Genomic DNA, 60,948 nt, shown 5'->3' on the forward strand with positions numbered 1-60,948 from the left:
TGGCTAAGGCCACTGGATAAGACTGAGAATACTCGGGTTCAATTCTCAACTCTGCTGCTGTTTTTCTGGTCAAGTCACTTCCCTCCCTGTGCCTTCGTTTCCCCATATTTAAGATAGGAATGATTCTGACCTTCTTTGTAAAGTGCTGGGAGATCTATGGATGAAAAGAGCTGTATAAGAGCGAGATATCATTATTATTATGTACAAACAGTGTGCTAGTATGCATATGAGGAGAATGTCACCCTGCCAGTGCCAGTAGGCAGAAGAACTATACACTAATTAAGTCTCACTTCAGCCGTCACAATGGGTCTTACATACAATATTGCCAAACCCAAGTGTTCAAAACTCAGGACTCAGACCCCTCTACAACACTGAGATTGACTCAAAAATGGAGAGATTAAAAAAAAATTCATTGAGGTGTTTGAACCTTTATGGGTGCACATGAGTCAAGATTACAAAATTTTTTGCCACTGTCATGAGGGCTGGAAACTTACTTTGTTTTTTAAATGAAAGCAGCGATTCTCACATTCACATGACTTCAAGAGATGGGGCTTTAAGAAATATCTTTAAGAAAAGAAATGTCATGAGGCTCAATTCATGAGAGTTGGCAACATTGTAAAGCAGGCCACAAGTTGTGCATAGGTCTTGTGCTTGCATTCTGCATAGGGTGTGAATTTCACCCACAGTACATCTAACAGAATGCATTCTCCTCTTACACTCCCACAAGTTCCACTCCAGTGGAGCTATTCTTGTTTACACTGTTGTAAATGAGCTCAGAGCCAAGCTCTCAGACCTTAATCCATACAGTTTAAAACAGACCACGCAGTTCAGAGATCAGTGGAGTTATTCCAAGTTTACACTGGAGCAGATATTTGGCCTATAATACACTGGTTGACCAGATGAAAGCCCAGGGTCAAAATGTTGTAAGTATTTTGTTTAATATCTACATCTTTAGATATTCTATTCAGTCATCTCTGTCTTGAATTGCTTCATGGAGTAAGAAGAAATTAAATAAAGAAAAGATCACTATTCTGGACACAAGAGAAGATAGACTGTTCCAGGCTTCCCGGGCAGTATGGTGAAAGCAGGGGCGGCTCCAGGCACCAGCACGCCAAGCGCGTGCTTGGGGCAGCAAGCCACGGGGAGCTCTCTGCTGGTCGCCGTGATGGCAGCAGACAGGTTGCCTTCAGTGCCATGCCTGTGGAGGGTCCGCTGGTCCCACGGCTTCGGCGGACCTCCCGCAGGCATGCCGCCGAATCTGTGGGACCAGGGACCTCCCGCAGGCAAGCCGCCGAGGGCAGCCTGCCTGCAGTGCGTGGGGCAGCAAAATACCTAGAGCCGCCCCTGGGTGAAAGGCACAAAGACAAGAGCAGGAGAAAGATCCAATGGGAAACACAGCTATCATCATAGGCAGACTTCTGGACCCCTATCTAATCTGTTCTTCAAAATCTGTATTGATGATCCTCCCATTGTTGCTTTCAGGAAAGCCAGCGTTGCTGGAGGAACAAATGCTAGGTTGAGTGTCAGGAGGGCCTGAGCTCCATGGGTCAGACACTGGGTCACTGAGATGTTGAGGAAGTCACTTCATCTTTCTTTCTCAGTTTTCCCAGCTGTAAAATGAAGGTATTAATATTGGCCCATCTACCTCACAGAAATAAAGTGAAGATTAATTAAGTAATGTCTGCAGAGTGTTTTTGAACATAAAATGTATTATCAGGAGTTTACACCAGTGCCCAAAATTCTGATAGCTAAGAATTTTGTCTTAAATTGGCCTAAATTTTTCTTCTGTAGCTTTTGGCCATTGCTCCTGCTATCAAAATCTGAATTTTTAGCTTCAAAGCTTTGCTGAAATTAACAATAAATCCATATAATTCTTAGTGTGAGGGATTAACATAAAATGCAATCAATCAAAAAAGACCTCAATGTGATCTTGACAACAGGGGAGATTTTACTACATTGAGGTTCAAAACCAGATTGGTAACTCTTGCATAATAATGGGAATATAGTGACAAATTTGAAAGTACATCAGTTATTGCAAAATGTTTGTTAATGCCAGGAGAAAGGGACATTTGACAATTATTATTCAGCTCCAACCTAATGTAGAATAGACCCAAAACTCCATTAGTGATCAGCACACTAAACTTTCACTAACATCAGCGCAAGTTCCTTGCATCCCATCCTTGGGAATATTTACAAAAAGATCTGACATATCACTAGAAATATATCAAAGGGGAGAGTCTTGATTTGACGGGTGATGGGCTGTATGGCTTCATAGGATTTTTCCATCTTTAATTCCCATGGTCAGAACCTGAAACAGCCCTGGGTCACCATAAGGGTCATAGAAGCCCTTATTGCTGGATGTGTTGGCTCCACATTGGCCTGATTGGCACTGAGAATGGTTGGGCACACTGCAGATGAGTGGAGGAGGAGCGCTGTGCCCAACCAGCAGAAATGCAGTTTGGTGGTATGGAGTGACCCTATGGGGGCAGGGTGGGTAAGAGTTAGGAAGCTTCTGCAATTGAGTTCTCTGTCCCCACAAACCTCTTTCTGCAGACCCTGCCTGACCCTGCTTTGGGCTGTAGCAACCATTTTAGGGGCTGGGAGTAAGTAGAGCAAATCTCTAAGGCCTGGTCTACACTGGCGGGGGGGATCGAACTAAGGTACGCAAGTTCAGCTACGCAAACTACCTTAGTTCGAACTACTCACCCGTCCAGACGCTGCGGGATCGAAGTCCGCGGCTCCCCCGTCGACTCTGCCACCGCCATTCACGGTGGTGGAGTTCCGGAGTCGATGGGAGTCGATGGGAGCGCGTTCGGAGTTCGATATATCGCGTCTAGATGAGACGCGATATATCGAACTCCGAGAAGTCGAACGCTACCCGCCGACCCGGGCGGGTAGTATAGACGTAGCCTTAGACTTTTACATTTTGGGAAGAGTTGTGGGAGAGTCACCTGTAGGAGGAGCCCTCTCTTCCTGGTCCCAGCTGCTGTGGGAAATCTTTGTCATGATGAGCCTGCAGTCCCCCAGCTCATGGATCCATTTACAAAAAATCAACTGGGAACTCTACTTTTGGGCCTTTTCATTCTCTCCAGCTACCCAACCCATTCTAGAATCCATAGTTGTCCCTTACCCAGGGACACTTCATCCTCCTGCACATATCTTAGGGGATTGCTATCTTCCCTGGTGTCATCCCCCACAGCTCCAGCTGCCATATATAAAAGTTGAGGGTGCAGTCAGACAGACTACCCATCGAGATGAGACAGAGCCAAGCAGCCACATGGGAGCTATACGGTTGCACCAAGGAGCAGTTGGTGTGGAGCACAGGAACGCCGGGGAGCTCTGATCATGCTCCATCATGTGAAGGCAGCAAGGCCAGGATTTGTTTCCATTACAGTTACACTCAGTTGTGGTTACATTGATTTTAATGGAGATGGATGGAGGGCAGAAGGTGGGCCAATGGTTCCATGGTTCTGCAAGTTACAGTAGCATCAAGCATAAGTCTCCTTTCAAAGAACAGGAATACAAAACCAGTGTTTGGAAAGGGAGCCTGCCGACCAATAAGCAATGGCTGATTAAAGAAATAAATAAGTTAATTTGCCATACTAGACTCATTCCTCTAGGAGAAATGCAGGTTTAACATTGTCCACATGTGCCAGCTTACATGCAGTGCAAGACTGTTGGTGACAGAAAGCATCATTAGCCTAAAGGAAAGAAACATAAGGAACAAATAAAACTGGCCTGGCTATGTAATTAGAGGAACTAACCAGTGAATCAGTGTTGTAACCAGTTTAATTATGACTATGATTAAATAAGCAATTAGTTCATATCCTGTCCCGGATGAACAAAATTAATTTCCTGAAATATCACCATCTACCAAGAGGATTTATTTTTAGACTACTGTAAGTCATGTGATGTTGGGATGTTTTCATGTGTGTTTTTCTAGTTCTAAAAGGACATAGATTGCCGTGCTTTTAGACCTCTTGACTATTTTGAGGAACAACATCACATGCATGTTAAAAAGCAGATGCTCTGAAACAACCTGCAAACAGTGCAGGATCCCTTTACCTAATGGTTTATTTACCATTGACTCACTAAAGAGCTCTATAGTTATTTACAAATATCAGCTGCTCTTTCTGTCACCTGTATTTCATAAATCTATTCTTACAGCTGCCAACGCAGCTCTCCCCAAGTTTGTTTCTTCTGTCAAGTTTTTGATCCTAGGAAGTGACCCAAAATATAAGGACACCAAAGCTAGTTGACCTCAGCACGAGCCAAGTGCATCTCAGTCACAGGCAGGTGGCACTCACTAGCATCTGCCAAGGCTCCTGGAGTATCTAAATGAGGTCATTGAAGGGTCAAGGCTCTTGGGGAAAAAATGCTTTGGAACTAGAGATGGGACAAGTCAATTACAAGAAATGAGCTGCAGATTATCTGCTGAAAAATCGAAAGGATTTTTAGCAGGTTGATTTACTAAATGGCCTGCATGTCTCCTGCTACAGCCTACTGAGTGAATGACTTGTGCATTACAATAATACTTTGAATGTACATTCCGTCTTTCCTCCACATAGCCCAAGGGAATTTATAAACATTAAGGCCATAGTGACTAGTGATTTTGGGTGCCCAACTTCAGACACCTTAATGAGACCTGATTTTCAGAAACTGCTGAGCATCCACCCTCTGAAAATCAGGTCCATTTAAGATGCCTCAAGTTAGACACCCAAAATTCTTAGTCAGTTTTGAAAATCTTAGCCCAATTCATCAGAAGCCTCATAGACTTAAGAACATAAGAATGGCCCTACTGGGTCAGACCAATCTAGCCCAGTATCCTGTCTTCCAACTGTGGCTGGTGCCAGCTGCTTCAGCGGGAATGATCAGAACAGGGCAATTATCAAGTGATGCATCCCCTGTCATCCAGTCCCAGCTTGCGGTAATCACCTCTGTATGTTAAGTAAATTTTATTCGGCCCACTTCTCAGGTGGGTGAAATTGCAGTACAAAGAAGTTATAGGTGGGATTTTCAAAAGAACTTACACGACTTAGGGGCACAAGTCCTGTTAATTTTCGCTTTTGACTTTCAATGGGATTTATGGGAGAGATTTTCCAAAGAAGCCTACGGGATTTAAGAGAGCAAAACCCTCTTCTCATGCTTCCTAACCCCTTCTGAAAATTCCACCCTAAGTGATTTATGCAAGGTCCCACAGCAAGTCATTAAAGGACCCAAGAATCCCCATTCTTTGTCCTCTACTCTAACCATCAGCCCAAAGTTCTATCGTTCCCATTTTAAGAAGATATCATGGTGTATAAGGAATAATTATGTCAGAAATAGTTGTTACATAATATTTAAACATGGTATCACGTTTGCTATAATTATTACTGACTGCTGAGATAACCTTTATTCTGCCTCCATACACAACCCCATAGTCATTTATTTACAGGGTTTTTAAAAAATAAACATCATTTTATGAGTCAGAATTTTGTAGCATGCAGTTAGCACCTTGAAATGAGAGCCACATAAGATTCTGATCTGTTGCTATCCTACCAGTAGAATCCATTGAAACTCAAATAGACAAGGGTGAGATTTTCTTTGCATTAGATAGAAGGAGAAATTCACTGCTGAGCTGAGGATCAGCATAGGTGCTATGTATCCCTGAAGTCTCACTTAGGCCCTGACTTAGCATAGAGCATAGTGGGACTTAGCATAGAGCCTTGTGCTTGACCCTCTGATGGGGTGAATTTTACTCACAGTTAAGAACGGGCACAGTGTTGCAGATTGTAATTGATACTCATGCAACTGGTATTTAACGATCACAAATAGTTCCATACTATGTAGGGGCCAGGCCTTACATTAGTAAAGGTTCCAGTATCAGGTGCTTATATGCCTACCAGATGCATAATACAGACATATATGTGCCTACTGCAATAGATAAACTGCCCTATCTCAGAATGGTTCATTCGTTCCATGATATGGCCTTTATAGTGCTGTCAAAATAAGCACCAACTTGAATTGTCTGCTATGTGAGACTGACCTTCCTTGGAACAACAAAATATGTTTAATTGCTTTTAAAGAGTGATGGGAATTACAGAACTCTGTACTGCCAGATAAGCAAATAAGTGATACCGCATCACAAAATAAACATTACCAGTTTTTTTGACAGGTGCAGTTTAGTTTCAGCTACTTCTTACTAGGCTTTTGGCATACTAGTTAATGCTCTGTAGTATGCTTTGAAAATTCACATATCCTGGTAAGAAGAGACCTTACCCTAATATTTTGCTTTTAAATCTTTGCTGAGATTTCAAGAGAGATTACTAGGGGTTGTGTGTGAATTATGGGGTATGAAGATTACTGACATTGAAATTAATAAAGGTCTACTCTAGTCTAATTAGTGCACCCATGTTTTCAGATTTTTTCCCTTAACTTTTAATTGTTGACTCAGCCCAAAATTGTTTGTCTATGTGTCTGAACCTGGCAGCACCGCCTCATGGTGGTGATCTGCGCCGTAACACCCAGTGGGGAGAGCCAGTGGCTGTATTGACCAATGGTGAGACTTAGTGACCAGGAGTAGGGGAACCCAGGCGTCCCTGCTTCAACCCAAGATCCTGTGAATAAGAGCTCTGATATATGGCCTAGGGGCAGGCATCCTTATGCCTGATCCTTGGGCTGCTTCCTACCCTGGCTTTGGTTCCTTCATCAGTACCACTGGTCCGGTTCGAGGTTCCTCCTAGAGTTCTCTTTGACTGCACTCCAGATGGCCTTCCTCTCTCAGTCACAGTCCATCATTCCCACCCTCTTGAAGGGTGGGTGGTGGCTTGGCAGTGGGGCCTGGGCTCAGCTTCATGGAGCCCTGGCAGCTTCTCTGCCGGAGTTGGCAATGCACAAATCCTCCCCTACTCTGTCCACCCAGCCTCTGAACCACTAGCTTTTGATTTCAGCCTCCAAAGTGAGCATGCCCAGCAGGTGTGACTGGTCCATCTGGGTCCAGAGGGGCTGGTTCACCCTTAGTTCATGCACCCCCATCACACTATCATTATTCTGCATCTTTTCCCATTACAGGTTCTGAGTGGTTTGGGAAAAAATAGACTCCACCGGTGTCTTATTTCTTCATTGGGAGGGAAATAAGTGGCTGCAAATACAGAACATTATATTCCTAGTCTATAAAGCTAGTCAATATATTTTCTTTAAAGAGTAAATGTTGACCAAAAAAAAGCTTTTTGCTGAAAAAAAATTTCCATGGAAAAAATTATTTTTCAATTACATTTTCTGTTTTTTTTTCCAATGAAAAACAAAAAGTTATCTGGTTAAAAAAAAAATCTGTTTTCAGTTTTTAAAAAAGTCCTTCAGTTTTCATAGTTGTTACTGAAAACAGAGGGCAGGGGGGAATCCCTGAAACCAGTTTGGAAGAACTAAACATTTTTACTATTCCCTTTTTTGTTGTTGTTTGTTTTTTTAAAAGAACTCCAAGAATATTTCCCTGGAAATTTTGACCAAAAAAAATTGAAATTTGCCATGAAAAATAATTGGCATTTAACATTACTAGGGTATTTTACACACAAATATATTACACTCATGAACAGTGGCCATGGTTCACCTCCCAACTCTTTTCAGTGGGACTGGACTGTTTACCTATTTAACGTTAAGCGTGTGCTTAAATCCTTTTTTGGTTTTGGCCCCTTGTCTCTGCTTCAAGCAATGGATCAAGAAGTTCTGGCTATTTTCCAACCTCAGAGGGCTTTAGGCTTCCTCTCAAAGGGAAAGGATCCAAGAACTGATTGGAGCCAGACTGTAGTTTGTTATCCCTCGGGGTTATGAAGTGTGAGTGTTGTGAGGAAGACAAGGATAGGAGAGCTAGGGAGGCCAATCCAGGCCACTCTCTTGAATCAGGGCCCAAGACTGGAAGTCCAAAGTGCATGGTAAGCTGGAGTAACTCCCTTACCCCCAGTACTAAGGGACTGTGGATTGGCAACACTATGAAATGTTGGCTGAAACTCTTGTTTTCTTGTGTCCAGTTACTGCCTGAATTGGTCTTTTATGAGAGGTTAGTGGAACAATAAGATGTTTGAGCAAACACTTGGCAAACTTGGAAACCGCCTACAGTATCATTTTGACATTATGGTCAGGTGGATGAAACATGAAAACATTAATGTAATAATGGCATAATGAGACAGCTAAGAGTTATTCGAGGCTCTGCGTTAAGAATGATTAAAAGCTCTGAAATTGTATTTAATAGTCATAATCTAAGTTTTAACTATAAGATCAGGGCCAATAATTCCTTTTCATTACTTTTTTCAGCCCATTCTTCAAGGGATAGTGAGGTATAATTCTAATGATTTTTGCCTCTATTCCCCAGAATATTATTATTCTGTTTTAAAAGAACTGTCCTAAATGAGTAGAAATCTTTCTACCTAAGCCTTTTAATGAGACAAGGTGGGCGAGATAATATCTTTTATTGGACCAACTTCTGTTGGTCAGAGAGTCAAACTTTCAAGCCACACAGAGCTTTTCTTCAGGTCTGGGAAAGGTCACCCGCCTTGTCTCTCTAATATCCTGGGACTGACAGGGCTACAACTATCCTCCATATGCCTTTAAAGTCACTTTAGCAAGTTGACTCTCAATATCATATTTAAGGCCTGTAATTTTCTTACTTTTCTTAAAGATTTCATGATGTCACAACAACAACAATAATGATAATAAATTAATAATTAGTATTATTTATTACCAGTAGTGCCCACAATTTACTACGTACTATTTGGTTACACTGTGGTTCCTTGAAGTCCAAATAGGTAGAAGTTCAGTTTGGTGGGTTTTACAATAATGAATACATTGCAGCTGAATGTTCCAGGGAAAGTGGAATCCACTCTTTACAACCCAACCTTCAAACCATAGATCCGTAGGTCCACTGACATCTGAAATAAAAATTGAGATGCCTGTGATGGCTTCAGTTTTGACCTGGCTCCTATAAATTATGGAAAATGTGTCATCCACATGAACAGCCTAGAATACCAGTTGCCAGCTGTAATATAAAGAGGGATACTACGGAAACGGAGAACTGGTTATGGCAGATATCCTGTCAAAGGAATGATTTATAATCTGGAAATATAAGCAGTAGGAGAGGCCCACCAGCTAGGCCTGTATCATCTGAAGCAATCAAATCCTGCAAATATAAAGCAATTTAGTATTACCATTTCCAAGTGTGCCCTACAATAAGGACTCTTGTACGCTGAAGTTTAATATTCAGAGCAGAAACCACAAACTCTAACAGCCACTCCTGGTCAAGATAGCTAATAAGAGTTCCCAGGCAAAGGCACTGTGGTAATAGTATTGCTCAAAGCAGCTGGGGATTTAGTTGTATGTCAGCCTCTACATCTGAAGACTAGGAAACGATGGTGGGTCAGACATCCATTTGCTTTATATATTGATATAATTTCATCAGAATTTATGATGTGGGAATTATTGCACTGGCAAGAAATGTAATCTAACCTTCATCTCACACAATGTAGTACAGATATTATGTTTTTGAGAAAAATACACTGACTTGTTGAATCAGATTACTCCAAGTGCATTCCTAATGGATTTCAATATTCCCTTAGCTAAAGCAATGCTATTTGTATAGTATTTATTACATTTTACAGAAACATATACAGGAGATAAAGCCTTTTCTGACACTATATGTTCTTTCATTTTGTAACGTACAAACATACATTTGTTCATTAATTTTAATGTCGAAACTTCTGCACAGGTAATGTTCACCACATTTATTCAACTGCCAATGATTCGACTATGTATTCTGAATGTATAAGCTGATTTAAGTACAACTATGGAAAACCATATACTGTCCTCTTTCATCTCCTTGATTAGACAGTCTGGCCTTAACTGTCAAATTGATACAGATATTTACAGTCCTTAATTGTCTAACCAGGTCACATAACATGAAATCTGACACTGGGGTTATTCCCAGATATAGGAGGTGTGTCGGTGGCGAAGGGCATGATCAGGATATCTTGTATTCTGATATTCCTGGGCTAGCAGAACAGCTCCTCGAGTAGTGGTTTTCTAACTTTTTTTCTCACTGGAAGAAAAATGTTTATCCCCACAACCCAAAACAAAAATATTCTGTGGCTAGAGTTTTCATAAAAGCACAGTAAAGTGCAATGCGTGCTAGCTGTAAACACTTCACTTCAAGTAATAACTATAATTAGACATTGATGTTACATTTTTAAATAGAGTGAAAAAGATGATCAGGTTGAGTCTCACTTAATGTGATGGGTGGGCTTACCTTTGGTCATGATCTCGTTCCAAGCTGGAACACAAGATGAAAGTGCTACCCGCCTATCAGGTGCACTGTTGAGCCCGTTTCTTTCTTTTGTTTTTAACCATGTCAAAGTCGAAAATCCCAGTTCGCACATGTAGGTTGTTGTGAACCGTAGCAACAACAGAACGCTAATCTTACTTAAGAGTGAATATTCTTTGAAAACACTTATCCAAAATGATACCAAATGTACTGACTTGAGTTGTGGTGTGTTTTGAGTGTGCTATCACAGTTGAGTTGCAGCAGTTCTTTTTCTTGCTCAGGCATCAAGTTTAGCTCCATTATTGATTCAGGATTTTCAAAAGCAAAAGGATCTTTCACCCAATACTTTTCCTTCAGATTTTCAAACCCCTCTGCAGGGAAGTGGCGACTAAAATAGACAGCACAGCAAGCTGTAACTGAATGACCCTTTTCATTTCATTCACTTTTTCTTCCCTGATGCTGTTCTCTTCAGTGTGCTGTAACAGTGGTGGGGACACGTAGGAGCTTGGACAATTACTTTTCACTCATGCTTGCCACCGTGCTAATGACTTTTGGAACGTTTGTGTCTGTTCACAGGGTTGAAACAAATCATTGCCTCTTCCTTGTAAGTTCAAATTCTGTTAGTTTGAAAATGGCAGCTAGATATGACAACTTTATTAAGCAACAGTCATCGTCAAACCAATTTGCCCAGTTAGACAGTTTCTTTACCAGAAAAATGGGAATCTCATTCCTGAGTTTATACACCCTTGGAAGTACCCTGCCACTATACTTAAGTGTGAAACAATAAATGAGTATGCTCCACTCCCATTTCTGAGCATAACACTTCAAAAAGCCTGCTGTTCAATGAGCTTCCTTTAATGAAATTAACAGTTTTCACTACTTCCTTCAGTACTGCCATAAGATCAGGGGAAATACCCTTGGACGCCAAAGCTTCGCTGTGAATAAAATAGTGTTTCCAAACATTTGACCATTACCAGCTGCCTCAGTTAGTTTTTTCACAACTCTGCTATTTCTACCTGTCATAGTTGCTGCACCATCACTTGTAATTCCTTTGCAATTAGCCCAGTCCAATTTGTATTTTCCAACTATGCAGTCATGCAGTGCTTCAACTATCTGTGCTCCTCATTTCCTTTTTGGCCAGTGTGGCAGTCTGCAGGTGAGTGCAGATCTCATTAGCAAAAGTGACCATGGAGTCCCAAAATCACAAAAGAGCCCCAGCGTGGACCGAACGGGAGGTACTGGATCTGATCACTGTATGGGGAGATGAATCTGTGCTATCAGAACTCCGTTCCAAAAGACAAAATGCCCAAACATTTGAAAAAATCTCCAAGAGCATGAAGGACAGAGGCTATAACAGGGACCCGCAGCAGTGCCGCGTGAAACTTAAGGAGCTGAGGCAAGCCTACCAAAAAAACAGAGAGGCAAATGGCCGCTCCAGGTCAGAGCCCCAGACATGCAGCTTCTGTGATGAGCTGCATGCCATTCTAGGAGGTGCCCCTACAACTCCCCACCCCATGCTTTGACTCCGTCAATCCCCAATAGGGATGCAGATTTTGGGAATTTTGAGGATGAGGAAGATAGTTCACAGCAAGCAAGCGGAGAAACCATTTTCCCTGACAGCCAGGAACTGTTTCTCATCCTGGACCTGGAGTCAGTACCCTCTGAACCCACCCAAGGCTGCCTCCCGGACCCGCTAGGCAGAGAAGGAACCTCTGGTGAGTGTAGCTTTGTAAATGTTATACATAGTTTAAAAGCAAGCGTGTTTAATGATTAATTTGCCCTGGCATTCACAGCCAGTACAGCTACTGGAAAAGTCTGTTAACATGTCTGGGGATGGAGTGGAAATCCTCCAGGGACATCTCCATAAAGGTCTCCTGGATGTACTCCCAAAGCCTTTGCAAAAGGTTTCTGGGGAGGCAGCCTTATTCCATCCTCCATGGTAGGACACTTTATCACACCAGGCCAGTAGCACGTAGTCTGGAATTATTGCACAACACAGCATATGGTCCCGGTGTTTGGCATTCAAACAACATCCATTCTTTATCTCTCTGTTTTATCCTCAGGACAGTGATATTATTCATGGTCACTTTGTTGAAATAGGGTGATTTTATTAAGGGGACATTCAGATGTGCCCGTTCCTGCTGGGCTGTTTGCCTGTGGCTGAACAGAAATGTTCCCCACTGTTAGCCACGCGATGGGGGGAGGGGTGAAGCAATTATCCCAGAGAATTGGGTGTGTGTGTGAGGGTTTGTGCTGCACGTTAACCCAAAAACCGCAGCCCCTCCTTTTAAATTGCCAACCCATTTTAAATAAAGAGTCTACCCATTGTTCTCTAAAATGTGTCTTTTTAACTACCACTCTCCCTTTTTTTTTCCTCCACCAGCTGCAAATATTTCAATGCTCACACTATCTTCTCCTTCCCAGAGGCTAGCGAAGATTAGAAAGCGAAAAAAACACACTCGCGATGAAATGTTCTCTGAGCTCATGCAGTCCTCCCACACTGAAAGAGCCCAGCAGACTACATGGAGGCAGACAATGTCAGAGTCCAGGAAAGCACAGTATGAACGCAAGGACAGGTGGTGGGCTGAAGATGATAGGTGGCATCAGATTGGTAACAGAAGGCAAGAGGCAATGCTGAGACTACTGGAGGAACAAACTGATATGCTCCGACGTATGGTTGAGGTTCAGGAAAGACAGCATGAACACAGACCACCACTACAGCCCCTGTATAACCAACCGCTCTCCTCCCCAAGTTCCATAGCCTCCTCACCCAGATGCCCAAGAACGCGGTGCGGGGCCTCCGGGCACCCAACCACTCCACCCCAGAGGACTGCCCAAGCAACAGAAGGCTGGTATTCAATAAGTTTTAAAGTGCAGTGTGGCCTTGTCCTTCCCTCACCCTGCCCGGTGCTTCACTGTTCCCCCACCCCTCCCGGGCTACCTTGGTAGTTATCCCCCTATTTGTGTGATGAATTAATAAAGAATGCATGAATGTGAAGCAACAATGACTTTATTGCCTCTGCAAGCGGTGATCGAAGGGGGAAGAGGAGGGTGGTTAGCTTACAGGGAAGTAGAGTGAACCAAGGGGGGAGGGTTCATCAAGGAGACACAAACAGAACTTTCGCACCATAGCCTGGCCAGTCATGAAACTGGTTTTCAAAGCTTCTCTGATGCACACCATGCCCTCCTGTACTCTGCTAACTGCCCTGGTGTCTAACTGTGCGTAATCAGCAGCCAGGCGATTTGCCTCAACCTCCCACCCCGCCATAAACATCATCCCCTTACTCTCACAGATACTGTGGAGTGCACAGCAAGCAGTAATAACAGTGGGAATATTGGTTTTGCTGAGGTCTAGCCGAGTCAGTAAACTGCGCCAGCGCACTTTTAAACATCCAAATGCACATTCTACCACCATTCTGCACTTGCTCAGCCTATAGTTGAACAGCTCCTGACTCCTGTCCAGGCTGCCTGTGTACGGCTTCATGAGCCATGGCATTAAGGGGTAGGCCGGGTCCCCAGGAATAACTATAGGCATTTCAACATCCCCAATGGTTATTTTCTGGTCTGGGAAGAAAGTCCCTTGCTGCATCTTTTGAAACAGACCAGAGTTGATGTTGGTGAAATATCCCCTTGTGATCCACCAGTGCTTGCAGCAACATTGAAAAGTACCCCTTTCGGTTTATGTACTTGCTGCCTTGGTGCTCCGGTGCCAAGATAGGCATATGGGTTCCGTCTATCACCCCACCACAGTTAGGGAATCCCATTGCAGCAAAGCCATCCACTATGACCTGCACATTTCCCAGAGTCACTACCCTTGATATCAGCAGCAATTTGATCATGTTGGCTTCTTGGATCACAGCAGCCCCCACAGTAGATTTGCCCACTCCAAATTCATGCCCGACTGACCGGTAGCTGTCTGGCATTGCAAGCTTCCACAGGGCTATCGCCACTCACTTGTGAACTGTGAGGGCTGCTCTCATCTTGGTATTCTTGTGCTTATTTCCCGGGCCCAGAATCAGCATTCCATGCCATGACTCTGTCCCATTAACACCATGATGTCCACATTGCCAGGGCCTGTACTTTGAGAGAAGTCTGTGTCCATGTCCTCATCACTCTCATCAGTGCACTGCTGTCGCCTCCTTGCCTGGTTTTGCTTTTGCAGGTTCTGGTTCTGCATATACTGCAGGATAATGTGCATGGTGTTTACGGTGCTCATAATTGCAGCGATGATCTGAGCAGGCTCCATGCTTGCTGTGCTATGGCATCTGCACTGAAAAAAGGTGTGAAATTATTGTCTGCTGTTGCTTTGATGGATGGAGGGGCAACTTGGCTTACAGGAAATTAAAATCAACAAAGGGGTGGGGTTTGCATTAAGGAGAAACACACACAATGGCGCCTTCAAGGATTGAACTCAAAACCCTGGGTTTGCAGGCCAATGCTCAAACCACTGAGCTATCCCTTCCCCACTATTCAAGAATGGAGGGAGGGGGGAGCAAATAAATACAAAACAAATCTGGTCTCTTTCTTGTTTTGATCCACTCCATCTCTCTTATACATCTTAGGCTGGCAGCAGATGGTGCAGTATGACTGCTAGCCGTCCTCGTCTCCTGGCTGCTCGCCAGAAAATGGTGCAGTACGACTGCAGACAGGACTGAATCTCCATGAGATGAAACTTAAAAAGAGAATGACCTGGAGTCGCTCTCATTTATGTCCAGGCGCCCTTGACTGACTTCACTGAGGTCAGCTAAAAGAGCACCCAGGAGACAACGACGGCTACCAGTTGTAATGTACCATTTGCTGCCAAAAGGCAATGAGCTGCTGCTGTATAGCAGTGCAGTGCCATGTCTGCCAGCACCCAGGAGATGTACGGTGACGGTGAGCTGAGCGGGCTCCATGCTTGCCGTGCTATGGCGTCTGCACAGGTAACCAAGGAAATAAGGCTCGAAACGATTGTCTGCCATTGCTTTCACGGAGGGAAGGAGGGACAGGGGGCCTGATGATATGTATCCAGAAACACCCGCGACAATGTTTTTGACCCATCAGGCCTCAGGAGCTCAACCCAGAATTCCAATGGGCTGTGGGAACTGTGGGAACTGTGGGATAGCTACCACAGTGCAACGCTCCGTAAGTTGGTATTGTGGACACACTCCACCGAGTTAATGGTCTTAATGGTGTTGAGTGTGGACACACATAATCGACTGTATAAAATCGATTTCTAAAAATCAACTTCTATAAATTTGACCTAATTTCATAGTGTAGACATAACCTTATGGAAGACTTACTGTGTTGTCTGAGGGTATCTTGCCATACATACCTCACATAAACTAACAGTGTTGTAGAATTTGAAATATCAGTAACTCTTGTCAAGTTATATAGCAAAATCCTCATCTGACTGTAACCTAACTATAAGCTGGGCTTCCAAAGGCTCTGCAATATGACATATTCACTGAAACATTGTGTTATCACTGACAGGAATACTTCTCAATTTTTCAGCAGACTTCTTGTCGAAAATTTTATGCACCATATTCAGAGATGCTGGAAGAATAATTTTTTGGCACTTGTATGGGCCATTTTCTCTTTTGCCACACAGTATGCAATCAAATATGATGCCAGCTGTGTCTTATCATTCAAGGTAGTTGACTGACTGGGAACTTGGGCTGAAAACTTTAATTTTTGTTGCTTGCTTTGAAAATATTCAGAGGTTTATCAACAATTTACAAAATATTACATTATCATATTACATTACCATAATATATTACAAATTATTATCCAAACTTGTAATCACATCAAGGAATTACATCAGGTTTTTTTGACAAGACCTATTTTCTATAAAACCATGTTAACTGGCATTAATTATATTCACATCCTTTAATTCTTTATCAGTTGAATCCTGTATCAGGTTTCCATTTTAATGTCAGACTAACCAGCCTTTAGTTACTTGGGTCATCCCACTTACCCTGTCTGAATATTGGTACAACAGTCTTCTGGAACTTTCATTGTATTCCAAGATTATTAAAAATTAACATCAATTAACATCCTCAGCCAACTCTTTTAGGACTCTTGATTGCAAGTTTTGTGGACCTGCTGATTTTTAAATATTTAGCCCTGGCAGATGTTGTTTAGCATCCTCCATAGCTAATGTACTGGAAAGTACTTTATCATCATGTGAGAGGAGTACATAGTCCTGCTTCTTTCCAATACAGAACATAAATGTTTATTGAACCTTTCTGCCTTTTCAGCTTCATTATTAACAATTGTACCATCTCCATCTACTAATGTACCTTTACCATTGCTAGGATTTATTTAGTTTCTAATATACTTTTTAAAAAAAACCTCCTCCTTATTGTTCTCAGCCCTGCCAGCCATGGAGTTTTCCTTGGTGTCCTTAGCTTCCCTTATCAATTTTCTGCACTTCATAACTTCTAATTTATCTTGATTGCTATTATCTCCTTCTTCCACTTGTTCCATTTCCACAGAATCAGCATGACTTTTTAAACTGTATATTATAACATATAGTACAATTCAAAAATAAAAAAAACAAAAAATCAAAATATTTTTTATTCTGAAAATGTCAACATGGGATGTTTCAATGTAAATATATATATGTTTGGTTTTACTTTTGTCCTAAATGAGATTTCTGTGAAATTGACACAATATTGCCAAGAGTATTGATTTAGACAGAACTGCATTTTGCAACTGAAAATGGTTCCAATGAAGTATTCTTATTTATGATTCAGGGCAATTAATATCAGATTATTGAAAAGAACATGTTCTTTTTCTGTAATTTTGGGCACATCATGTTTAACAAAAGGGGCAAAATGCATGTATCAAACACACCTTTGGCCTGATTCTGATTTCATAATCAGAAGTAACTTCACTGAAATCAGAATTCCACTGAGGCAAACTTTTATATTTACTCACACAAACAGCAAATATAAAAACCCAGGCCTTACTTTTATTGAAAAGTGTACAGCACATGCACAGCAGACATGTCACACTAAAGGACAAGAAGAGGGCTTTTCAGCTAGTTATTTACCATTATTAAGTGGTAAAGTGACTATTATACAGGCAGAAGCCACACCTGAGATTGGAGCTGATTCAAAGTGCAGATTTCCCTGCGCACAGGTGGGAGAGTTTCAGAATAAATGTGTTGTGTCTCTTGAGATTGAGATCACTGTTTCATTCACTTATTCTTTTATCCTCATTTTTGAGGTGCATCAGAAAGCAGTCATATTAAAGTATCTATCAGAAGGAAAACTGTAAGACAGTAAAATCTCCTGAGATTTGGCTGGGTATTTTTCTGTCTAGCTCTACACAAAGGGACCCTTGATTTTTAACCAACATCTTCTGGTCAACAGATGGCAAATGTCATCACTATATAGTAGTGTGGGGACCTATTCTGGTAAGATTGTCTTGGGAGAAGAATTCCATCTCCCATGCAGCACGCTTCTGCAACACTTATTTTGACTTGTGCTTTGTCAAGGAAAAGAATTTGGCCCTCAATGAGAAAAACAATGTGATATTGATAAAAGTAGCACCAAATATTGTGTGTGTGTTGAAGGGAGGGGTTTGGAGCATTACCTAAATGCATTTATTACGGAGCGCGGCAATGAAACCTGAAGAAGCACCATTTCAAAACAAATCAGTCAGCATTTTATTGGTGTCGGCCCAGCTTTGTACTAAACACCCAGATTAATGTTAAATCACAGCTCAGGAATTATTCATGAGATCTCGTACAATGTAATTGCTGATTTTGGTATCAATAGTCTGTAGTCTCTTTATTTCCTAGATTAACTTCCCTTCCCGAACTACAGTATGTCATGCCAGAGACAATGATCTTGTGTGACATATTTGGGAAAGAGGGACTCACCTATTTTACATAAAACAACCTTTGTAGAATGTACTCATGTTGCTGAGCTGCCAGTTCCTACTGACATTTTACTATGAGCGCAGGGATCCCGCTGCGATGCAAGGAAGCGGCGTGCTAAATGTCTCCTTTCAGACTGTTGACTGAATGGTTAGTTTTATTGCAAATCTTTATAAAAAAACTAATGAAATTACCCTTCACCTATCTTGAAGGATTAGCATTAATGCTCAGAACAAACTGCATGACTACTAATCTCTTAATGTCCCCTAAGATATGTACAAAATGAAATTTATAAATAATAAATGAAATCCAACTTTTTCTAGAAATACTACATCATTGCTCCCTTTTAAAATGGGAATTCTGTGCTCATGGAAACAAAGAGGCTCGTGGGGCTGGGGTTCAGGCTGCTGCAGCCCTGGGCACATCACTTGTGCTGTCATCGCTGTTTGAAAGTTAAACCTAATAGCGGTTTATCCGAAATAAAATGGGCCTAGTACCCCAAACTCCCCTTGACTTCAGCTGGATAACTGAATATCAGGGGCAATTAGCTTTGCACTTATAATTCTACAATGGCCAAATACACTGTTTTCCAGTTTTGCCAAAATAACATAATTAATAATAAAAATAAAAATAATAAGAATCAAATTACCTTGAGGCTGAAATCTTGTGCCTAATTTCAGCCCAATTTTCATGGCTGTATTATAGGTGCCTGCATATTTATAATGGAATTACTGACAGTTCCTTGGAAGTAGACATTGTCGCTGTAAGACAAACATCCACGAGTTGGAAGAATTTAGCATGCACAAAACAAATACTAATAACGCTTTTGGTACACATGACAACACGGAAATGAGAAGATATGTTTTACTTTCTTCATAAAGACACACAACACATTCATCTGTAAATGACTGTATTTCTAGCTGCGACAGAGTGGTAGGGATAGGCATATAAATCTCACCGTCAAAATATATTCTTTCCTTCTACAAAAAAATGGCAAGAACCAGAAACTTCAATCAATATCCTATACTTGAAAACTATGACACTGTCAAACTGGTGTCATTAAAGCTAACTAACCATATTAAATGAATATTAAAATATAGGTTTCTTTGCATAACATAATGAGTAAAACTGCTTTTAAGTTTTTCCCTGTGCTTTGAGGTGTAGGTGGCATTTTCATTCCAAAACTTTGAAGTCAGAACAAAATGTGCAGGTAGAGGGTACTAGATCAAATAATAATCAACTTCAAAAAGCATTTTGGTTGTTAGATGTCCCAGGGCTAATTTCCTCTAGACATTTTAAATGTAAATGTCTAAACTCATTTAAAAATTGTAAATTGGTCTAGGTTCAATCAAAAACCATCCTGACACAGAACAGGGAGACTGGGCTAATTGTCATTTGTTTGTCAAATGAATTCCATTTGGAAAGCAATGAAACCTCCAAGCTAATTCTTTTAAGGTGAGCTGGTAGTTGTATTATCAGTTAAATGCAGTAAAATGGATAATCACATGATGATAATGAAAACTGAACCTATGTTACCACTCAGGCTTAGTGTGCCACAGGGCATATAGTGATGGAACTTAAGTACTGTAATGTTCCATTGGGCACAATGGCACCAAGTCTGCTCTTTAGCCTTACAGACACTTTCTTTGCATTTTAAAAAACTTTATCAAAGCACCGTGGCAATGTAGAAAATGTCAAAGTGAAATGCACTGTAGGCAAATTGAGATTTCATTAAGTTTAAATTTATTGCTTTTGACTGATGTATTACCATGCTTGTTAAGAACCAGTAATTTGGAATATCTGCCTGCCTGGTAAAATAGCTTTGTCTCCTTGCATAATACTTTACATGGACTTTGAAAGGCCATAGTAATTCAAAGAAAGTGTGGACTGTTTAATTTTTTTTCTAAAGAACAATTTCAAATATTTGAAGGCACCTGACTTAGTGGACTGATAAATTTAGGCAGTAGTCCCAAGTGTTTTGTTGGCACACTAGGTAGTTGAGTGCAACAATCATGTGTTATTTTATGACTCTCCTATAACTACATTTCATTAACTGACAATGGAAGCCCGGGAAGAACTTAGTGATTCTACTTGGTCTGTTGCTTCTGAGACTGTTTATATTGGAAGCAACTGGAAGTAGCTATGAGAGATAACAAACCCAACAGACTGGTGTCAGAGTGTGTTTTGGCGCAAATAGCCCAAAGTCTATTTACTGACAGGTGGTTTGGAGTGTCAGCCCCGGCACATTTGCCACATAAAGGCTTTAATAGATTGGTGAGGAGTTAAAACATACATATTCTTATAGCAGTTTAAGAGAAAGTGTCCAGCTGCAAACTGGAGCGGAGGTGTTGTCTGGAGTCCTGTGAATTGTAAGATGCAGCTTGTTTTTACAATATAAAATCTCTATTCCTAAGCCTAGAGCACCTACTGTAATGAACTTGGACTAAGATACAGCAGCCTGTTACTGGGAAAACTCCTCTCTCCCCCAAAAGGAAATAACCCACTCCAGATGTCAGACTTTCCTGACTATTCAGTAGCTGTGGTTAGAGGGTCACAACCGAAGGGAGTGATTGCTATTGCAGCACTGTGGACCAAATCCATCTCAGAAATAGCTTTGATTCAAAGCTTTCATTCCCATTTCAGAGCTGTACAGGCCAGCTCCACTCCCAAGGATATGGGGATGGCGGGAAGCTTGTGCCCTCATGCTCCTCCCTGAGATGGGCTTTCTAGCACTCGAGGTCTGCAGCCTGAAATCAATCCCAAAGTACACAACACTGAGTCAGGAAAGCCCTGAGTGTACTATGGGGCCCTGGCAGCAAAGAGGTTGGCTTTATCTACTGCCACCCCATAAAAACAACAAAAAGCATTATCCACTCAGTCTCAAACAGGCCTCCATCACCACTGATATCCAAAACTCAGGTTTGAAGTCACTTCTTTGGCTGGCATATTCGGGTCTTAGTCCAGAACCCTGTACGCCACTGCAAGAAAAGGGATCAGAGCACAAACATCCTTGGTCACTTCTGACTTTATTGATCTGGCGTGTGTGTGTGTGTGTGTGTGTGTGTGTGTGTGTGTGTGTGTAAAATAAAATAAATGTTTGTGATTTTCTACATCTGCCTTTGTCCCCTTCCCAGACCTGTCATCTCACCATAAATAAAAAGTTCCAGAGGTGGCTGCCGCTGCCTTAGTATTTTTCACAGAAAATTTAGACTGGGTGAAATTCTGAGCCAGGAGTGAATTTTGCTAGTTGATCTCCAAAAATGTTTTGGGCTCGCAGAATGTCATATGAGGACATGAAAACCTTGCAAACACAGAGATGACATTTTTCATGCAGAGATCTTACAAACTTCCCCTCCCTGGTGCCCACATTTCAACCAGACCTTCTACCAATATCTTTTCTGAAACAGCATCTACAGACTTCTAGTTCCATCAGGCCCATAGGACCAGATTATTTCATTTAGGTTTTAATATCACTCCCTTTCAGGCAAAACCTCCTTTGATTTCAGTGAGAGTTTTCACTGAGTAAGGACTCTGTGGAAAAGAATAAGAATGTAAGCATTTGGCTCAATGGCTTCCTGAGTTCTCATTTATGTCAACAGCAATTGTGGGCATGCAACAAGAGAAAAATCACACGCACACAGACAGGGTTAAATAAGAGGCATATGATGTATACATACTTACGTGCAGGGCATGCAACAAGAGAAAAATCACACGCACACAGACAGGGTTAAATAAGAGGCATATGATGTATACATACTTACGTGCAGGGATGCCAAGCAGGACAGCAAAACACTGTAGGCACCATGGCTGAGGTTTGAAAATCTGCCTGAGGGATTTGGACATGCGGGCCTAGATCCTCTAAGATATTTAGGTGCAATTGATTTCAATGGGAGTTAGGCACCTAAACACCTTTGAGGATCTGGGTCTCGGTTTCCATTAAAAAGAATGAGAACTGGGCAGCAAATCTCAGCCTATTCCTGAAAAACTCCCATTTTACTTATTTGGTTTTTGCACGTTGCACAAAGGTTGAAATAACTAAAATAAGTGGTGCTGGGAGCTAAGGTACAGAATTAAGTAATGGCTGTTTATTAGATAAAATGCCAGGTTTTGCTTTCAGATACATGCGTGTAACTTCCTTTCAAGTCAGGGGGCGTTTTACATGTCCACACTGGAGGGCAGAATTTGGTTCAATGTGATAACACAGCAGTTTGTAATCTGAAAGTGAAGAGCACTTATAGCATTTTAAAGAAGTCTGTGGTTAACTCAAAACAGCCAGAAAGGTGTAACATCTGCAAATAATTTCTCCATCTCACATTACAGTAATTTCAACAAAAACAGTAATTTACTCCTTACTTTAGGTATAGAACAAAATTTGCATTTTGGAGTGAGCCACTAGGTGAAGCTAAAGACCTGTAGAGCAAATTTTAAAAAAAATTTTAAAAAAGGAAACCATAAGGATAGAGGTTTAAATCCAGATTTTTTAAGGCAGGCCTGGAACTGGCTTAGGACAATGATTTTTGGATACTGTCTTTGCTGTCAACTGGTAGGAGGACATAAGAATCTGAAAACATCTGCATCCTTGAGTTCAGAGTTAGCTAAAGTGAACTGGGGGAAAGTCTGCTATTTAACAGTAGACTGAATCGAAAGAAATAGTGATTGAAGAGAGCTTTAAAAAAGTGCCCCAGGGAGCAGTGAAACAATAAAAGAAAGGACAACTTGAGATACCACAGAAGCAGTTAAAGGCAGAAATTAATCGTCAAGCACAGTTTTAAACTGAAAGAGAATTACCTAGAAAAACAGAAAACACCTAAAAAACCGATTGACCCATTTGCCTTTATTTACTGACAAAACAATAAAGTCTCTTCCCTACATACAACAATTTAAAAAGACAAATAGTATTACCTATGATCATGGTTTCAAACTAACAGGACAATAGTTCTCCTTTGTAGATAAATAATCATAGAGTAGTGGCAATCAGATATAATGCATCAGGTAACAACAGAGCACTTCCTGTTTTGGAAGGTCAAAATAAAATAATTAGACATATGGCATGTTGGTGTCTTTTGGTTCATTCAAATAACTTGAGTGAATCAACACCATTGTAAGAGTTTGCCTCTGATTAATGTACGGTACTGAGATCATTTAGTTGAATATTGTGTAGCATCCACAGAAAAACCACCTTGTTTCGTTGCTCTGTTTCAGCACAGCAAATGCATAGTTTATAATGATGCATTGGGTGCTTCAGAAAGTTCAATTTTTACTTCTCATTGTGATCCTTGCCATTGAGTTCTGACAGGCATTATATAGACATGTAAAATAATATAAAGAGTTATAAATGTCTGTGTATAGATTTTTTTTTTTCCTGCATGAGACTGAAACAATCAGAAAATTCTCAAACATGTGATGGTGCCATTCCAGGAATAAGGTTGTCGACTGTGCTAAATTACAGTTTCTCTATCTTTATTAGGCTTTGCTGCTCTGCTTTAGCCTGCTACTTACTTGTTATGAATTGATCTGATTGGGAGACTGAGGGCTATATAACAATATAGACACTGTTGGCTGGCGGCCATGGTTTTACTCAGTCATGGTGCTACCAGTAATGAAATTCTGCCCAGTGTGACCCTATCGCAGAGTCTTACTGCACAATTCAGACAGTTTCCAAAACATTTTTTTTTTCATTTAAAGCAAACTTCATTGAGGCTTGCCAGCATCCAAAACACTTTCATAGTGTTCTAGTACGCCAAAGAAATAGCAGTAGCAACACTGCAGGGCTCGGATAAAGCCAGGAAGCCATCCAGAGGGTTTCCTCAGGGTAGCGTGAGAAGCCAGGAGACCTGTGTTCTCTTCCCAACTCTGTCAATGACTTGCTGTGACCCTGGGCAAGTCACTTCACCTCGCTGTGCCTCTGTTTCTCCTCCCACCCTTTGTTTGGCTTGTCTATTTGTCTACAGTAAGTTCTTTGTCACCGACACTGGCTCTCAGTGCCTAGTACAATGGACCTGTGCCAAAGAGCTTATTGCCCAAGCCCGATTGGGCCTCTTGGCACTACTGTAATACAAATAATAATAGGGCACTTGGGAGTGTGAAGTAAAGGTAGTTGGAAATTCTGGAAAATCATCACATTGGCAGGGTGAAACGACCCACAAATCCTACTATAGTGGGGTGGTCACTCGCTCCCTGGTCTGGAAAGGGTTACAGCCAGCCCTGGGAGAGAGCTGGGGCTCTGAGCTAAAAGCTAGGCTGATTGGGGAAACAGCCACAGCTGGGCCATGCCCCAATCAGGCCTCAGCTGGCCCTGATAAAAGGGCTATGAACCAGGAGCTAGACCCATGTTCCGTCCAGCTTCAGAGGGAGAAGGACCTAGCTGCCTGGGAGCTGAGGGTGCAGGCAATGGAGCAGGGCTGGGGAAAGGTGAGAGGAGCTCCTGCCTGGCAACGCCCCAGGCTGCAGGCCCTGTGCAAGGCCAAACCAGGTACTGGGGTTGCAGAGGCTGCAGCCCAGGAGTTAGGCAAAGGCAGCAGGTCCAAACCCCCCTTTGCCAATGATGAATGGCTTGTACACTGCAGTCTGCCTAGGGAGCAGAGTCTAGATGGAGACTGGCAGTAGCCATAGACTGAGGTGAATGTGGGGATAGAGGGTTGGGGGTTCTCTGGGGAGGGGAGACCCAGATCTGTGGGGGGTATTGCCAGGGGGCAGCACCCAAGGTAAAGGGGCACTGGGGGCCGGGAGGGACACGGATGCCAGCGGCAGGTGAGACACCAGCTGGCAGAGGGTGCTCCAAGGCTGGAAAAGCTAATTCCCTGGATGACCAGCAGGAGGTGCCGTGCTGGTGAGTCGTTGCCTTGCTACACCTACATTGTCAGGAAATTATGAACAAGAACAATTCATAACTGTTTAATGACAGGCGCTATGATATTATGTCTTAAAACTTATCCAATCGCACCTGGAATGATGGTGGTAGTAACCTTATCATGAAACTGGTGTCAACCATGCTGCTCTGACTTCTACCGGTGTCATGTGTCACTGTGCTTGGGTATTACTGCATGTGCTTCAGCACAAGAGGACAAATTAAGTTCAGAATGTCAGCCTCTACTTTGAGTTGCGTTGACTTTTCTCAGCCTTTGATACGAGATAAGGCTAAGAACTAATGGCCCAGGTCTATGACTGGGTTCCCTTAGGCCCTACAGTAATTCAAATTAATAATAATATAATATATTTGTGGTTTGCATTGATTCCATGTTTAGGAAAATGCTGTACATTCCAGAGGAAAATCTGGCGGTCTGCAATAGAAGACAACATTACGGGTCCCATGCCAGCTTGAATGTTGGATAGGGGAGGCTGTATTCAACCTCTCTAAGAACTAAAACCTCATTGCAGTGACCAGCTGAAGTAGCTGAGGTGGATGCTGAGAAAATGTGCAGGGGCCAGTGGGCTGAGAGGAAAGATTTCTGCCCAAGGATCAGGGCAGCTTCTGTAGAGTTTCTGCTTAGGTTACATTAGCCTGATGGCCAAAGTAGACCTCTGAACCTCATATGTGTCCTTACTACAGGAAAGAGGACCAGAGAATCTGGGCAGCAGTGGTTCCTCTGACCCTGCATGTTACTATGCAGGGATCTCCTGCAGAGTAGGGTGCACGACCCTGTGTGACCTTCACACTTGAGCCTTGCCAAGCCACACTGTTACCACTGCCTAGGAATCCTTGCCAGTGTTGAAAGAAGGGAGAGAATTTACCTCAACTAATATAACAACGCATTACATGAGGGGTGTTGTGCTGCATGAAAGTTAGAAGCAGCCCGACATGCAAGAAGAGGGAGTGAGGAGAAAACTAGTTAACCACAATGTTTGTTTTGCAGTGAGGCAGCAGCAGAGGATTTGAAGGCACCAGGCACAGCATGTTAAAGATCATTTTATACTAAAGGTTGGCTTTGCTGGGAAGTACCTCATGCTAGTCCAGTATCATGTGTATCTGTAAGAAATAGCACCTATCAGACAAAGACATTTGAGTCATTTACGTAGCCTCATCAGCAGTGCAAAATGGCTCCTTGTGGAGTCAGACATTTGAAAACAGATAAAGCCCGTAAAGAATGCTTCTTTTCTCCCTAAGAGACTAATCTAGATGCGAACACATTAGCGCTGTTTAAGGGAGAGTATTCTCTTTGTCAGATAATTGGGATTGGGAATATTAGATTACCGAATAATGGACCTTTTAAATTCTGTCATCATTACTTATCGGGTACATTAGTTTAAAACCTGCAATTTTGAACTTAGCATTATTGAGCTTTTGGAAGATTAAATTACTGAACTTTTGTTTGTGAATGTCTCTGTGAAATTTCCTGAAAAGTATAGTTGCCGTCCTTCATTGTGTAAATGTGAATGCTAAATAACATACTTTATTGATATTTATAGACATACAAATGATAGGACTAATGCACCTTAATGTCTGTCTACCTGAGTGGAAAAGCAGAGTGTTGTTAGATAATACAGTGCACTGTATCTGCTTTGTACACTGGTTCAGAGGAGTTATCTCCCCATCCCAAAAGCCTTATTTCAGAAATAGCATTGAATAGATAGCCTTGCAATAAGGGCTTCCTGTATAAATGTTATTTTCTTTTACTCACTTGACATGACTCAAAAATACAGATAATCAGCACTATATAGGGCCTCATTCTGCCACCTTTGTGTGTAGCTTGCGAATGGAGCCAGCCATCCCAAACACATGAAAATAGACCTCGATATTGATAACAAGAGCATCCTGCGTTACAGTAGACAGGAGGGATAAAATTTCTCATGCTTCAGATCATAGATCAACCTCCAGGTGACAGGTTTATGAAGAAGATAGCCTTATGAGGTATTTATTACAGAATTGTTCACTGTGGGGTTTATTGCACCTTTCTCTGAAGCAACGTCACAGAGAGGATGCTGGACTGGAAGGACCAATGGTATGATACAGTATGGTAATTCTTATGGCACCTATCCTGATATTCATTCCATGCAGGCAGACTGCTGTTCCCGCACCGATTCCCATTGATTTCATGGACACAGCCATGCACTCACATATACTGAAGTGCAAGATCAAGTCTTTAGGCTGGGATCTTCAAAGGAACCAAAGGGAGTTAGTCATCCAAATCCCATTACAATGAGAGATGGGCACCCTAATTCCCTTACACACTTTTGACAATCCCAGCCATACTTTCTAAAGTAGTTTGATAAGAGCAGAACTTAATTTTTGTTAACTTTTCCCACCTTTTAAGAAGTCAGTAGAGTAGTGAGCCAACAAATATGGTGAGTGATAAGCTAAAATTGAGAAAATGTGAGAGTAACATGCTTGTGAGAATATATGTTTATTTAAGTAAGTAGATATGAATTATGTTCATAAAGAACAAAATCAGAGAGAGAAAAGATACAGTAAATATGCTCTAGTCTATGTTAGACCCCAAATGTAGGCACCTCCTACAACCACACAACAAAAATCACTTGGAAACAGTTTAAAATACATTTTTGTTTTGGTTGGTTGTTTATTTATTTTTAATTACCATATTTTTCTTGCTTCTGAGATAAAACCTGTCATATTTGGGAGCCGGACTTCAAATAGATGAATGTTCTGAATATGTTAAAAGAAAGGAAATCACTTCAAAACCAAAGTAGAAGCATATTTTTTGAATGGCTCCTCTTTCTCCTCTCCCCCCCCCAAATGAAGTTTACTTTCAGTTTAGTTGTACAGAACTGCCTTCGATAAAGAATTGGACACTAGAAACTTATTCAAAAGTATCAGTTGATCTGACAGAACAGGGTTTATCTACAATATTCATGAATGGTTAGCAGGTCAGCTGAATGACTTTATAACTCTTTGGTGTCTTTAATACATAACAAGGTTTTATTGATATGCTCCTGTACTTGATAATCTAGACAAAGTGGAACCCAGTCATAAAAAACAGGTCTGTAGAATTCCGCTAATTCTTATCCCGTGAACGGAAAGATCACAATGATATGTTATTTTTTCTATCTTACTTCTTTATAATAAAGAAAAGTGTCATGACCACTACCTACCAGAACTGCTGGCAGCCTATCTTGAAGGTATACCAGGCACCAAAAAGGGAGGTTCAAACTAAATGTAAACTATTCAATGGATTCCTAATTCATTTACAGTAGTGAGCTGACTAGTGTATTTGGACACTTTTCTGTATTAATAAATGTACAAAGATGCTAGACAAGTGCCTTCAGCAAAATAATCAAGATAAAAATGAACCACTGACCCCAAATCAACAGTTCAATCAATAGCGTAATAATTTATCATCTATCTGGGTGAGACCAGCGATCATAAGGGCAAAGCCCTGCCCTGTGTTGCACTGGTGAACTGGAAAGCAGGAAGCCATAGAGAACCCTTTATTTCCTGCATAAGCATCAAAGCAGGTTCTCTTCTGAGTGCACAAGGATGTTCAGGATGAAGCAGCTGATTAATGTGCTGGCCCATACAACATGTCTCCAAGATATGAAGACATTACAGAATAATACTGAACACATCATCAATGTACAATACAAATTAACAGTCCAGTCTTACTTGGGATGCTGCAGTCTGTTCTGGTTCATCATTTCAAAAACAACAGAGCAGAAATAGATGGGTGACAAAAATCAGGAGAGGAGTGGCCAGACTTCGATTTGTGAGGAGAGATTGAAAGCATTGGGACTGCTCAGGTTAGAGAGGAGACAATTTAGAGGGAATGTGAGAGAAGTAGGCAAAATAATGCATGATACGGAAAAGGTGAATCTCATGCATCTGTTTACTCTTTCTCATAATGCCAAGGTAAGAAGTCCAATGAAACTGAGAGGAAATAGATTTAAACTGATCAAAGGAAATACTTTTTAATGCAATAGATACTTAGATATGGAATATACAAAATATTCCTGAAAAGTAAGGCTTAGTACTGTTTAAAAAAAAGAATTAGACACGTGTGAATAATGAGCACATATACAAATACACTAGATTGGGTTAAGAAACATAAGGGATGTAAACCAACCACTCTGCCTAGCATTAAGAAGAAACTTCCCCTCTGGGCAACCCCCATTACAGGGGTTCTTGCACCTTCCTTTAAAGCCAGTCAGGGAAATGACACTAGACTAGATGAACCACTAGTCCAATCTGATGTTCCGCTAAAGGCAGGTTATAACATCCCCATAGAACTCGCAGCTGCAGGAGTCCCCTTGCTACAGAAACAATGTTGTATGATGTACAGTATATAGCACACAGCTATTATGGATGGCATAGGTACTTATACTCTTATTTGTGCCATTTGATATAATCTTAGTACAATATTTGTCTATCTCCTCCCTAAGTAAGACACAGAAATACAATTGCTTTTTATAAAACATCTTTCAGATTCTGCAGCACAAAGATGCTTTACACTGAGAGGAAAAATGGAGAGATCACACTTTACAGAGTTGGGTGCAGTGACTAGTGCAGCCAGAAAAGAAAAAGGAGGTGCAGAGATGGAGGAGACTAAATGACAAGCAAGACAGAATTTGAAAATGGCAAAGATGCAAATAAATATTCATGCAGACTACTTAATGTCAGCATAACTCTTCTGTGACTGGGGTATACAGACTTGCAGAGAGGACCCTGAAGCCCTGGTCCATTAGTGTCTTAGTGGGGGGAGGGACAGTTTGAGCATTAGTCTGCTAAACCCGGGGTTGTGAGCTCAATTCTTGAGGGGGCCATTTAGGGAACTGTGGTTAAAAATCTGTCTGGGGATTGGTCTTGCTTTGAGCAGGGGGCTGGACTAGATGATCTCCTACAGTCCCTATGATTCTAGTGGGAGGATCCTTGAGACAAACAATGGTCCAGAGTTCTGAGAGCTATTCTCAGTCAGAGTTCAAATGTAAGCAGCTTGTGGGGGAAGAGTTTAATTAGGTGCAGCTGTGCTGTTTAGACACAAGAATTTAAAAGCAGTGTGTGTTGCTCTCCAACTGTTGTGCTGTGCAGAAGGCTGGTCACAGAGCTCTGGGGAAGCACCAAAGTGCCATTCTCTGCCTTCTTGTTTATGTATTTCATTAATGTTTTTCATTATGAAACTCAGTGAAAGGAATATGCAGCTAGAAACTGGCCTAGATGAAGCTAATTTGCATTAAACCAGAACCACTGCAATACCATTTTACCATGAGACAGTGATTTTATGTTCAGATTAAGCTCCCGAAAATGTTCCCATTCTTCCTCAGCCCGGCTTGCTACATCCTCCATGTAAGTTAAAGGTACAAAATCATGAAGCTGTCATTGGTGTAATACTAAAGAAAACATATACTCTTTTTTATTTTTTCATATGGAATATCCCTGTTTAGTGTTTAGAATAAGTCCAGTCTTCAAAGTCTCATAAAATTTTAAGACAGAAATGGAGTAAATGTTATAAGAAGAAAAGATGCAAATTACAATGTCTAATCTCTCTGCAGTGATCAGCGTACTCGCCTTATCTGGTTTCCATCTATTATTTGAGCTACAAGTTTACAGGCAATGTACTGTATGTCGTGAAATCTATATATCCTATTAGGCGTTCAGTTTTCCTGTCATGGAGACTCTTCTCCCAGTGAGATATGAGTGGAACTAGCTTGTTTTTTCCTGGGATACAGTCAACAAGAGCTGGGAAAATAGTAGGAAATTTTTTTCATGAACAGTTTGGTGAATTGAAAACTGAATTTTGCTTTGCAGCGTTCATTCACTTTACACAAACATTCGTGTTTGCCATGCTTTTGTTCCTGGGACTGTTCCAGGAAGACAAATTCCAGACTCATGTACGACTTTTGTTTTGTGACTGAATGTAATTAGATTCACACGGAAGTAAGAGAAGTGATGCTAACAGAGCTAAATGAGATAGAGCAGAGTATCATCTCTAGAACTATGCCAACTTCCCGATCAGAGTCCCAGCAAAGAGGTGATTATATAAGCCAGAGAAGCAGCTGTGACTCAGCATGCACATGCCATACAAAACCGCCTTGTGTTCATATGAACAGAGAAACAATATTTAAACTCTGACCCTAGCCAATAAGATCACAATTATCTAAGTTTTCTAGCACTGCTGTTTCAGCTAAAGCTGGTCCATAAAGGAAATGGTTTAACAGGGTGTAAAAATTCCCTAATCCTGACATCCTAACCACCTCTCTTCCTCCCCATTGCTTGTTAGGACATCAAGTTGATCTCTCAGGAATCTACACTGATTGTTCCTACAGTGATTTTTTTTAATGTTTTACCTAGTCTAGTTTTAAATGCAACTTTCTTCACTTTAACATAGTAGATGTTCTGCCTTGTCAATGAAAGAGTGAAGTAGAGCAAGCCATACTGGCATAATGACAATCATGTCCAAATGTTGTGACGTGCACGCCTGACTTGTCTGTAACACCTAATATACATATGCAAGTTCAGGCTATATATACACACACAAGCTGGGTGCACATAAAGGTGTGCATACACATTTGCACACGTGCTTTTTTAAAATAAGGGCACCATCTATGAATAATAATCCTTCTGCACTAACAGGCCACTGGTGGCAAATCTGAGCAACTTGAGAACAGTTTCTCTTCCTGCTCTCTGTCCACTGCATGAACTCGTAAAAGACCAAGCACCATCTCGAATAAAAACCTATAGAAAAATTCTACATATAACAGGTGTTTCATGTAGCTGCAATGAGCATTATGCTATCACCTGTGTTCATTTTATTCCAGCCAAAACAATAGCCTCTGCAGATGTGCAGTAGAAGACAGAATGTAATACTGCTTCACATCCAGAAGAGAAAGGGACAATTTTGGCTCAGCCTTCCACAACAAGCTTGCAGTAGAAGAACATTAGTATTGATACCAGTGGATGACCACGGCTGAGTGCAAAAATTGCTGGGGCAGGAGACAGATCGACACTCTCTCTCTCTCTCTCTCTCTCTCTCTCTCTCTTTCTCTCTCTGCTGCCTGGCTTGCTAACTAGAAAACATGTAAGGTAATGCTATGTGCATGCCACAGCTGATCCATCTGGAGAAGATGCTACATACCAGTTGCTTTACTTACAAGGATTAATAAAAGGATCTATTACACAAATAGTCTGCGGGACATTATATGTATGGATTCTTCTGTATATGACACTTTCTTGTTCTTTTCACTTATTTTTTTTTCCTTTCACCCTACAGAAGTGGTGCTGAAGGCAGATGAGATCATAATTTGAGTAGTTCAACCCCTTGTTATCTTTGTAAAGTTCAAGCATCTGACACTTTCAGTTGCTGAGTGGGTTATGGAGAGAGGTGTAGAAAACTCCACCAGTGAACATGATCCTCCAACATCTTTGGAGTTTGGGGCCTGCTCTTAAATTCTGCCAGCAAAGTGCTTCCCACAACTCTGCTCACATGGTGTTCTTCCTATTCCACCAGTGCAGATCTGGCCACTGGAACCATAACTGAGACCCAGGAGTTCTTTGCTTAACTTCTTGGATTTTTGCTGTATATTGAAGGTATCTATTTACTTGCTTCTATTTATTGTCCATTGTTCTTCTCTTCAGTTAATCTGCTGAGATGTGCTGCGGACGTTGGGCCTCGGTCAGTTGCCGTTTGTCAGGAAGGACATCCATGCTGGAGACATATGCACTTTCTTCATGTGATAGACTTTGCTATTCAAAACACAATTTTAAAAAATGGCTGCAGGAATTTAATTAGAAACTTCCATTAGGAGATTAGATGACTAGAACAAAGAAAACCAGTGAAAAGCCTTCTTATTAAAACCAGTAGCAGTGTAGAATATTGATAATATAACAAAGGAAAGAGTGGATATGCATAGCAAATTATTAAAGACTACAGATAAATTCCCCACAGTAGCTTAGTTTCTAGCTACCCAAGTATACAGTGAGACCACTGGAAAAGGACATCACATAGTGCCAAAGCCCCATACATACTACAATGGATGGGGAGAGAGCAGAACATGTAGGCTGCGTTGCTCCCCAGCACCTCACATTAGCTATCTGTGGTCTTCTGTTTTTTGTGCATAAGTTAGGTGTGAGCAAACCCACAGAAATTCATTGGCCGGGGCTTGGGATCCAGCTACAATCTTTGTTGAACATGGACCTCTCTCATGACGATGTGGTGATACTTTGATGACAACTTATGATGAATCACACATGGCAGGAGGGATCTGGCCACATGTGTGAGAAAGGATTACACCTATAACATCACAGAATCCCAAATGTCATCACAGAGTAATGTCAGCCCAGAAGAGCCTATATACCAGGAACCTGTCCCCAGATCATGGTTGCTGGAGGGGGGGCAGCAGCTCACATGGGGAAAGGGGCAGTCGAGAATTAATTTGGGACCAAATTCAGACCTGATGTAAGCAGGCTGAACTCTGTGGAAGTCAGTGGAGACATCTGCCTATACACTTTGGTCAGAATTTAACACCAAACTACATTCCGGCCACCAGCAATAGAGTCTTGGAACCCCAATGTTTCGGGGCTGGCAATGGCCTGAAATGATGTTTGTGATGCTACATTAACTGCCAAACTCAGACTCCTCAGGTTGCAGAGAAGGCAGAAGTGTTCAATAAATATTTCTGTTCTGGGTTTGCAGTGGAAAAAGCACAGATGATATCATCTCATCATATGGTGATAACACTCTTTCCATTCCACAAGAATCTCTGGAAGATGTCAAACAGAAGCTACTAAAATTAGACATTTTTAAAACAGGCAGCTCCAGATATGAGTTGCCATCAAAAGTTTTAAAAGACCTGGCTGAGGAGATTGCTGGATGTTAATGTTGATTTGCAATAAGTCTTGGTACACTGGGGAAGTTCCAGAAGATTTGTGGGGGGGATCTAATGTGCCAATTTTTTAAAAAAGGTAAGTGGGGTGACCCAGGTAATTATAGGCCTATCAGCCTGGCATTGATCCTGGACAAGATAATGGAGTGGCTGACGTGGGTCTCGATTAGTAAAGAATAAAAGGAGGATAATGTAATTAATGCAAGTTAATTCGAGTTTATGGAAAAGAGATCTTGTCACACTAACTTGATTTTTTTTATGAGATTACAAGTTTGATTGATAAAGGTAATAGTGTTGACATAATAGACTTCTGTAAGGCATTTGACTTGTTAATGCAGGACATTTTGATTAAAAAATTACAACACTATAAAATTAACATGGCTCACATTAAATGGATTAAAAACTGGCTAATTCATAGGTTTCCGAATGTAATTAAACAGGGAATCATCGCTGAGCAGGTGTGTTTCCAGTAAGGTCCTACAGGGACTGGTTTTTGGCTCTATGCTGTTTAAAATATTTGTCAATGATCAGGGAAAAAACAAAATAATCACTGGAGGTTTGTAGATGACACAAAAACTGGGGGATTACTTAATAATGAAGAGGGCAGGTCACTGATTCAGGGCAATCTGGATTGCTTCGTAAACTAGGTGCAACCAAACAATGTGCATTTTAATAGGACTAAATGTAAGTGTGTACATCTAGGAACAAAGAATGTAGGACATACTTACAGGATGGGGGGATCTATCCTGGGAAGCAGTGACTCTGAAAAAGTTTCGGATGTTGTGGTAGATAATCAGCTGAACATGAGCTCCCAGTGTGACACAGTGGCCAAAAATAATAATATAAAATGAGCACTGTATACTTTGTATTCAATCAATATATTTGAAAATGTCACAAACATCCAAAAATATTTAAATATGTGGTATTCTAGCATTTTTAACAGTGTAATTAAAACTGTGATTAATCGCAGTTTTTAAAAATCTCATAATTAATCACAATTAATTTTTTTAATCGTTTGACAGCCCTAATTGGAACAATTTACCAAGGCTCATGATGGATTCTCCATCACTGACAATTCTGAAAACAAGATTGGATGTTTTTCTACAAGTTTTGCTCTCGGAATTATTTTGGAGAAGTTCTATGGCTTGTTATGCAGGAGGTCAGACTAGATGATCACAGTGGTCCCTTCTGACCTTGTAATCTATGAACCCCTTCTCTAAACAAAGCTGATTGGAGCAAGTGTCTAGTTTTACCTGAATCAGTCACCCAATCCTTGTCTATAAATGATAGCTGAAGACCATTGCTAACCCCACATTTTAAATTACTTATTTTCAGGAGCCATTCATGGTGGATCTGTGCTTCTTATAGGAGTGACAGAGTCAACCTTCTCTGTGGTCTTTTGTGTGAGAGAACATAATTTATTTAATTAAAGAATGATTATTTGCATAAAAAATTGGCTGCACAAATGGGTAGAGTCTGTATTCAACTCCAATAAACTATGCACTTAGGGTTTGACTACGCAGGGATATAACCCAGAATTGCTGTTCTGCAATATCTCCCTCAGTGGAGATTCTTATTCCACACTAAAAGCTAGATTGCCTTAAACTAAACTGCACAAAGGCACTCTTAATGAGGGAATAAGAGCATCCACGTGGGGAGCTAGTGCAGAACATCTATTGTGTTTTAAATGGACACTCTAGCTTGTTTCTCAATAGCTTCCTTACGTAGACAAGCCCTTGTTGTGAAGGGTATCCTAGGGTTTGGTTTTAGTACCAAAAAGGGTAGTTTATGAATAATGACAACCCCTAGCCTGAACAACTTCTGCTAAGGCTTGGTTGCACCCGTCTGTCCCAGCCCTAGCCTCCTCCACATAGAGGGCTACTCACATTTTTCTTGAATTCAAGGTAGAGTCTAATGAGCCACACCTGCCCCAGTGAATCAGGAGTAATTAATTTGCACCACCTCTGAAGGTATGAAAGAGTATGGCAATAGTAGAATCCTTCCACTCTATTCCAGACTCCATAAAACTATCTTTCCTTATAGGATTACATTGATCACTTCTAACGATGTGCCACTTTTACTTAGGGTCAGTGGATATGGTTACACAAGTATTACGTATGCTTTAACATGGGAAATACCTAGAATACTGCAGATATGGAAGGTGAAGTTATCATCTATGGCAACTGGCCAGTTATTAAGGATATGCTTGCATTAAAAAATGAACTACACACATTAATTCCTAGCACATAAAAATTGTATAGAAATAAGTTCTCATTGTTAGTACAGTCGACCATTTTAATGGTTCCCAGTTACTAAAAGGTTAATTAATTTAAATATTTCCAAGAAAAAGTAAGGATATTACAAGATGAATAGATAGATGGATGACTGTAAAATACTAGAAAATTGCTGATTGCTTTGCTAAAGGGCAAAAGCAAATTACAATCATTGTCTTTTGTTCTTGTGAACCCAAAGCATTTTTTTTGGTAGTCAAGTTAGTGGCACTGTGATATTTCCATAGCAAGTAAATGTAACCCAATATATTAAAATGGGTCATGAATATATCCTTCAGAATCACCAGTGGATCACTTTCATATATTCCACCATTGAATTGGCATCACTCAGTGGGAAAGAGACTGAAAGGTGAGGTTTGAAAATGTGTTGAACAATATTCAAGTACTTTAATGTTGATTTTAGGACAACACAATCTTTCTCCATCTCTGCACATAACAGAAAGAGAGCTGTGAAAAGGCCTGGATAAAACCCCACCCGGCTCTGGTTGAAAATGTTCAAAACCATTTCTACAAGTTCCTTGCTGGGAAAACTAGACAGTGTTATTTGCTGAGCCCATTCAGGTGTGGTGAAGAGGAGGAATAGACACTGATGGGAGACTAAATCTAGAACGGAACATAACAGACCTGGTTTTTGGTCAATGAAAAGTTTCAATGTTTATCACATTTATGATAGTGCAATAATGTTTTTGAATAATAAAAAGTCCCCCCAAAGATCTGACTCTTTTATGGAAAAGGAAACTTTTTGATAACGTTGTGATAATTTTTCACACAAAAATGTTTTTGGAAAAAGACAATTACAAAAACCCCTTTTTATTTGCATAATTTAAACTAGCTCCAATCCCTCCACTCAGTGGAAAAAGAGTGCTGTTCCTTCCATTTCTGAAGAAGCCATATACTCTCTGGCGAAAGGACAGTCTGGGAGTGGGACGGGAAGAATGACATCTTTCACTTCTTCTGCCCTAGTACTTTTTCTTGCAGTGGTGAGAGAGGTAGTAATCTCTGGAGCCACATTCCACTTTATCTCCATGGCCCACAGCTCACGGCTCCTTTTTAAAGCTCAGCTAGGGAAGGCCTATTTTATGTCATGGCCTCTTTAAATTCCTTCTCTAGCTGGCTGATTCTTCCCTACAATGCTGGCAATCTGCACCTATATTAGCATTAGGACACTGGAGAAATCCACAGAGCATGCTCAGGGAGTCTCTCTGGCACCATTCCCCAACGTGACAAGCAGGCTGAGAAGGAATCTGAGAGCCTGGCTCAGAAGGGGTCAGCTCAGCAGCTGCTGCACGAATCTGCAACCAGTTACTAAGAGGGGGATGACCCTGGAGAATATGTGGAACTTTGAAAGTCAGCAGTTGTGGAGGCCTTTTGGGCCCCCTTGTTCTTTAGGGAAGAGCTCTCTGGAATTTCAGTCAAAATTACCCACGCAGGAAAGATGTGTTCCCTCAACCACACGATATCAGCTTTAAACTTATTTGTATATGGTAATATTTAAATTACAAAGCACTAGCCTTTCACCTCTAGGATCCTGACTGGATTCAAGCCCTCTTCCTATGGGAAATGAGTTTGGTGGCCTAAGCTGAGTCTCTAGGAGACAAAAGTCCTTATCTCTAAACTCCAAACATAATTCAGCACATGGCGAGATTGGAAGTCCCTGCTCAGGAAAAGACAAGAAATGAGCTTGTGTCAAAAGTAAATTACCTAAGTAATCAAATCAATACTGAACTCAAAGTGGAAATATCAAAATTACCGTGAGTTGCTGTAGAAGCTACAAAATTGCTGTTTAGCACAATGTTTTCCAGCTATATTCAAAATGAGAAATGTCATTTAGAGCAGATAAACTACAAAAAATGAGGTCAAAGCTGCAAAGAAGCATAAGCTTGAGAACCTTAATAAATTAAAAATGTCCTTGCATAGTGTCCTTATCTGCTTCAGAAGAATACATACAGTTTGGAGCTGCATTTCTTCCTCTGCCCAGTACATTACAACAAATGACCATGACCTGCATCTCTGGTATGTTGGAAGGTGGCTGAGAATGCAGTAGAAATATCTTTTAGAGATATTTGACCAGTTCAAAATAGGACACCTCCAATTATGATAAAAATGTTACAAATGAACTAAAATACCTTAAACTAATTTAAAACAGACTGTGGAGAAAAGTGCATTTTTCCTTCCAGGTTGAATTAATTTTAATCAGAAAGGGATAAGAAGAAGATGTGATAGGCTATGAACCTCTTAACCTGAGGATGAAAAAGGAAAAATAAATGGCTCTGACTATACAAAATTTGTGATGTTACGATTCTTTAACTACCTTAAACTGTCTCCTGGCCAAGATATATGGGATTAGATATTCACTTCTCCCCTACATGTTCCCTTTATAATCTCAGCACTTTACTCACAACAAAATGGATGACAGTTTCATTACAGAATAGCATCACTTGTCAAACTTTGAATTACTGATCATAAAAATATCAGTTATGCTTTGAAGGATTGTTTGAGCACTTTTTTTTTTTATCAGCATGACTGTTTCATGCAACATACACAAGGGACTGAGGGGGGTAGTGGCAGTGGAAAGAAATCAAACCTGGCTGAAGAGCTATGAGTTTGCAATACCCTACCCATACAAACAAGCTCCTATCGCAGTTATAGACAGCAGAAATAAAAGGCAGCTTTTTGGCTCACAGCTATAAAAAAATTATCATAGTGATGAAGTTCCTCAGCCATCAACAGAGCTGTGATAACGCTGTTTGATGATGATTTTCCCATGAATGTTAAACAGCCGCCACTGCGGAGGAAAAGGAGCTTATCTGCACCTAATACTGATCTCTAATTCCTGCCCTTCTTGAACCATCCATTTTCTAACAGCATTAACTGGCAAATTTACATCCCATCTTAATGCTGCTAAAGAGGACAGGAGATGAAGAGTAAATGACAGCAGTGTAATGAGGATGGCTTTTTTCTCCTTTCTCTTTAATGGCTGAAGATTTACACAATTGTCTGTAAGCTTATATAGAGAGCTTACCTGAACCTTTTGCCAGCATGGATTCAACTTACAGGAGCTTTTGTTAACTAAATACACATAAATATTTTTAAGGAGGTTTAATATTGTGACTTCAAAGAAAGCTAAAAGACAGGATGAGAAAAAATATTTTTTAGCATTTTGATTATGGGTAAAAATTGCTAATATTTCTTTCTATTTTTTCATACAGAAGCAGTTTTTTTTAAAAATAAAATAAAATCTTAGCATTAATAAAAAAAATCTTGTTTTTTAATTATGTAGGGCAAGAATCTGCTTTCAGTTTACAGAATTTTTGTGAAGAATTATCTCCAAACCTCAGAAATCAATGGTTATCCAAATATATTATGTAGAGCTGTGTTTCACATGTCATCCACAATATGGATTGCTTTCTGATCATGTAGCCTCCATCCAAATAGGAGACATTACATTGCTTGGTAGAAAAAAGAGTAAGAATGGAATGTTCTAATCTAGGAAAGTGCAGCAACAATACCCGGATAGATTCAGTCAAAGCATTTCTGCGTATCCAGGTGATAATTTTCATTGTAAAAGATCCAGTCCAAGATGTGCTATTGCTATTCAAAAGGCTCTTGGTTTGGGTCAGTCTCTTGCTATGCCATAAAAAGCTATATTTAATAAGCAAGGTTTTTTCCTTAGGTCTTTTACAATTCTTAATTTATTCCATATCTATTATTTCTCAAGGGCATGCAAAAAGCTGGCAGGGCTAATGAGGGGTAAGAAAAGGAAAATCCAAATATTTGTAGAAATTCAAGGGTCTAGATTTCAACAGCCAGAACATGTGGGTTTATGTGGAACCTTCTTAGCTATTCTGCCTTAATTTACAAATATTCAGGGTAGAAGCCAGGGCTGTGTGAAACCCTTTCAGCGAAATGCAAAGACATTGGAATTTGGGAAATTGGTCTGATTTTGTGAACAACCGCGCAGTTTAATGGGAGAATTTTCGTTGAAAAATATGACTTTGTTAAATTTTCCCACTAATGCTTGCAAAAATGCATGTTTCAATACAAAATCAGACATTTAATGAATACTTAATATATAAAACAGAGAAATGTCTAACTTCATGAAATGTCCCAAAACAAAATTATACATATTTTTTGTGAAGTGTTATGGAAATGTTTTCATTTTTTAACATCGGTGGGCTAAGCCCCCACCCTTTTTGTCCTTTGTCCTTTCCATGGGAAAAGACTGCAGATCACTAGACAAAAGCTACAATAATTAGCTGGAGTGAACTGTCTACTGCTCATCAGCACATGTCTTTTGCGATAGTGTTTAAAGCAGTTGATAGATGTGATAGATGTTTAAAGCCGTTTAAAAAACACTGAACCGGTGTTTTGGGAGTGAAACATTTGATCGGCCAATAACCCCAAACCTTGGTAGCTGGTGGTGGGTATGCATGTTTGTGTGTCTCGCTGAGGGTCGTAAACTGTGTTTACTCTAGGCCACTACTGAAGGCAACATATTGTACTTGATGATCTAAGCTAATATTTAATGTTTATGTTTATAAAATGTACTACTCTAAAGCTCTAGGTGCATAAAGACAAAGGAAGTTCCTTTGGTCTGAACCTGGGACCTCCAATATGCAAACTATTTGCTCTTGCCTTCAGGTACATCCCCTGCTATCGGGTCTGACTGGGTTGCTGGGCAACTGGAAATGTGCCTGGTCCACTGCATGGAACTCTTGGAGCTCACAACTTGACTAGACAAAGCAAACTAAACCCCAACCTGCTATCACGAGGCAAAATGAGCCGAGCACTTATCTGTGCTCTGAATTGCTCTGTGCAGAGACCCAAATGGACAGGCAACCATTATCCTCTGGCCATTTAGAGACACCTTAATATCCCTGCTATACCTAAACCTCTGAGTGAATTAAGTAGATTATTTCTGGATTTACTTTTAGGGGTTTTTCTTTTCAATCCAAATAACATCTTTAAGGCCAGATTTTTAAAGCCTAGTTTCTCACTCTTTGTACATACAGTCTGTGAGTGCAAATAAATGCAAAATGTATGTTACTACATCCAATTGAATGCCTTGCATATCATGCAATTAGATGTCTAAGTGATAATAAATGCATCTGCAACTGCATCTGTAGGTGCAAAAAAGTACCTCTGTTGGGGTAAAATCTTGTTTTGGTATGTTTCTCCTCTAGTCTCCATCTTGTTCTGTAAAAACAAGAAGTAGGACTCCATTTTGGATGCCCTCCTTCATGGAGAGCTTCCCACACCTTCCCTGTGCCTTTTTCAAATTAGAGCAGGAAAAAGCAGGAGCAGTTAGAACACGTGACTGCATAGTCTGCCTAGCAACAGCAGACTATATAGGTGACAGCCTAACTGCTGCTCGGGGCTGTCCATCCTAGTGACAGCCAGTGTCTCCCACGTTACCGCCCTGTGGAAGGAGTCCAACTAGGCCAGGATCATAGCGTATTATATCAGGTTTCATCGGTGTCATATACTGCATGCACCGTTTTCATTTCCACCTGCGAGTCTGCATACTACCACTCAGGACGATGCATAGGGAACGGAAGACAGAAGGAAGAAGAGAGAATCCACTTACCTGGTGATCATCACGTCCTGTTCCAGCATTCCAGTGTTCCTGTGGTTCAGTGTCTCCAGTCTTCATTGGTTCTCTCCAGGATTCCAGAACCATCCTCGTCATAGTCGGGGTTCTTTCTGTGGGACAGTCGGGGTCCATCCCATGGACAGTTGGGGTTCGTGCCTAGGACAAAGAGAGAGATGGTATTGTAGTTTTCTCTTAATATCTTTTGGTTATCCCAGTGTATCAAGTTTGTGGGCTCCAGACTTTACGTCCATTTTCATCTACTGTTAACAACCGAGCCACTTGTATTTACCTGTGCTTTGTTATTACTTTTGACAAGGGTTCTGCTTTTAAGATCATGTTGGTCTAATACATTTTACTGTATTTGCACCTTACCCTGTTAGTTTAATTTTTAATCACCCTGGTGACAGACACGGGAGGGGGAAGGGCCTGCAGATAAGCCCATCTTCTGAGTAGCCTCAGAAGGTAAACACCTTAACAACTGTTTTGGGCTAATACCTCGGCTTTTGAAAATGCTGGTTCTTGGTGAAATTTTAATCTATTCTATTTATTTATATATAACAGATATATATTAATTGCCATTCAAACGCATTAAGTCATTGTGTTTGTGATGCTGTACCTCATAATGCTTTATGGGAATATGACTATTCATCCTATTTGTACACACATATCATTTTTGTACTTGAAGTTAAGAATATTGGCTGTATACTTGCTTGATTGCTAAGTAAGCTTGGTAAGACATTTGGTCAGCTTCTTTAGAAAGGAATTTGCAAAGTTAAGTGCCCAATCAAGAAGCACTTAAGGAACAATGAAGGAACAATGGATCTTGGAATGCTCCAATCCACATAAGAAGTCTACTTGAGGATGTTCAAGGTAGCATGTGAACCATGGCTGCTACCTGTAGTTCTGAGTCATGCATGGACATGTGACTTGCCCAGGTGACTCCAAAACTTCATCTTGGAGCTGGACTTTGCATAGGAGAGAGGCAGGGGTCTCCACCCACAAGAGAAAGTCTATTTAAACACCAGGAGACCCCTCCATTTGGGTTTTTCAGCTGGCTAAAGAGAGAGCCTCTCCACCTCCAAGGATACCTGAAAGGAACTGGAACAAAAGACAGTACCTACAGGGGGTGTGAGTGATTGTTGAACCCAGACTAAAAGGAGACTAGTCTGTTAAAGGAAGCTTATTGGGTGATATTTTATTTGTATTCAGTTTCTTAGACATAGACTTGTGTGTTCTATTTTATTTTACTTGGTAATTCACTTTGTTCTGTCTGTTACTACTTGGAACCACTTAAATCCTACTTTCTGTATTTAATAAAATCACTTTTTACTTATTAATTAACTGAGTATGCATTAATACCTGGGGGCAAACAGCTGTGCATATCTCTCTATCAGTATTATAGAGGGCAAACAATTCATGAGTTTACCCTGTATAATCTTTATACAGGGTAAAATGGATTTATTTGGGTTTAGACCCCATTGGGAGTTGGGCATCTAAGCGTTAAAGACAAGAACACTTCTGTAAGCTGCTTTCAGTTAAGTCTGCAGCTTTGGGGCAAGTAATTCAGACCCTGGGTCTTTGTTGGAGCAGACAGGCATGTTTGGCTCAGCAAGACAGGGTGCTGGGGTCCTGAGCTGGCAGGGAAAGCAGGGGCAGAAGTAGTCTTGGCACATCAGTTGGTAGTTCCCAAGGGGGTTTCTATGATTCATAGACTCATAGACTTTAAGGTCAGAAGGGACCATTATGATCTCCTGCACAACGCAGGCCACAGAATCTCACCCACTTACTCCTGTAACAAACCCCTGACCTATGTCTGAGTTATTGAAGTCCTCAACTTGTGGTTTAAAGACTTCAAGGTGCAGAGAATCCTCCAGCAAGTGACCCGTGCCCCATGCTGCAGAGAAAGGCGAAAAACCCCCAGGGCCTCTGTCAATCTTCCCTGGAGGAAAATTCCTTCCTGACCCCAAATATGGTGATCAGCTAAACCCTGAGCATGTGGGCAAGACTCACCAGCCAGACACCCAGGAAATAATTCTCTGTAGTAACTCAGATCCCACCCTGTCTAGTGTCCCATCACAGGCCATTGGGCATATTTACCGCTAATAATCAAAGATCAATTAATTGCCAAAATTAGGCTATCCCATCATACCATCCCTTCAATAAACTTATCAAGCTTAGTCTTGAAGCCAGATATGTCTTTTGCCTCCACTGCTCCCTTTGGAAGGCTATTCAACCCATCACAGTGTTAAACAGCATTTGTATATTATTAGTATATGCATTGTTTTTAAGAAGCCAGCTCAGCTCCATGATTTGCCAGTCCAAGCTGCTGGAAGGTTGATTACATAAAAACATCAGAACAACCATACTGGGTCAGACCAATGGTCCATCTAGCCCAATATCTTGTGTCTGACAGCGGCCAGTGCCAGACGCTTCAGAGGGAATGAACAAAACTGGGCAATTATTGAGTGATCCCCTGTCATCAAGTCCCAGCTTCTGGCAGTCAAAGGTTAAGGAATACCCAGAGAATGGGGTTGTGTCCCTGAAAATTTTGGCTAATAGCCACTGATGGACCTATCCTCAGGAACTTATCTAATCGTTTTTTAACCCATTTTTACTTTTGGCCTTCAGAACACCCCCGATAATGAGTTTGACAGTTGACTGTGCATTTTGTGAAGTACCGGTACTTCCTTTTGTTTGCTTTAAACCTGCTGCCTATTTATTTCATCAGGTGACCACTAGTTCTTGTGTTATGTGAAGAGGTAAATAACACTTCCACATTCATTTCTCAACACCATTCATAATTGTATAGACTTCTATTATATCCCCCACTTAATTGTCACTTTTCTAAGATGAACAGTCCCAGTCTTTTTAACCTCTCCTCATATGGAAGCTGTTCCATACATACCTCATCATTTTTGTTGCCCTTTTCTGTACCTTTTTCAATTCTAATATATGTTTTTTGAGACGGGGCAAACAGAATTGCAAGCAGTATTCAAGATATGGGTATACCATGGATTTATACAGTGGCATAAGGATATTTTCAGTCTTAATATCTGTCCTTTTCCTAATGGTTCTGAACATTGTTAGCTATTTTGACTGCTGCTGCACATTGAGCAGATGTTTTCAGAGAACTATTCATGATGACTCCAAGATCTCTTTCTTGAATGGTAACAGCTAATTTAGACCCCATCAATTTGTATGTATGATTGGGCCATGATGAGTTGCATCTTTCTTCACTCCCACCCTTTCACGGGAAGATTAGGTTGCTCTAATCCCACTGTTCATAGGAAAGAATGGGCTGGCCAGTGAGATACAGGTCAGTATGGAGGCCTTAAAATCCCAGAGGCCCAAACAGTCATGTGTGTAGCTTGCTTTCAATGCCAGTGCTGGCTCTGAATGATATTTTCTCTCTTGTTTGCAGTACTCCCTTATAAAGTTTGGAAATATATTATTCCAACTGATTTTATCCTTTTCCTTTTGATGCATGTATATTACTTTTTTAAAGAGCTGAAATTAACATGTTTATTATCACTTTATGAAAATTGACATTGGATAGCATTGTACAAAGCCATGCCCATCGGTGCACCTCTAGAAATAGTATCTACTAGCTGGCTGCTATTGCAAGGCCAATAAGAGGAGCATAACTGTCTTTGTAAGTCTCACGAAAGAGTGTTTCATTTTTTAAAATCTACATATTAGTCATGATTCCTACTACATTGTAACCAGTTTTAAAGTAACTCAAATTTTACACGTAAGTTTTACAGTGAATGAGAAGACGCATTTGTACCAATTTTCTGCTGAAGCCACTAAACTTGTGGAGACATATTTGGCAAAATGAGCATTTGCACGTCCGTTAGCTTGCATAAGATTCAAGCTTGTAAATTTATTGGCTGGACTGAGGCCAGCTGAATATTTGATCTAATAGGTATTATGTGAACAAAACAGCCACTTATTAAAGCCAAACTTATTATTGATGGCTAGATAAATGCTCTTGCTGTTGTATATTTGTGTGGAATTAGTGACACTTAGTAGTCATTTACAGTAAACCAACATGCCTAACACATTTTATTATTATGAATTTCTTTATGGTAGAATGAACTAGGCTACAATGAACAAGGCACTGTTCAGACATTCAGGAAGGGATGGCCCTGATTCAGAGTTCATGTTATAAACAAAGTCAGAAGGACAAGACGACCAGGGAACAGCAAGTAGACAATTTGTATACAAGTCAACTAGATTCACTGTAGGAAGCTCAGCAGAAGTGGGTCTGTAAGATTTAACATGGACAGGGTAGGGGTTATAAAATGTGCTCAGGGGTTATAAAATGCATGGGAAGACACTGCAAGATGGCATGGAAGTGATGGAGTGAGAATGCCAGTTATCCCTGTTATGCTGGCAGAGAGGAGATGACAGGGATAACAAGAAAAGGAAAATAAGTTGGGAGAGGCAGAGTTATACAGGGCTTTGAAGATAGTGGCAAGAAGCTTAAACATACAGCAAGCAATTACCTGTGCAAATCTTTCAGAACAACCTGGCTGCTCTGCAGGTCACAAGGCTTTCAAGCAGATCTGGTATGCCAGAAAGGTGTCCCTCTCCCGTCTCTTTTCTAGATACAAACTGCTCAGAGACCTTCTTCTGTTCAAACAGCTTGTGAAATTTATTTACAGTGTTCTCCTCACCACCTTTACAAACTTGTGCAGCTCTGTATTTACAAGCATACAGTGCTTAGCTCACTCAGTCAAGGGGGGCAGGGGGAGGTATCTTCCCTCTGAGAGATCTCTCCTGACTCTGCCTCTCAAAAGCCTCCTCTAGTCTTGTCTCATCTTGTCTTGTTTTGTCCCTCCACTCCCAAGCACTTCCTGCCTGTTCCTTTTCTGGGCTAATGGACTAATTAGCCTTTTGGACTCTTCTCAGACCATCCTAATCTTTCAAATAGGTCCAGTTTTGCCCTTCAGGCTTATCCTGGCACAATTTAATTGGTGATCCAGTGATCAGAGTGCTAGTACAGATACTGTTACCCAGCACTCTGTCGCACCTGGCCTGAGAGTTACCACTGCTGTCAACGAGCAATTTATGCTTTTCACTGAAAACATTGCAAACATCAGTTTCAATTAAATTTATCCTTAAATTTAGGAGCCTTAAACCTGAAAGAATTGAACTCCCTAAAAACGTTCACTGGAAATTAAAAACAGACAATCTCTTGATGTCTTCAGAACAAGACTAGGTGCCTTTCTGGAAGATATGGTTTAGCCAAACACAAACTATTGGGCTCAATGCACAGGAAACTGGGTGACATTTAATGGTCTGTGATATACAAGAGGTCAACCAGATGATCTAGTGATTCCTTCTGGCCTAAAACTCTATGAATCTAGGAGCTCTAATTAGTGAGAGCTACAGTTGCCATATACTTAAAAATTGATGGTGATGCTAGCTTCCCATTATTTGGCTTAATTTCAACCTCTCTCAATTTCTCCCAAAAGACACCAATCTTCCTGAACTTTTGCAAACTGCCTCTCATTCCAGGGTAGAGTCTCTCTGTAATGTTTGGTAAAAATCAGAAAAGTTAATGTGCTTTGAAAATATTCCCTAAAGTTCAGTTCTGATTTTTTTCCTAGCATTTTTGGCTTATAATAGCTCCCAAATAACTCCACCTAGAAACTCCATGCTTATTTTTGCTGACTGTGCTTAGAAGCACTGCCTTTACATATTTTTTGGCGGGGAGAGATGTGATTAGGAAGTGTGGGGGGGGCATGAGGGAGAGAATTGCAAAGAGATATAATAAAAAACAGCTTATACACACTGAGATAGACAAATAAGGGGTTATTCAAGCAGGGTTATAAAAAGGAGCCAGTGTAATGCTGAAGGAGGGACACTGATGTGAAGTGGAATGGAGAGGGATGGGCAAAGGAAAAAACTCTTATCCATGCTGAACTTTAAGGGCTGGTGCTCAGCTGAAATAGGTCTGCATTGTTTCCTAATGCTTACAATTTTCTAGCTATAAAATTTGTAAGCACTTGAAGTTTTCCTTATGGATAAAAGCCTTGTCCTGCCACTCCTCCATTGCTCTCCACCGTCCACTGCCCCATATCTCACCCAGGAATAACTCCCACCTTTAGTCTTGCTAAATTCTTCAGGAGGGGAGATCTGCTTTGATGAGCCTTACATCAAAGTCAGAGTACAGCTCTCCTCCTGCAGGGCTTGAGCTACCAACTGATTCAAACTTTCAGCGCTCAATGAAAAGGCTGGGAAATTCACAAGCAAAAAAACTTTGTTAAAGAAGACTTAAGATTTGTTGTTTGGACTTTTTTGTCTGTTTTTGTAAAATTTGGGGCTAAAGTTAAGTTTGGGAAGGTGATGAAAAGGTTGTGTGAAATGTGTGTGAACAGGTTAAATTAGAGAGGGGAACAGCCTGGATTCCTTAGGTGTATTTCCAATCATGCTAACATTTGGGGGGTTTAAAAGGTGTGCAATTTCTGTAAAGAAGGCAATATTGTATGTGGGGGGATTAGCTGGACTCTATTAAATCACTCTTTCAACCTTAACTATTTCAGGGCAGGCAGCATGGTCTAGTGTACAGGGCACTGGCCTGGAGACCTGAGTTCAGCTCCTCAATCTGCTGTTGATCAGCTCTGTGACAAACCACCTTGTTTTTCTGTGCCTGTTCCCCTCCTACCCTCTATCTTGTCTATTTAGATTGTAAGCTCTCTGGGGCTAGTATATATATATGTATGTACACGCCCTAGCACAATGAGATCCCAGTTTCCGTTTTAGATCATTTTAACTACTTTTTTTTTTAGTTTGCAAATTCGCGCTAGTTATGACTCACCTTTGCAGTTCAGAGATGTCATAAACTCCTAGGTGTAACAATTTAGTTCCAGGATAACTTAGGAGAAATGCCCAGAACAAGTATTCTGCTTGTTTGGCTCCTCTCTATTTACTTTTCAATCTCTTTTCTATTCCGATCAAGAAGCTGAGAGTTCTTTGCCGTGATAAGTACTGTGTACAAAAGATAATCTGCTTAAAGTGGCATCCTTTGACTAGAGTACAATTAGATGCTACTTATCTTTCAAATCCACCAATGAGGATGTTAAATAGAGACCGCTAGCACAGGTCCATAAAAGGAATGGATGGAAAATGCAGCACTCATTTTGAGAATTATCCATTAGTGAGGTGCAAATCTCAGACCTGTTCAGAAGTTAGAAGAGCCTGTATACGTCCCCAAAGGTTTGGATTCTATTCTAAATGTTATCCAAGCCTTCAATACAGCTGCTTCTACTGGCTCTTTCTCCAAACAGAGATGCCTTGCTTCAGGCTAGTATCCCTCCCACACAGCTGCCCTGTGATCCCCTTAAGCAAAGAGAAGTATTCCTAGCCTGGTTAATGTCCCTCCTTTCCTACCAGCTCTTAATAATCCTTTACTTGTGAATTCAGCAGTCCACAGACATCACTGTTCCTTTCCACCCTGTCTTTAACTTGAGTACAGGCCTCCTAGGATAGCCAGTGCTTCCATGATGCATATGCAGCTTTCTAGAGGTTTTACAACAATGAGGTGCTGGGATTTGTAGACTTGAGGTCAGCGTAAAGGCAGACTCTTACATGAACAGCATCTAGGCCCGAAGACAGCTGTATTGCCAGTCAGGGGATATAAGCATATAACATGGGCACAGGAGCTGAAAAAAAATCTATTCAGGATTATAACAAGACTCATTACCAACTAATTAAGCACCTACATTCACACCGGAACTGGTCAGAAATTTTCCAATAATATTTTTTTGTCAAAAAATGACCCTTTCATTGAATTTAATGAAATTTTATTTAGAAAAAAATGATGTGTTTTGATAATATCAAAACATCCTGTTTTGACATTTTAAGAATAGCACATTCTGATTTTTCATTTCCAAAATATATTCATTGCTTTGTATTTAAAAGGTCAATATTGGAACAAAACATTTAGATCAACCCAAACCATTTATTAAAATTTAATTTAATGAAAAATGGGAAATTTCAAATTCGTTTTTGATCTGTTTCAGAATTTAAAAAATATTCAAAATTGTGGAATTTCCCATAAAATGGAAAATCTGCTTCTTGCACAGCTCTAATTCAGATACACACACAAGAACAAACTTAGGATAATGTCTGGTAAGAAAGTGATAATAAGGAACCACCTCAAATGAATTACACAAGAAAATACATGACGTGTGGGAGGGATGTATCTAATCTATTTATTAGAGCTGGCCAGGAATATTTTCAGTCAAAATGATTTTTAATGGAAATGTAGTTTCTGCATGATCAAAATTTTCAATTGGAATTTTTAAATCATGTAGTTTCTGCATGATCAAAATTTTCAGTTGGAATTTTTAAAATTTTATTTTGACAGGACTCTCTCAGTAGAACCACTGTGATGTATCATGGGAGTCACATGACCACAATGCCTTATGGGAGAGGTAGTGTGACCAGAGAGCCTGACCCATAGAATACTGAGGCAAGAGGCACCCAAACTCCCATTAAGCACTGCAATAGCTCAGTGAGACAGAGTTCAATGTCAAACTGAACCAAAACAAAATGTTTTGAGATTTCCAAACTGAAATTTTTCAGAACTTTTCCATTCTACTGAAATTTTCAGTAGTTCAACGTTTTGTCCCACTTTGCAATAAAAACAAGTTTTGAAATATAATTTTCCACAGGATAGTAATTTCAGTTTTTGACAAGCTCTAATACATACACAGAGAGAGACTTACAAAATTGGGTTTAGTTTGGCTGAATGGTGAGCAGGCTGAGGTTCATTTCAGTATGGGAATCTTCTGAACCATTCTGCAGGCACTATTCAGCTTTGCATTTGTTGCCCACATTGTGTACTGATATCTGTATGAAAGAAACATGACTCTTGCAGAGACTGTAGCGATCGATCTCCAGTGCACAATAAAGAAAACTGAGACTAAAAACTAAAATTTCATCATTAAAATCTTGCAGCATGCGTTCTATAGAATTATTGTTAGTTCTAGAGAGCTCATAGCATGCTATAACAGCATCTTACTTTACATAGACGATTTTTTTGTAACAAATATTCTAGCATATCAGGACATGTTAAGGATGCAGCTTTAATCGTACTTTGCAAATAGTTTATCCTGGGCTGAAACCCTTAATATATTACCTTGCAGAGAATAGTATTTTGGGGGAGAATATAAAATATAAAAAACCCCTCCAGGTTTAGAAAGAAAGTGCCCAAAGACCCTTAACTTCAGAGTCTCAAATGCCATACAAAATGCTTAAGTACACCATGATGTCCCAGATTCTGTTGTTAGCACTAAGCCTTACAAAGAGAGATGGGAAAGATGATGTGGCATAACTCTGCAGTTAATCAAGGTGAATCCCTCTCTGCTGATTATCAAGCAAGGATAGATTTCCTGCTCTGCTCTCCATTCTTATACAAGAATAAAGACACTGGGGAGATAACATCTAAAACCATAATAAGAAAAAGAGATTATGTTAACTGTTGCTTAAGAAGTTTCTTTGTGTCACAGAAACAAACAAACTGAAGGCTTTAAAAATCAAAGGGCAATGTAATGTTGCAGTCCTTTGCAAAGACAAAAGAACTAATAAAGAGCTGCCTCCTCTTGTTGCAGGTAGATCACAGAACTCTCACTGTTTTCAGCATGTGGACAGTGACGCCCTGGTACAACTACCGTATACCAGCACTGGGAATGCCTGACTGGCTGGCTTTATCTTTGAAACGGGATTATAGGCAGTTTGTGCCAGTTTTATGATTGTACCTGAGAGGAGAACTATGCAAAACTGTGTTTCCTGGAAGAGAACCATTCAGCTCACATGGACACGTGAGCCTTAATTATTATACAAGATGAGACTCTTTCTGCCTCTATCCCCTTTTCAAGATACAGGGCCAAAACTCCATTCCAAAAAGCCATGTATAATGCAAACTGATCTTACTTTGTAGAAAAGATAAACTAAATACGGGATGAACTCTCCAGAGTGGATGCACCCAAACAAGGCCAAAGAACAATAACAATCCCTACACTCTAGTCTGAGCCGGACCCCACTGCACCAGCCACTTGCAGGGATGTCTGACCTGTTATAGCTGAAAGAGGTCCTTCCTGTTCCCTGCTGGCTAGCCAGCCAACTAACAGCAGCACCTGCTGACATCTTGAGCCTTCACAATAGGGCTTTGGAACAAGTTGCAAAATGGAGACCTCTGCAGGGGTGAAAGTAACTTAAAGGACTTACCAGTAAGTTCTGAGCAGGGGGTGGGGCCTCAACTGGAAGGGGCGGGGCCTCATTCGAAAGGGGCAGGGGCCTTTAGAGCTGCAGTAGTGGCGGTCGGGAGCCCCGGGCCTTGTAAATCACTGCCAGAGCTACCAGCTGCAGAGGCGGCTGGGAGCCCTGGGGCTCAGGGTCCATTTAAAGGGCCCAGGGCTCCGGCCACCACTACTGCAGCGGAGCCCCATGCCCTTTAAATTGCTGAAGGAGCCCTGGGCGTCCCTGCTGCCGCCACTACTCCAGGGCTCTGGCAGTGGGGTTCGGGCGGTGATTTAAAGGGCCCAAGGTGATAGCAGTGGCTGGATCCCCGGGCCCTTTAAATAGCCACCCGAGCCCTGCTGCAGGAGCCCTGGGGTAGCCTGTTTCTAGTTTCAACAATATCAACCTGTGTGGTATATTTATGAAGAGCCCTGTTAAAGTTGTTAATGCTACTTAGGTACATCAGGAAACTTTCAAAGGTGTAGTGAACAAAAGGGCATTTTTATTGGATTCATTATTATTATTCTGCTAACACTAGTTAGCCCTGCTCTGAACATCTAGGGATCCTCAACTGATATAAATTGGCATGGCTTCCAGGAAGTCAAAGGAGCCAGCTGAGGGTCTGGCACAAATTATGTTTCAGGAAAAACTAAATAGTTAGGCTAAAAAAAGTGACCTGGACTTGTTATGAGAGTACTCTGTTAATATTTGTTAATAGATAAGGTGCTGGTTGATGGTGCTCAAGGATATGTAACATTGTTAATGAGTTTTGTAGGGCCAATAATACTTCTCTTGGTTGTGCATTACAAATGTGCAGCTCTTTATATAGTGTTCTTTACAGAACCAATTATATTAAGCAAAGAACGGAGGGAAAGAAGTAGGGTCGGGGGAAGGGAGAATCTCTAGTGAAGAGTTAAGAACACTTTCCTCCATCCAGTTATGATCAAATGTATTGGTTACTCCCATGAATAGTCCCACTGAACTCACTTTGCCCTGGTAGTGTTTGTAGTAGTGGATTCTTAGGTCCCAATCCTGCAGCTTGTTGAAATCAATGGGGCTCCATTCATCTGCAGGAATTAGCCTGTGATGGGTCACTTCAAGACTTTTTGGACAGGAACCATAGCTTTGTCTGCTATGTATTGTGCCTTACTTGTTGTTGGTCTTTAACAAATAATAAATGCAAGGATATTTTTATTATTACCATCATGGCCATTATTAGTACTGGATGAATAATGCAAAAACATTTATCCAAATATTCTGTTAATTTTTAAATGAATTTTCTTGGGCCACATTTGCATCCCTGTTGTGTTCATTTTCTGTGAACATTTGACAAAACATTCTTACAATCCACCCTGGCATACAATGCCTTGAATCCAAGGTGCTGATCCAGGCTGCTCTTGTCAATGCTGCCTGCAGTGATCTGCAAAGAGCCTTGTCTCCATGAGGCAATCACAGCTTGACTTTATGTCAGGTCATCTGATTGGTCACTCTCTGGATTTTACAGGAGATCAAGATTGTCTGGTGAAGAGGTCTGAATGGAGGGGAGCCTTCTTCACCTCCTTTTGCTTCTCAGGGAGGCACCCATCTGCCCACCTATGTTCTAAAAAAAAGACCAGTTGTTCTGGCTTGTTGTGAAAGTTTGCAGGTTAATTCTTAAGTTTACTAGTATATTGCATTGCACAACTGACAAAGTGCATTGTAGGAGAATTTTACCTAACGCATCTGGAGGCATCCACAGTGGAACTATGAACAATTTACACCAGCTAATGTCTGCTTCCAGGTATTTTCCACTACTGCAGATGAGACGCTTGATTAGCTGAAACAGTGGTCTGATCCCGTATGACATACACATGTTCCTGTGATGAAGACTCTACCATACCTATGTATTTGCCATACACAATATGTCTGCAGGTGTGCCTCTCTCTCAGCCAATGTGATTGAGGTGGAGAGGAGAAGGACCAGGAGGCAAAGGAGGAAGAGAAGAAAAGGGAATGGTGACATACTTATGAGTAACAATACCATACGACACAACAGTGAGACAAACTGTTCACCAGATCTGATTAAATGAATGGAGGTTTTGAGCAAGGTTCAGAAAGGAGATGTAAGGAAGGGCTGGCAAGAGATAGGGCTAAATATTCAGCCAACCGCTATAATAATGCCCATATGTTTTGTATTTCGCTTGTAGTTGCAGACCTGCATTTGTTTTTGTGTGTGCAAAATTATGATGATGATTTATAAGGCACTAGTGTGGATTTTACCAGTGCAAAAATTATTGCTGGTGAAATTTTAAGCAGACAGCTTTGAATATTTAGCCCATGGAGACCTGATGAACAAAATTAGATGACTCCATAATTTAAAAATAGTTCTTTACTAATTAAAGAGTGATGAAGCTTTCAGCCTATCTAGGTCAGGAAGCACAGAACACAAGGAAGCCAGTTAGAGGTAGTAATGAATGGTGTCACAAAAAAGATTTGCCACATCAGTCCCTCCAGCTGCTGCACATGCTGTTTCCACCATTTCTGCTGATAAAGGGGAAACAAACAGCTCTCCACGTCTGCAGTTAAGGCTGAAGCTAATGTTAAGCTGACAAATCAACTTTTAGAGTCCTGGGAGACTTGGCAAAGCTATCAAGAGGCACAAAGGCTACTAATGCTTATGTCATACTTCTCAACTCTCACATTTTACCCAAGAGACATCACATTTTCTGGCTTAAAACATTCTTGATTTTTTATATTCTCTTGGGCAAAATCAAAGTAGGCCCATTAATTCAATGAGCGCACATATTTCTCTGCTTGATATTTTTCTCCACAAAACTCTCACTGTTCACTTTTTAAAGTAGGGAAGTATACTCTAGTTTGATACTGATGCTCTGAAGGATAAGAGTATTAGGAAACTCAGCATACAACAGGATCCCAGCCTCTGTCATTCATTGCATCACAGCATTCAGAACATGTAGAAACTCGTATGTAGGTGGAGAGACCACCATATACCACAATGCAACACTTAAAAGAAGGCTGTAGAGTATATTGCAATGAAGTGTTTCACTAATATGTATGAAATAGGCATGGCAAGTAGTATAGTGGTATAAGAACCTAGATACTATAGAATAGAGTACAGAGCAGTCTCACACTTAGGCACAAAATAATAGACAACTAGAAGTAACCCATAAAACATTTGCACTTATCTAGCAATATTCAGGTTCATCTCCTCACAGATGTTGGCATGGTCACACACACATTTGAGCAGCTCTGACATTCCATCTAGCAGAAGGCAGTCGTGTGGGAAGACGGACAGAGAGACAGATGTGACTTTATAAAAAGACATTATACAATCATTATAAAACACTTTTCTCACAAATCTCTTCAGTCTCATAATCCTCAAATAAAGGCAAGTTGTTCAAATCTCTTGAAAACTATTGTGTTGTATTACTTGGAAAAATTAAAAGGATTTAATCATAAAGGCCTCAAAAAGAGGAATTCAGAAATGAGGGTTGCAACAACTTAAGGTTCAAACGATGAACAAAGAAAAATGTATGGATCAGTCAGACTAACATCAGTATCTGGTAAAATACTAGAACAAATTATTAAACAATCAACTTGTAAGCACCTAGAGGATAATAGGGTCATAAGGAATAGCCAGCATGGATTTGTCAAAAAACTATCATGCCAAACCAACCTAATTTCTTTCTTTGACATGGTTACTGGTCTAGTGGAAAGGAAGAAAGCAGTAGATGTGAGAGATATTGATTTTAATAAAGCTTTTAACATAGTCCCACATGATATTCTCAAAAGCAAACTAGACATATGTGGCCAAGATGAAATTATTATAAAGTGGGTGCACAACTGGTTGAAAACAATAATTCAAAGAGTAGTTATCAATCATTCTCTGCCAAACTGGGCAGACTTATGTAGTGAGATACCAGAGGGGTCAGTTGTGGGTACATCACTATTCAGTATTTTCATATTTTAATTAATGACCTGAATAATGGAGCAGAGAATATGCTTATAAAAATTTGTGGATGACACCCACAGCCGGAAGGGGTTGCGAGCACTTTGGAGGGCAGGATTAGAATTCAAAATGACCTTGACAAACTGGAGAGTTGGTCTGAAATAAAAAGATGAAATTCAACAAAGACATGTGCAAAGTACTTCACTTATGGAGTAAAAATCAAATGCACATTCAAAATGGGGAATAACTGGGTAGGTAGTTGTACTGCTGAAAAGGATCTGGGGGTTCAGTGAATCACATGTGGAATACGAGTCAATAATGTGATGTAGTTGCCAAAAGGGCTAGTATAATTCTGGGGTGTATTAACAACAGAAGTCTCATATGTAAGACACAAGAAGTAACTGTTTGCTTTTCTCGGCACTGGTGAGGTCTCAGCTGGAGTGTACTGTGTCCAGTTCTAGGCACCATGCTTTAGAAAAAATGTTGACGAACTGGAGAATTCAAAGAAGAGCAGCAAATATATTAAAAGGTTTAGAAAACCTGAACTATGAAGAAAGATTAAAAAAACTGGATATGATTAGTCTTGAGAAAAGAAGATTGAGGGAGGACCTGATGATAGTCTTCAAATAAGTCAAAGGCTGTTATAAAGAGGACAGTGATCAATTGTCCTCCGTGTCCACTGAAGGTAGGAGAAGAAGGAATTGGCTTAATCTGCAGCAACGGAAATTTACATTAGATATTAGGAAAAGCTTTCTAACTATATACAGTAGGTCAGTGCTTCTCAAAGTTTGGCCACCACTTGTTCAGGGAAAGCCGCTGGCGGTCCGGGCTGGTTTGTTTACCTGCCGTGTCCACAGGTTCGGCTGATCGCGGCTCCCACTGGCCACGGTTCACCACTCCAGGCCAATGGGGGCTGCAGGAAGAGACACCAGCCGAGGGATGTGCTGGCCACCGTTCCTGCAGCCCTCATTCGCTTGGAGCAGTGAACTGTGGCCAGTGGGAGCTGCGATCAGCCGAACCTAGAGACGCGGCAGGTAAACAAACCAGCCCGGATCGCTAGGGGGTTTCCCTGAACAAGCGGTGGACTGGCTTTGAGAAGCACTGCAGTAGGTAGTTAAGCACTGGAATAGGCTTCCAAGGGAGTCTGTGGAAACTCCATCATTGGAGGTTTTTAAGATGGATGAACCAACACCGGTCAGGGATGGTCTAGGTTTACTTGGTCCTGCCTCAGTGCAGGGGCTGAACTTGATAACTTCTCAAGGTCCCTGCTAGCCCTACATTTATATGGTTTTATGAATCTATGACACACAAGACTGAGGCCAGTGATGATAAAGGATCCCACATGCATTAGTTAATAGATGGCAGAATAATGTCTCACACAGCCAATGCGCAATTAAAATTATATTCGAAGACACTGGTATGCAACTCCCTTTATGCGAAAAGGAGTTGTGCTTGTGCATCTGAGGGCAGAACCACCACTTCTTCTATGTATTACACATTAATGAACCAACCTGACATATCATATGTTTACATTAAATCATATTCCATAGGGCAATAATCTTGGTGCTACTTTGAGATGAGTGGTAAAGCTATGGTAGAAACATGCAACTAGTATTAAAAACTATATTCAGTTTCAAAACAAGCTATTCTTCTTTCATTCAAATTACTGATGATTTCTATAAAGAAAGAATGTAAGCCTAATACAATATTCTTTAGCAAATGCCTGAGCTGAAAATTTGAACCCAGATTCAAAGTTCAGGGATATTCAAATTCACTGTTTTCATTCACCCTCTAACAGAAATATATGTCATGTCATGTTCAGATCTGGATCCAAATTCAGTCTCTCTAAGCCTGAGACTCTTGGTTAGGTCCATGGTTTTAATTCAGATCTAACTCTAATATTACTGTAATGCAGAAAGAGGAATGATAAGAATAAGCAAGCAAGAGGAGTTGGGTTCAGTTGTCAGAGAAAGCATAATTTCAAGGCTTTAGTGAAAATTTGGTGGGATGAGGACCATGAACGTCTAGTTATTTAAATACAGGAGGATGGAAATAAAATAAAGAGTTGGAATATGATATGGCAGAAAGCAATAACACACGTATCACACAGCAAATGAGAGAAGCTCAGGAAGGAATAGAATCATTACAGTGCAATGAGAAGGGTTGTTAGTCACCTGGTTAATTGTAATCATCTATATAGGCAATCAAACATGGATGATGTATAGGAATAGGCCTTCCTTAAGGAACTAAAAAAGCGCAGCTTATAAAGGGCTGGTAGCTGAAATACCATATAATTACTATGTGACTATTCAGAGACAGTAGAACAAAGGCTGGGAGGAGATTCCTTCAAATACTGGATACGAAATATTTGCATCAAATAGAAAGAGAACCAAGCAAGAAGGAAGCAATACTGGATCTGAAGTCCTCCTGGAAGAAATTATTCATGACATGGCAGCAGATGCACTCTTAGGAGAAAGGGATCACAGCGCAGAAAAATCAGTGCTGTTCAGGGGATCATGGGAATGAAAGGAGAGAGAAACTTTTAAAAAGCCACCTTTTTCAGGAAAAAATAAAGACAAATGCCATAGATTAGGCTTTGATTTTCAAATTGCAAGTAATTGATGAAGGATGTCAGGAGGCAATTTTAAAGAGATATTCGTAAATGTCCAATAGAAATAAGTTTCTAACTTACTGTGACCCTATCAATTCATGTTGCCATTATAATGTTGGTAACTGTATTTCTGATTTTGTGTAATAAAACGCATTTTCTAAACCCATTGGGTAAGTAGGCACATACAAAAGTCTTTTATGTCCTGGGGCCAGCATTTTTTATAGTCTCTGGAAGGACTGTTCAGATAGAAATCTATATCTATGTGTACCTGCTGTGTTAGTGATCATATGCTATGGCCTGTCTTTCATGGGAGATTATGGGGATACTGCAGGCTGGGGGCTATGGATCAGCCAGGATATGTACAAACTTCAAATTGCTGGCTACACCCCTGACTGAAGTCTACATAAATTATGTCCACCATGTCCTCATCATTTATTTCTTTTGTCATTCCTTCAAAGAACTCAGTCATGTTTTGTCTGACAGGATTTATTCTTGGTAAAAACACTTCTGGTCTTTGCTTAATATCCCTTTTCTCCTATAAATACCCAGCCCTTTCATCCCTCATGATTGATTGTCATATCTTAACTTTCAGCAATATATCTGATGATAGCTATTGAAAAGCAAGTTTCATCTGCCAAAACAAGTAGGATGAATTTAGGTGGCCTTATGCTTAAAACATCTATGTATCTGTTTATCATCTTCTAAGATACAAAAAACTCATCATTACAACAATTGCCATTGAAGAAGAAAAAGACGTTCAACAGTCAATCGATGTTAAGGGAGAATCCAGTGTCTGGAGATATCAGCTTGACCTTGTGGAACACAGAGAAAAACCTTTAGTGCAGATATTTTTCATTCAGAAATTCATTTCCCACCTACCGTATCTGTGTATATAATAGGTACTCCAACTAACACATATAAACAAATAATTAGCTTAAGTTATGATGGAGCTATTCTAATATTGGTTCTCAACAGCGGTTAAAATCTGCAAGATGTCCTGATTTACCTGAACTACAAGATTGTTGTTATGAACTTGAATTTAATCACTGACCTTGACATATTTTCTAGGCTTCATATTCTGTTATTTTGTTTCCTCACAGTCTAAACTATATAGCAAAATCATGACTTGGTACCTGCGGCTGATAATATACATTTGCATGCTTGTGTCTTCTCTAGAGTTGGCTAATGCAATTCCATATCAGCATTTCTTAGGTCTTTCTGATGCATTGATCAGGAAACTTCAGTTAGTCTGGAATTTGGTTGCTGAAATTTTGACTGACAGCATGCATGAAAATCACATTACCCTGGTTGTAAAAAACCTTCTCTGGCTACCTGTAAAGTACAGGATTATGTGTAAAGTCCTAGTTATTAACTTCAAGTTCTTAAATTGACTTGGTTTTGAATACCTCAGAGACATTCTGGAACCATACATTCCCAGTCGTTTTCTTTGGTCTCAGTCAATTGGATTAGTTCTTTTTGGCTGAAGACATTGAGCTACAGGGCATTTTTAGTGTTTGCTCCCTCCTTATGGAATTCATTAACCATGGAGGTCAGACTAGCTGACTCTGTAACATGCTCTAAATCTAAACTTAATGGTACCTTTTCCAGATTGCTTACGACCATGTGTAAACTTTATATGATATGCTGTTTTTATATTTATTTATTAATATTAATAATATAAATAATATTATTTGTTATTTATATTTTTGTATCAAGTATATGCATATATGTGTAAATGTATTCTCAAATTGGGTTGTTTTTTTTTTACATATTTCAGAGTAACATTTAGTCTGGTCTTATGTTTTTATGCGTCTTTTCCTCGGACAATGTACTGAAATTATGCTGAAAGTCAAAGTCAACTTTATAATTTGCATATATTATTATGGCTACCTTTACCAACAATACTGCAAGGATCCACAGAGAAAAAAACTTGGCAGATAAAAACTTAATGCTTAAGCAAGACATTCATAGTTTTGGAGGATATTTGACAGTCTGATCTGGAGCAAAATTTCCAGGAATAAGAGCAGAGCACGTGAGAATGAGAGAAACTAATTTTTAATCTTTCACTACAAAACTGTGGATACTCACTTTTTAAATATGTAGAGCTAAATTCTGCTCTCAGTTACATCAGTGCAAACTCAAACTAGCTCCATTAACTTCAATGAATTTATATCATAGTAAACAAGAGAAAAATTTGGGTCTTAGATCAAATTAGGCTCTAATTTGAATAACTAATAAGACTGGATCAGACTATAATTATACTATACTAATAGACATACCGATGAACCCCTGTACAGCGTAATCAAGTTTACATTGATTATTCAAATTCCACAG

At 40.5% G+C, this 60,948-nt stretch overlaps 2 long non-coding RNA genes across 2 annotated transcripts; one reads left to right on the forward strand and one right to left on the reverse strand.

Annotated features, from left to right (window-relative positions):
• Positions 1-41,296: 41,296 nt before the first annotated feature.
• Positions 41,297-52,006, reverse strand: LOC123374863. The gene is made up of 3 exons (XR_006581218.1): positions 51,889-52,006; positions 41,799-41,960; positions 41,297-41,407 (listed from the first exon to the last, which is right to left on the reverse strand). It is a non-coding gene; the product is annotated as an uncharacterized LOC123374863 (long non-coding RNA).
• Positions 41,913-55,351, forward strand: LOC123374862. Its single transcript, XR_006581217.1, has 3 exons — positions 41,913-41,980; positions 53,836-54,049; positions 55,244-55,351. It is a non-coding gene; the product is annotated as an uncharacterized LOC123374862 (long non-coding RNA).
• Positions 55,352-60,948: the final 5,597 nt, after the last annotated feature.

The sequence above is a fragment of the Mauremys mutica genome, chromosome 7 (genome assembly GCF_020497125.1).
Source record: "Mauremys mutica isolate MM-2020 ecotype Southern chromosome 7, ASM2049712v1, whole genome shotgun sequence".
NCBI lineage: Eukaryota > Metazoa > Chordata > Testudines > Geoemydidae > Mauremys > Mauremys mutica.